This window comes from Scomber japonicus, chromosome 16 (genome assembly GCF_027409825.1).
Source record: "Scomber japonicus isolate fScoJap1 chromosome 16, fScoJap1.pri, whole genome shotgun sequence".
Classification (NCBI taxonomy): Eukaryota; Metazoa; Chordata; class Actinopteri; order Scombriformes; family Scombridae; genus Scomber; species Scomber japonicus.
The window spans coordinates 15,868,863-15,926,173 of record NC_070593.1 but is presented as its reverse complement, the minus strand read 5'-3'; the positions used below and the strand labels follow the sequence as shown (position 1 = coordinate 15,926,173).

The 57,311-nt window shown below is 42.4% G+C and overlaps 2 protein-coding genes across 3 annotated transcripts; one reads left to right on the top strand and one right to left on the bottom strand.

Moving 5' to 3' along the window:
- Positions 1-535: 535 nt before the first annotated feature.
- kidins220a (kinase D-interacting substrate 220a) lies at positions 536-46,276 on the top strand. 2 transcript variants are annotated; one of them, XM_053335088.1, is made up of 31 exons: positions 536-632; positions 4,413-4,571; positions 5,738-5,836; positions 6,563-6,661; positions 7,996-8,094; positions 8,490-8,588; positions 8,777-8,875; positions 9,867-10,064; positions 10,214-10,312; positions 10,624-10,722; positions 11,097-11,195; positions 11,374-11,551; positions 11,677-11,841; positions 12,037-12,216; positions 12,844-13,009; positions 13,109-13,260; positions 13,628-13,728; positions 14,475-14,660; positions 15,235-15,375; positions 16,373-16,610; positions 16,722-16,813; positions 19,936-20,080; positions 20,799-20,961; positions 34,365-34,543; positions 36,634-36,845; positions 37,099-37,215; positions 41,117-41,233; positions 42,127-42,225; positions 43,099-43,317; positions 44,073-44,294; positions 44,682-46,276. In XM_053335088.1, the coding sequence occupies exons 2-31, from the start codon at positions 4,440-4,442 to the stop codon at positions 45,600-45,602; spliced, it is 5,115 nt and encodes a 1,704-aa protein (XP_053191063.1). In that variant the 5' UTR covers positions 536-632; positions 4,413-4,439; the 3' UTR covers positions 45,603-46,276. The 2 variants fall into 2 exon arrangements, 1 of the variants encoding a protein (XP_053191063.1); XR_008323064.1 differs by lacking the exons at positions 37,099-37,215; positions 41,117-41,233; positions 42,127-42,225; ... (1 more) ...; positions 44,073-44,294; positions 44,682-46,276 and adding an exon at positions 35,661-36,211 and having other exon boundaries at positions 36,242-36,775.
- Positions 46,277-48,332: 2,056 nt separating this feature from the next.
- Positions 48,333-50,414, bottom strand: id2a (inhibitor of DNA binding 2a). Its single transcript, XM_053335089.1, has 3 exons — positions 49,741-50,414; positions 49,348-49,408; positions 48,333-48,414 (listed from the first exon to the last, which is right to left on the bottom strand). The coding sequence occupies exons 1-2, from the start codon at positions 50,092-50,094 to the stop codon at positions 49,352-49,354; spliced, it is 411 nt and encodes a 136-aa protein (XP_053191064.1). The 5' UTR covers positions 50,095-50,414; the 3' UTR covers positions 48,333-48,414; positions 49,348-49,351.
- Between the last annotated feature and the right edge of the window lie 6,897 nt (positions 50,415-57,311).

Sequence of the window (57,311 nt, the reverse complement as noted above, 5' to 3'; positions counted from 1 at the left end):
AAACATATATTTTTTAATATTTTGTAAATAAATCACAAGGTGGGCTTATTTGGAACACACAGGCTTAAATGGTGCCACAATATCGATCACCACACCATGCTTTTGACTTTTTTCAGAACATATCTTTATTTTATATTCCAAAATGTACATGAACTAATGAATACATTTTCAAATGAGTGTTAAATCTTGCTTTATAATAAATGATTCCCTTATAAATCAGGGTAAATCATCTATAACCATAGACTGTATAAAAGAAACTGTACATTACATTTCCAAAGTAACCTTCCCAACCCTGTGTAGAACTATTATGTAAGTCTCACTTACATTATGAGCAGTTAAACTTAGAAATACTGGCTGTTAACAGAAGTCCTGTCAAATGGGATTTTCCATGCAAAATCTTATTCTAAACTGGGGGAGGGGTTCCTGATGTGGCCCCCCTTGCTCTGCCACATGTTTACGCCACTGTAATAGCGAGGAGGAGGAGCCGCTGACTGTAGCAGGTTAACGTTGTTCTGTGAAACATACAGAAAGAAAGAAAGCAGAAGACACACCATGACGTGAACAAACTGTATTTGGCAGGACTTTCCAAACCAGAGTCAAACTCTAGACGTTTTCAGAGCAGCTGAGCCTGGGTAAGAGGATTTTTGGCTGTTTAATTTACTTTTTGTTTTAGTAATGTAAAGTATAATTAGCTTTTGGGAGAGGTAGCCACTCTGCGCTAAGTTAGCTTGTTAGCCGTTTGGAGTTAAGCTAGCGATTGTTTTTGCTGTTGCTTCCTAGTGATTTAAGCCAAACACAGGAAGTTAGTTGTCTCTCTGTAACATCTCTCTCAAAACCAGTCAGTCAGACAACAAAAACAGTATTTTAATAGTTAACTTTGAATTTTCCCAGTCATATGTGAGACCATGTGACATATGTAGCCTACGTGTGTCATCCAGATGTTTACTTTTTCGGAGACAATGAGCGACCGACTGATGTGACCCACCTGTTGGTATAAAATTGTGTTAAAGGTTGCGGATACAGTAAGGAAACATGTAGTATAGACCTTTAAGTAAGTTTGTCACACCTGTTGTTGACACCGTGCCCTGGGTGACAGTTTGTCAGACAGATTTATCTCCAAACAGCAGCTCCACTGCCTTATCTCAACAACTCTGCTGAAGCCCCTCAAATGTGGAGTAAAGGCTAAATATACAGTCTATGGTACAAAGAGCAGCTCCAGGTTTGGCTTTTTCAAACTTTCCAGACAGCACAGTAAAGCTGCTTTTTGGAAAAGACCCCGGTATGTGTCAGGGAACTGAGTCCTCAGCAGTTTCATTCCCACATGACAAGTCACAAAGAGCTGACTGGTTAAATTTAGAGAGCCTATCCAGTGTTGCCTCCTAAGTTCACATAACAGCAAAGCTGACAAGGAGTTTAGTAGATTTTTCACTGTGATATCCAGGATTGTGTGTTTATACATACACACTGAACTATGTGTGACCCTAAAGAAGATCTGATTGTAATGTGTATTGGTATAATATTTATATCTTGTCACCAGACAAGATATCTTCAGGGACTGGTAGATTTCAAGTTGTGTTTGTCTGCATCACATCATGTGACACACATTTTAAAGGTATTCTGGTGCTTAAAAATCAGTGTTTGGATCGGCACATTCATTTTACCATTGATGGTCCTTCTTCAAAAAATATTCCTTTTTTCTTTTTTTTACACAAATGCCTCTCTCTAATATAGAGCTGAAACAGTCAATCAGTTAGTGGACTGACAGAAAAGTTATCTGCCCTCCCCCGCAAAAATGTACTTATTGCAGTTTCTCAAGTATGGTTATATTATAGGATACTGGGGCTGCAATTAACAATTATATTTGTTATCGATTAATCTAGTGATTATTTTCTCAATTCATTGATAGGTCATTTGATCAGTAAAACTTCAGACAACACTGACATATCACAATATCCATAAATAACACCATGCTGTTTTTACATAGGTTTGGGGAAAATGTGACGCTTATTTTATGACACTTTATAGACAAAATGATTACTCATTTAATCAGGAAAATAATCACGAGATCAATCACTATTGAAAATAACATCTGGCTGAAGTGTGTTTTTTGATAGTATAAGCTTTTAATGTAAAGCATTTTCTACAGTGCAGCTTGGTTGGTTTTGAGGTCTCTTGTGGCTAGCAGTAGTGGATCTTCAGAGAAAAACACTGTACCAGGATTAATTTAACATTTTAGTTAAAGCTGGAGATAATCTACCGGTGACAGCTGCTTTTTTAAATCCGCCAATTGTTTTATTTGCTTTATTCCAGCAAACTTGAAATGAAATCACACAAAATAGGCCGACATCCCTATTGTCTTTCCCCCTTTTTCATGTGTGTGTGATGCCGAGCCAGCGCAATTAATGAATGGAAATCTAGTTGCGTGTGTCTATTGTGTTGAGAAGAGAGATGGGCGTAGGCCAGCCAGCCTCCTCATCTAATATTCAGGCTTGAGTGAAGTAAGGGGGGTAGCTGAGCGTGAGCCGGGCACTGCTTATTGATACTGTGTGCGAGTGAGCGAGGGATAAAGATTGGTGTTGAACAGCTAAATATAGGTTTCCCCCCCCCTACACCAAGGTAAGGACTTCTTCTTTAAATGTTGTTAAGTCTCTTTTTTTTTTTTTGACCATGTGTTTGTCACTCTCATACAGGCTTTATTCCATTGTGTCACTCTTTCCATGGCTTTTATTGGTTTGCGTTGGTTGGTTTTTTTATTTGCTGAGTGTAAATGGATGTGTGCAAGCTCCCATCTTATCATTACTGAACAGAGAGAGAGAGAGAGAGAGACAGAGAGAGAGCTGAAGGTTTACTGATTGGTTCTTGTGTGCTCCCCCGTTGTACTGAGAGACAAGGAGCAGGAGAGGGTGTGTCAACAGGCTCTTTTTGCCTTCACTGTAAACAAAGGATTTTTTCACTTAAGCTGGACACTGTCTGATGAGAGAGAGGAGAACAGGAGGCAGGTGATCCTTAATGAAAGATATATTGTCTGACATAAACAAAAAAAGAGAGAGGAAAAAGATGAGTATATGTATTGATTGGCTGCTCTTACTGGACTGATTTGCCTGTTTTTGGGCCTTTGTGTTGCTGACAGCTGAGGAGGCATGTGACATTTGAGCGTTTATTGACCCGAGCCTGAGCTGCTTGTCCAGAGGATTATGTTGAAATATTGAGCGGCGTGCTTGATAATCTTTGTGTGAAAGCCCATTGCCAAGGCAACTTGCAGGCAATGAATGCAGCTGCTTAATTTAATGGCGCTGTGACCGGACTTAAGTCTGGTGAACATGATGGAAGAGCCCCACTTGATGAATCATTAATGAGTTTTTTATCGAACGGCTGAGTCCCGACTACAGCAAAAGGCAGCAGTGTTTGATGTTTTCAGGTGGATACGAGAAGTAGCATTTTATATTATTATTCTGGGGCTGGGGAATCTTGTCTGAATAATGGAGGCAGTTAGATTGCTGTTGAACTCAAAGTACACTGCCTGGAAAGTGCTGTGAGTAAAGAAATCTTGGGGAAAATGGTTAAATAAATAAACAGAGGAGGGCCATGCTAAGTCTATGTCTGATTTTAAAATAGATCTTCAGACTGGTGGAGCCTAATGACAGATAATCTCCCCAAAGTGGGCTCTATGCATTGATTTGTCAGATGCAGATCTTCCTACTTTGCTTCATTATAAAGCACTTTCAGTAAAACTGCGTGCTCCTATTGTACTTTTATGCAGAACTTTTCTCTTTCTCCTTTTTTTTTTTTTTTTTTTTTAGGTACACAAGTCTCATTAAGTACAATATTAAAGTGAAAGAGGAAGGCAGGACTGACTTTGGTCTTGGTATAATTGGAGCACACAGCCGAGCGCACCAATTGTCCAAGTCATCATTACTTCAAAGCATGAACTTTTAAAGGCTTTTGTTTGTCTTCAGTGGTATTTGATGACCTGGTGAAGTTTCTTCTGCTCTTCATTATACTGAGCGCACAAATTTCAGTTCATGTTTTCAGCATGAGCGGGCAAGCTCAAGTGAACTTAAGTGAACTAAACTCCACTGTTAGTTCTTGTGTAATGAGCATGTTCAGTGTGTTATCCTTATTTTTTTCCTCAATATGTTCCGCATCTTTTTCTGATTGTATGTTGGGATGTTTACAGCTCGGATAACCTTTCACAAAAAAATGCACTCTCTCATTTTTGTTTTTATGAGTGAGTTTGTGCGTGTGATTTGGGTGAAGTACTTTTTAAAAAACGTAGCATTACTTCAAAGACACCACACACTCTCCCTGGCATGAATTTGAACTTCTCTTCTTGTCTCATTTTGCCATGCAGTCCAGATAGATGGGCTTCCTTTGCCTAACGTGAATGCTAATCTGCCTCTCTCCCTCTGCAGTGGTGTACAGGTGGTTAGCATTCAGCCATGGATACCACCACTTCCCTGAAGATGACCTCTCTGGCCATCCAGAGTCTGTTCAGCTACGTGGAGGAGGAGAACCTGGCTGCCATCAAAGCGCATTTGGACAAGTTCAAAGATGTGGACAGCAGGAGCGACGTAAGTCACAACAACAACTCTCCTGTTGGCTCAGGATGTTTATTTTAGGGAGGAGTGTGCAGTAATGTGTGCCTTTTTAAAGACCATGTGCCAAAGTGTTTTTGTGGGAAAAGGGATAATAGAATCTGTTATGAGCCATTTTGCAGAGAGGCAAAAATAGTATGAATCACTATGTTTTGATATTTTCCTTTTTAAATTGGCCATGAGTGAGTTGCTGCACATTAGAAAGTATTCACTCCCCTTGAAAGGTTTTAATGTTTCATTGTTCAAGTAACTTATTCAATGACCATCAGTGTCAAATCCCATTTGATACAGCGTTGTAAAACACGAAAACATGAACATTTCTAAAGGAGTTAAATTATTTTTATAGGCATTTCATAAAAAAACGTAACAATGATTTAATGTACTCTGAAAGAAACTAAGTGAAAGTTTAGAGGGGTATGAGGAAAACCAGCATTAGCTGTTAACCTTTACATGCACTGTGCATGTTAGGTTATTGTCTCACTAATTAAAATAAATACCCCTTAGAGCACCAAATGTGTATTAATCTGCACTTGAAAAAGTTCCCAACAAATACACTATTTACTCCTGTTTGAGTAACATTTGCTAAAAATTACTTTACTTACCTGTGTATTTGTAAAGGGTTATTTATAGGCATGAATGAGATTATCACCACAGTGCCAATCTGTCCCCCTCCACTGAAAAATGTGTTTTACTTATTGCTCCTTCACTTGAATGTTTCACCGTCACTGTGCATAGTTAAGTATGTGCAATGTTTGAGAGTTTCTTTCTGCTTATAGAAAATCTGAGTCTAAAGTTGTGTACCCTATGAGCACAATCATTGACATCACAACTAGTTTTGAGCCAGCTGGGATGTTGGAATAATTATACAAAGTATTTTTATATGTCTTAAAACATGTGTGGAGGAGATCTTTAAGTCCAGGCTTGTAGAAATAATATAAATTAACCAACAAAAGAATGTTTAAATGTAATGTTGCATAAAGTGGTCATTTATCATACAGCAGCATTTAGAATCACTAATCAAATAGTATCACCATCTGTCAATTTTCTGATGAGTTCTCAGAGGATTAACTGCATAATTAACGGTTGGCACATCTTAAAATCCTTACCACAGTTTTCCTTTTTTCCCTCTCTGCTTGTTTCAGAATGGACAGACTCCCCTGATGGTGGCGGCAGAACAGGGCAATCTGGAGATAGTCCAAGAGCTCATCAGGAGAGGAGCCAATGTTAACTTTGACGATGTTGTAAGCAAGCACACTTATATGTCTAAAACTACCCCACATGAACACACCCCAACCCCCACAAGTGCATGTGCTGTTGTGGATTTATGGATTTAATAGTGGCGAAACCGTGAGAATCCAGGCACAGGTGAAAAACAATGCGGTCATTTAAACCACAGCATCCATTTGACAAAGATGACGTAGCTGAACGAGTGGCCTTGATGTTCCATCTTGCTGAATTGGCCACACTCAAGCTTAGTCCACAGCTATTATGAGCCATAATGACAACTTCTTCCATACTTTTACCTTCACTCATACCAGTAAATGACAGGATCTACTCGCTGGCACACACCCTGTACCTTGACAGTCCAACCCCCACATACGCAAACACTCACACATGCACACGCCCACTTACTTAGATGCACGCACGTTCACACACTACACCTCTCATTAACATTAACTCACGTACACATACCCTGCTATTACACACAGCTCGCTCAAACTTACGCTCACTTTTGACTAAGAAGAAAGGCAAAGAGTCGCTCCTGTCTCTCACACGCTACTCTCTTGACTCTTCTGTCTGTTCCCTCCTGGTACCCTGTTCCCATGAGCACCTGGTACGACCAGCTGGTAGGTTCAGTGCTTTGACCGTTCCCGAGCTGTACCAGAGGAAGCTCGAACAGCCGCTCTTTGAACTAGAATCGGAGTATGATGAGAGTTCTCACGATAACAGGTTGTTTCTGTGCACAGGACTGCTGGACGGCGTTGATCTCAGCAGCTAAGGAGGGCCACATCGAGGTGGTGAGGGAACTGCTGGAAAACAATGCCAACCTGGAACACCGAGACATGGTGAGGATCTCTAGACAAAGACAAAAAAAGCGGTGTGGTGAGGAGGAAGATTCAGCCCAAAGAGTTACAACAAAGTTATTTTAAGATCTGCTGAAAGCATTTTGTGTCTGCTTTATATCTGAAAAATTAATTGTTACATAACTTTATATAACATATTAATATAAAATCATGTTCTCCATATATCAATGTAACATATACAGTATACTAATAGGTTGTATACTGTTGGTTGGTAGGGTGGAGTAAAAGCTGGCGATAGTAATGTATCCTCAGTGCTAAAATGACTCAGCAGTATGTTTAAGAAAAAGAAGTGATTGCTACACAACAAGAGACAACAGGACACCATGCTGATCCTTTAAATATACCCAAAACCGCTCGTTCTCAGGCTCTATGCTGACGCTGGAGACTTTACACAATTTAGAAAATAATGAAGTTATGATGTCTTGATTTTATGTACATACATGTTCTGTCCTCAGTAGAGTGCTGGTTGAATCCATTAGTCTTGCAATGGACATAAAATTAAATTACCAATTGTATCCTCTCTCCTCCTCTCTAGTAGTAATCCCATTTACTGAGCTCTGGTTTTTCTCCACATGGGGCAGTGATGTGATTTGCTCATCAGATGCAGACCTGTCAGAGACAGACAGTCGTCTGCAAGCGTAAAAGTAGCAGCTGTTATGTATATTTATGAGTTGGCTATTGGCAATATGTAAATGAGATACGCGTGTTTATTATCTGAGGCTGAACGTGATGGATATTTTTGTGATGTAGACGCTCGAGAGAGGCAATGTGCATTTCCCAGCAGCCAGAAATGCTACAAATGCATTCCTGACGAGCACTAACCAATGTTAAATAGTGAAAAGGATTATAAATGTTGGCACTTTACACACTTGTATTCCCTTCAGTATTTTATCATGCATGTAGACGTGTTGTGTTGATTTGAAGTTCTTGGCCTTTATGACTTTATGGAAGTGAATCAGGACATCAGCTGAGTCATTGTGGTGCGGGGTGAGTCGAAACTGAACAGGACAGATCACAGCTAGTCATCACAGTGGGATTATAATAAACCGCAGTGTGATATTGTTCACGCACTGGAAAGTATGTCACACCAGCTGTAAATAGCACATTTTCCTACCACAAAAATCTGATAAAGTTCATCTGTTCTGGAGTGACTGAAACTGTTGTTGCTTTTAAATAAATTGGAATAAAGCTATATTTATGGTTATATATACATACCATTTTTGAAGTGACTTGTTCCCTTTCTTTTCCTGTCTACTCTTTGTCTGTATTTTTTTTTTCTATAAATCAGTTATGTTTTTTGTGTGTTTTCTATGCAGGGAGGCTGGACTGCTCTCATGTGGGCAGCTTACAAAGGTCGTACAGATGTGGCGCAGATGCTCTTGGAAAAAGGAGCTAACCCTAATATCACTGGCCAGGTACTAAGACTGGACACACTGTATTTCTTTTTCTTCCCCCTTAATGATGCTATCATTGGTATCTGATATTCCTTATTCTTTGTAGTCTCTGAAAACAGTCTCTGAATGGGTCTGTTTATGATGTCTTTTATTCTGATTGCTTCATTTAAATATATCTCAATGTTTTAGCTGTAATACAAGCCCTAGTTTCAAATATCAGTAAACAACTTCAGAGTATAAAAATATGTGAACACACCCACAACCCTGTGCTTCACCTCTACTATTCAATACCTACCCCATGATCTGCTGTTTCTTCCAGGTAAAGTGGCTCAAAGTATTAGTTTAACGGCAGTCCTGACACTGATCATTAGTTATTGTTAGCATGACTTCACCCCCGCTCTCTGCTGTCCCAACAGTACAGCGTCTACCCCATTATCTGGGCAGCAGGACGAGGCCACGCTGAGATTGTCCATCTCCTGCTGCAGCACGGCGCCAAGGTCAACTGCTCAGATAAGGTAAACACATACTGACAGATGTTCATTAAAGATGGTCCACATGCACCCTCCAATCCTTGCTTCCTTCATGTCCCTCTACTCTCTTCGTTTATCTGTAATCCCTCTTTTATAATTATTTGTGTCCCTTTGTTGTTTCCACCCTTGTTTCATTCACTCTTTCATTGTTTCATTATGCCCTTTCTTTGCAGTATGGAACCACTCCTCTGATCTGGGCATCCAGAAAAGGTCACTATGAAAGTGTGATGCACCTTCTAGCCAATGGAGCTGATGTGGACCAGGAAGGAGCAGTAAGTTGATTATAGATATCCTGTGAATGGTTACAGTCAGTCGATATCCACCACTATTATACACTATTATGATGTGGCCTTTTAACACACTGCACATGCTCTGTTGCTGTTACATGGCCTGTAGATTGTTTTGAAAATGTTATTCATAGTCAAAACAATGGTGTTTAAAATGCTTTTAGCAATAAAATAATTAAACAGTATTGAGAAGCGTGGTCACAATCTAGATTATAGTTGTTGGTGTTATTTTCAGGGTTCCAATATATTTCTGGATAAGTTAAGAAATGCATTTTGAAAGTTAACATAGAAAATTGTTCATTTTAGTGTTGATACATATGATCTGTCTGTTGTGAAAACTCATATGTCCTCTATAAGGCTGTGTACCCACTATCATTTGACATGTATTATATTTGGCAGTGTTTCCTAAACAGTTTAAATATTTTATTTGGCAGTCTGAACGGGTACCTTAACAGATCAGCAAGTCAAATTGGGTTCTCGGTTCATTGTGGGTGCCACGACATGTGAAGCTGCCTGTTCTCGCCAGTTTAGTTTTCACACAATCAAGATTTAATGCTGCCAAGCACCGCCAGCGCGTTAGTAAACAGCAATATTAAATAATTGATTGCATCTATGACGCAGTGCATCTGTGCTCCTTCGAGTCATGTTACATCTGTGCTGACACACACTGAATAATGTGATAGTTTGATATGTAGCATCAATAATCAGATCAAACTGTTGTAGCTAATGTCGCAGAGCAATTACTTTACATGTGATTAAGAGACTCTAGTGCCTAGAACAACATGAATTATTGGGCTTGTTAAATGAGATGTCAGTAATAAGTTGTAATTAAGATTGTAGTTTCATCTAGAGCTGCTGAAATTATCTAAAATGATTGAAAAACACCCAGGCAAGTGGAGAATGACATCTTGAATATTGAAATGTTATGGAGCTTCAAATGTGCAAATTTAAATGTCTTCTTCCTTTATCGTTTCAGAACTCAATGACAGCTCTGATCGTGGCGGTGAAAGGTGGCTACACAAAAGTTGTCAAGGAGCTGCTGAAGAGGAACCCGAACGTCAACATGACAGACAAGGATGGCAACACAGCCCTGGCCATCGCTGCCAAGGAGGGACACACAGAGATTGTACAGGACCTCCTGGATGCTGGCACTTATGTCAATGTTCCAGACAGGGTGAGGCCTCCCCGCTGCAGCATTGGCAGCCTGCTGTTTGACACTAACAAGATGCTGTAAAGAGGTTGATATGAAATACAATGTGAATTAAACACAGTACCCATCTCCCCCTGTTTTCCCTTCTGCCTCTCTTTTGTTGTCTCCTCCAGACTGGGGAGACAATGCTGATTGGAGCAGTGAGAGGAGGTCATGTGGAGATAGTCCGAGCTCTGCTAAACAAATATGCTGATATTGACGTCAGGGGCCAGGTAGGAGCTCCTCTCCCACTATCTTTGCTGTGTTATTGATGTTTAAAAGCCAGCAGGAGACCTTCTTATGTTTATTATTCACTGTTGCACTGCAACTCAATACTGTTTATTTGGCTCTGTAGTTTTTGGTAATCTATGGGTAACATTTACACAGATATTGTTTTAACACAATCAAACAGAAAGATATCCTACATTCACAGCTATGCTATTTCAGTATTTGTCCATATGCCTTTTTGTATTTCTGGAACAGTTTATTTTTTCAAAGATAAAGCTCAGGTTGTATTTGCCTTGTTGTTGCCTTTCCACATCAGGATGGAAAGACTGCCCTCTACTGGGCTGTGGAGAAAGGCAATGCTACCATGGTGAGGGACATCCTGCAGTGTAACCCTGATACTGAGAGCTGCACCAAGGTATGAAACCAGTCATTTGGATTTCTTCTTAATTTCTTCTAAAGTATCATGTTTCTCAGTTATGTATCTCATACATTTAAAAAATATGTATTTATGTGTTACATAAACAATAATTACATTAAAATATCAACAACAGAAATTTGGGCCTCTGCTGTTTTACTGCTGTTTCTGAAAAATACATAAAATTACTGTTGACCAAAAATGCAGATACACAACTTCTGATAATTTGTCTTATAATTTGTCTTACAACTTTTAATTGTATATAGGCAGTGCTCTCCTTTTTTCACTTGTGCCATGATAATTAATTGTAAATATAGAGGTCCAATAAATGTAAGAATAGAAATGATGATATGTTGTGTATGTTTGTATTGTAGGAGGGAGAGACCCCACTTATCAAAGCCACAAAAATGAGGAACATAGAGATAGTGGAGCTGCTGCTGGATAAAGGGGCCAAAGTGTCTGCTGTGGACAAGGTAAGTCACTTTCAAATAACATACAGAAAACCCTCGCCATGATAACTTAGTATCTTTGTATGATTTCTGCAGTTGAGGCCAATATCTTTATCTTTTAGATCAGTGGGATAATGATATCATTAATTTTGGTTTAAAGCAAGCAACTAATCATTTCTGTGTTGTTGTTTTTTCCACATAGAAAGGTGACACTCCGCTACACATTGCCATCAGAGGGAGGAGCCGAAAGCTAGCCGAGTTGCTGTTGAGGAACCCCAAAGATGGCCGCCTGCTGTACCGCCCAAACAAGGCTGGAGAGACACCATACAACATAGACTGTACCCACCAGAAAAGCATCCTCACACAGATATTTGGAGCCAGTAAGACCCAATTTCTCATTCAGAGTGTAGCTCATAGACTTGTTGTTGAGGAATCAGGATAAATGTTACTACTTCAAGTCCTTAATCTTTTTCCTCTTCTCCCATCTCATCCCTCTCTCTTTCAGAGCATCTTTCCCCCTCTGAGTCAGATGGGGACATGTTGGGTTATGACCTGTATAGCAGTGCTCTTGCAGACATCCTGAGCGAGCCCACCATGCAGCCACCCATCTGTGTTGGTCTGTACGCTCAGTGGGGCAGCGGCAAATCTTTCCTTCTTAAGAAGCTGGAGGGTGAGTTACCCCACAGCTTTAGAAACTTTTCCTATACAAGGTGGAAAAGTACAGAATTGTGGAACTTTGCTTTTTGAACACTTATTTCCTCTTAGTTTATTCAATCCTTTTCTTCAAAGTTATGATGTTAAATACAATTCGAGGCTTGAAATATCAGATTTTCTCTTCTCCCCCCTCATCCCTCATGTCCATCAGATGAGATGAAAACATTTGCGGGCCAGCAGATAGAGCCGTTGTTCCAGTTCTCCTGGCTGGTGGTCTTCCTCACCTTGCTGCTATGCGGCTCAGTGGCTGTGGTCCTGGGCTTTACTGTTGATCCCAAGCTGGCAATCGCTGTCTCCCTCAGCCTCCTCGCCTTGCTCTACATCTTCTTTGGTAAGACAGTAGACAGACTTGTGACAGATCATTTTTAACAGATGACTTGGGAAAGACTCTGCTCTTGTTTGACCTGCTCCACAAGATGTTCAGAGTGAAGGTTTAGTTTAGCAACAGGCTCAATCTTTGGGCTGAAACTCAGCTCGAACTTTGAATTTCAATATGCCATATTTCTGAAGTACGTTGTAAAAGAGGGTCAGGACCTTCAAATAATTGTGTGTGTGTGTTGATAATTTAGTTTTTTCGAAATAAAAAACAAATATCAATAAGATATGAGTGAACATTTCCTGTAGTCATATCTGCTTATCAGGTGACCCTCGGTATCAAACCTAAACAAACCTAAGACAGAGCAGTGGTACCTAAAATCATCCTCAGACCATTAAGAAAACAAATATTGAAAAAGGTTAGCAAAAAAAAGTGAATATTTTCTACAAGATACTTGAACCTGCATGGCTCACTAGAGGGAGCCATTATACAACCAAAACCAATGATGATGACTCAGGCTTCTCAACTGAAACATTTGCTGCTGAAGAGAACTTAAACATACAATCAAAGAGCTGAAAATAACAACATGAATGAATTTTTTTAGCTTTCTAAGCAGTTGACCACCTCCTTTCCTTTTTCCAGTGTTGGTGTACTTTGGAAGCCGGCGTGAGAGGGAGAGCTGGAACTGGGCATGGGTCATCAGCACCCGTCTGGCCCGTCAAGTTGGCTACCTGGAGCTCCTGCTCAAACTGATGTTTGTCAACCCCCCTGAACTTCCCGAGCAAACCACCCGCGCACTGCCCGTCAGGTGACAATAATGCACATACAGAAATAAAAAAAGTTCTCCAGGTAGTGTGAGAAAGCATCGGTTTCCTGACTCTTTCTCTCTTTCCCACATTTCACTCAGGTTCTTGTTCACGGATTATAATCGTCTATCCAGCGTTGGAGGGGAGACGTCCATGGCAGAGATGATTGCCACGCTCTCAGATGCCTGTGAGAGGGAGTTTGGCTTCATGGCCACCAGGCTGTTCAGGGTTTTCAAGAACGATGAGATTCAAGGTGACCTCACTATTCTTGGCTTTAGTTGTCAGTCATATAACGAAATTTCAGCCAGCACATACAGTAACACTTAGATCTGTTATTGAGATACCATCTTACATAATTATTGGGCGTCTAATAAATGTGAATATTTTATAGTGGTATTGAGCTGGTTTGATGACAGTGAAATTAGTAAAATGCATTCTTGTTTAATAGCAGCTAAGTAGGCCTCTTAATTATATTTCTTCTATATTTACATGCATCAATGCAATACAAGGCTGTTAAGGATGTGGTTAATGAGCAGAAAGCCTAATAGAAAAAAATTGTTTAGCTAATTTAGCTAATTTTTACATCTCCCTCACATTACCCTCTGCCTCCCATACTCTAGGTAAGAAGTGGAAGAAAACATGTTGTGTTCCCTCCTTCGTCCTGTTTGCCTTGACGCTGGGCTGCCTGATCACTGGTATGGCCCTGCTGGCTATCTTTAAGGTGGGTTGAAGCTATGAAAAATGTTTAACACACACATTTTATAGAAAACATAATATATGAATGTAATTAATATGTCATGTTAAGTTATTACATAAAGACTTTTAAGTGTTGCGTTTTGTTTATTTATAATAATAAAACGTGTTTTTACTGATGCAAGCCTCCCATAACTAGCATAGTGTCTTAATTATTTTTCTTTCTAGTTGTTTTAATTAGATAGTGGGAAAGATTAAAGAGGGTAAGAGGGGTGGCTCCTCGCCTGGCGGCCTGGGCCCCTGTGGGGTGGCTGGGGGCGCGGTTGGCGGGGCCTACCCCTTCTCTCTTTAGATGGGAAGGAAAATATAAATATTTAATATAATTTAATTAATTTATTAATTTATTTTTAATTTATTTTCATGCTTTATTCTTGTCTTATTTCTGTGTTTTCTCTCTCCACAAATACTTACTGTTTGTTTCTCCTCTTGTTTCGGTCCTGTTCAAGTGTTGTTCCCCGCTGTCCTGTGCTGTGTCTTATGTTAGTCTGTTTGTATGTTTTGTTGGTGAACACTTGTATTGCACCATAAAATTCAATTAAAAAAAAAAAAAAAAAAGAGGGTAATGTGACTTCATATGAGGACAAATGTGACTCCGGGGGATGGGGACTTTCCCTGGGAACTATGGGAACTATTTCCTGACACAAAATAATAATAACAATAATAATAATAATAATGATACTGATACTGATGATAATAACTCTGTTAATTCCTCAGGTGAACCCTAAGAACCTGACAGTGAATGCAGTGCTAATAGCCATGGCCAGTGTGGTGGGCCTGGCCTTACTGCTCAACGTTAGAACTTGGTGGCAAGTTGCTGACTCCGTTCTCAACTCCCAGAGGAAGCGCCTCCATAGTGCTGCCAACAACTTGCACAAACTCAAGAGTGAAGGATTTATGAAGGTAAAATAAATGTACTTTGAACCACATCCAGGATGGATAAAAATCCCGAGGCATCCTGGTGTCATGTTTTAGGTGGATTGCTTATGCTTATGCTTATGAAGTTGTATGTTTTTTTAAGAAGTTTGATTTTATATGCTGTATCAAGCTTGTGCCAGAAAGATCTGTCATTAGCATTAAACACACATGTAGCACTTAAAAGTGCAATGTGTAATTTTCACCTTAGAATGAGCCCATTAATAGTACATATGGAGTAGGTCCTCTTCCATAGAGCCCGCAATGTTGCACCGCCATATTTTTCTACAGTAGCCCAGAGTGGACAAACCCTTTCACGTTTTTTCAAGTTTAGTGGCCCCTGTAGGTTCTCCTACATGCTTGGAAGGGGAGGAGGGAGAGATATTCAGTTGGATGCCATCTGCAAGTTCACTGCTAGAAGCCACTAAATTCTACACACTGGTCCTTTAAAGTTGCTTAAACAGTATAACCATTATATTAAAGAGATACGTTTTATAGTGACAGTGTCTTTTCATTGTAAAAATTGTTTCAAGGCATGACATTTTTCCCTGTCTCATATCAGGTTCTGAAACATGAGGTGGAGCTCATGTCAAAGATGGCGAAGACCATCGATGGCTTCACCCAGAACCAGACACGAATGACCGTCATCATTGACGGGCTGGACGCCTGTGAACAGGACAAAGTTCTACAGATGCTGGACACGGTGTGTTTGCACTTGCATTTCTGCAGGGCACATAAATAATGAGCGCAGCTCTCTCTTGACGGATAACAAGATAATATGAAACAATTTAATTTTCCAACATCTGTCACTCAGGCAGATTTATTTCCATGAGTCAAACTGTTGTAGAGCAGCTGCCACGCGCCCTTAACTTTCAGTGGGTCTTTCACCTGTGCACACAGAGCCCACACATCTCATGTGGTGTGTGGCAACCCTGGTGTTCACAGCTGCCTCAGCTCGCCTCCAAGTTTAGATTCTTCCTCCCAGCTGCTGTAATAGAATTTCCTTAAGCCAAATGTTATTATTTGGTGAAGTAATCCCTGAGTAGATGGCAACCTCCTGTGTGCTAATGTAATCTTCTCATCTCTGCAAGCACCTCCCAGTCACTCTGAAACCATCTTCTGTTCAAAGAAATCCAAATACAACACTCTGAAATAATGTTCGTAGGTTACACAAATTACCAAATTGAATCATTTTTGAATCTAGTCTGTGTACTTTTCCTACCAGTTAATGTGCAAACATGCAGACATCATGTGATAGTGTTGACAGCTGCTGCAGAGATAGAAGTTCATCATCCTGTGGGGCGAGCTGGAGGGTGCTGGCCAGGGGTTAACAAGCCATGTATGCATGTAACACAAATCAATGTCCTGTGACATTTGGACAATGTCCCTTAGTTAGCAGAGTGGAAATCCCCAACACCATGTGCTGCGGACAGTCAGCTCTCACAGGAGTCATTAAGTTCTACAGCTGAGTGTTGCTGCTAGATGTCATGCTGTTGATTAGATTGTAAACAAATGGAGTATGCATGCACATCCAAACCAAGGAGGGCAGGTGCTGAGTTGAATGTGAGCAAATCATGAAGTAAACAAACAGCTCGCACACTACAGTGCTCCAGTGTCCACTGTTTAATTTAATTTAATGAACTGATGGCAAAAATGGCACACACTTAATGTATTATTTTCTGATACTCTTCTCCTGCCAGGTGAGAGTACTCTTCTCCAAAGGTCCATTTATCTCCATCTTTGCGAGTGACCCGCACATTATCATTAAAGCTATCAACCAGAATCTTAACAGTGTGCTAAGAGACTCCAACATCAACGGCCATGACTACATGAGAAACATAGTCCACCTGCCGGTATTCCTCAACAGCACAGGCCTCAGTACAGCCAAGAAGCTCTGCACAGCAGCCCCCACCAATGGAGACGCATTGCCTGCTGAGGGTAAAGGACTATTACAATACTTTTTGATACAAGAAGGTTTTCATAGTGTTTTTGGTGCATTGATGTTATTCTATATGCCTTTATGTTCTTCCTCTCTCTCCTTCTCTCCAGGATGGCATGAAGACTTAGACAGGAAGATGTCTCAGACTAGCTTGGGCCAGGATCAGGCCAAGTTTGGCAGCAAGAGCGCCCTCAACCGCAGGGTAATAGTTATTCAAATCAAGTTTATTTTTATTGTCCAATATCATGTACAATCTCTTGTTTTTAAGGGTTTATAGGCCCATATCAACAATGATTTAAGACCCTGAAAGCCTTTGCACATCAAGGAAAAAATGGGAGAAACCTCAAGAGGGGCTTTAAAGAGAGATTTTCCCTCCTTTGATGGCAGGGAGTACAGTATGAGTCATATTTGGCATTCACAGTTGGAATGTAGTTTGTCCAATTTAGATGTAACAAAATTAATATGTGTAGTATGTTTTGCTTGTCACCCTAAATATAAATTGTTCACACCCCACCCAAGCCCACCACAACCAATAATAATAATAACAAAGTTCAGAGATGCTTTTGTACTAAATTAAAATTGAGATAGTTGTTGTGTTTATAGATTGAGATCAAATAAATATGTTTTCCCTACTCATGTTAATCCAGAAATATTTAATAGCTGAAAATGAATATGAAATTGATAACTTGACATCAATCAAACAAAATGAAAATGCTTCTAGTTCACCACAACTTTAATAGGAAACTGAGAATGGTGTACAGACATGCAGCCTGCAGAGGGTGGGAGATGCTGTCTTAGAAACCCTCACTGCTCTCTCATTTCGGCCTCCTCCTCCCTAAAGGGGATGTTCAGTGCAGGCGTGGTGTTGGCAGGCAGTGCAGAGGCCAGAGGACAGAAGGAGACACACAGAGACCGAAAGAGAGAGGTGCTCGGTGCGCAGCCAAGGTTCCTAGTGTAATTGATGTAATGGCTGTTTATCCTTCCTGCTGTGTTGCCACAGCCTAATGACAAGGCCTAGCAGCAGTGGGTCCCTGTGACAAAACACTGGCACCAGGTCTGCTGGCAGGAGGCTAAGTGACTCTGCTGCTGTCGCTGATGCCGTCCTCCCTCCTGCGAGACCTTACCACTACCCCCCTCCTCTTCCTCCTCCCTTCCCGCCTCCCTCTCTTGTTTGTTTGTTTGACATTTGTTTGTACCTCAGATTTATCTAGTACCCTCAATTAATGGTGTTGGCCCTTTTATTATGGGGCGGCATGCTCTTTTTATTTGCCCTCCACCGCTAGCTAGCTCTTGGCAGGAGGGCCCTCTTTCTACAAGTGCAGATTAAAATGAGGGCAGGGGGGGAAAGTGAATTAGTGGCTCTCTGTTTTCATGTGGCTTCTCAAGTTGTGGATGACATTATGTGTATCTCTACCATCTTATTTCCATTTACTGGAATTAAATGAATTACCCTTATAGGGAAACTAATTATTACTTGGAACTCAGCATTCAATATTTCTGTAAAATAAAAAAAATCTAGAAAAAAAGAAAAAGAAAAGAAACAATCTTTCAAAATATTACCATTTTATAACCAGCAATTACGCTTTCAAATAAATCATTGAAAAGTGTTACCAAAGCTAACCAATAAAGCTGTGTCACTGCTGGAAAAGTGAATACACTGTATGTATATTGAAAATCTATCTGTATGATAGACGTTTTCAGCCCTGACTGAGTGGTGGCCATATGTTTCATCTCTCTGAGAAAGAGGTCATGAGACCGGCGTTACGACTTCAAAGTCAACCAAAAGCCTCGCCTTGGCTCATGACCATGGCAGCTGTCTGATATCATCACAGATGTTCTCCGGTAGATCTGTGTCAATAGCTAGCCTGTGTATCATGACTGCTCTGCTTTGGACATTGCTTCTTTGACTTTTTTCCCCCTTCCAGTCACAAAGAATCATATGTTTTAGTCATGAAGATATGATGTGGAAGGAAGACAGAGGAAGAGTGTGATTTTTTTAAAAGTGTCTAATTAGATTCACTCACACCTCATTCACTGGCTTAAGTTGCAGAATTATTTTAATAACCTCTCAACTCAATAAGCAGTCAAGAACTTCTTTATGTTTCAGAAAGTTGTACTATCACTGATATGCTAATGTATCATGATTTAATTTTGAATAAAAGGAAAATAGTCCCATAAACGTATAATTTGGCTGTCAATGCTCTAAGTATGATTGCACAGGAAGTCAAGAATATGAGAAAATGAGGCCTAGCCATGCATCTGTCAGTCAATTTACGCTTAAAGTTTTACGATGACATGGCCCGAGATCACATGGTGACCCTGAAACGCCTTCTCTCCTGTCTCATGATGCACAGCTTGGATCAGTGATGATGTAAAAGCTCTCAAATCCCTGCCGGGGTCAGGAGAAAAGTTGAGCCATTGTTTCACATGTCATTGCAAATTATCTTTAGGGTTCTTCCCTGTTTGATACACAATATGACTTTTATGACTCCTGTGTCTGTAGATAATTGCTATGCTCCCTTTTTCCCATCAAATTCTGGCCCTTTCATGTTTTTAAGTAATAATTGTGCAATAATTGGATGATGCATTGAAATGACCATCCACTCTACACATCGGCAACCTATCCCTCACCCCCGCATCAGCAGTCAGAAATCTCGGCATCCTGTTTGACTCCACTCTGTCCTTTGATCATCATATTAAATCCATCACAAAGACATCCTTCTTCCACCTCCGCAACATTCCACGCTTCCGCCCATTCATCTCAAACTCAGATGCTCAGACTCTGGTTCATTCATTCATCATGTCACACATTGATAACCGCAATTCCCTTTTTACTGGACTCCCGGCAAAACCTATAATACATCTAGAACTCAGCAGCCAGAATCCTTACTCATACCTCACACACGGCCCATATCACCCCCATCCTCTCCCAACTGCACTGGCTACCGGTACTGTCACGCATAAAATACACCTTCAAAGCCCTCCATAACCTGACTCCAACATATCTCTGCGAACTCCTGTCACCCTACTCTCCCCCTCGGCCCCTCAGGTCCTCCACCTCCAACCTCCTCACAGTCCCACGCACCAAACTATCCACCTTGGTAGGCCGGTCCTTCAGCCCCCAAGGTCTGGAACTCTCTCCCACAATCCCTCCGTGGTTGCCCCTCCATCTCCATTTTCAAGCCCCAGTTAAAAACCTTTCTCTTCAATGAACACTTCTCTTCCTCTTCTCCTGCTAGACACATGATTCATCCAGACATTTCCAGTTTTCTGATAGTTTGAGTCTCAACTACCTTTTTTTCAATACTCTCCTTGTCTGTGAAGGACACATACCGGCGCCGCCAGATGCAGAGAACCATCACCAGACAGATGTCCTTCGACCTGACCAAGCTGCTGGTGACCGAGGACTGGTTCAGTGACATCAGTCCACAGACCATGAGGAGGCTGCTGAATATCGTTTCTATTACAGGTAAACTATAAATCACATCCTGCTCTGTCCATAAAGACCTTAATTCAAGTCATTTTGTTAAGGAGATTGGATGGTTCATTCATCCTAAATGCTTTGCTTTTGAAACTTTAGTCAGCTGTTAGAGAAATGTTATTGTAGATGGAGGAGCAAAGAACCATAAAAGCAAAGCTCAGATGGGATTTTATCCTAGAACAGTAGAGTACAACATATGGTTGCAGAGGCGGGGCTGTTAACCAAGCATTTTAATGAAAAAATAAGAGTAAATTTTACTTCTGAACTTTTGCAGGAAAAAATTAATTAATAAAATCAATGGCATGACTGACAGATAGGACTTAAAAATGATCCACCCAGATCAGCAGTTTGAGAAACAAAAGACACAAGCAAACAAAGAGTTTGATGTTGACCAGCTTGTGTAACAGTTGAGACAAGCTTCTATAGCTGATTAGGGTGTGACATTGAGCCAGAGCATGTTACTCTTGTCAGATATGGTGTAGGTATATGAAATCTATGAAGGGTGTGATATTGTGTACATATGTCATATTACAACAATAATATCACACTGAATAACATCATCTCTCTGACACTCCTCCTTTGTTCCATCACTTTGTCTAATAATAATCCAAACAGGTGGATGCATGCTGAGAAAGTTGATTTGGGATAGTGAGTTGACCAGTCATCCACTAAAGCCCTATAAAATCCTTTGTGCTATTGGTGACAGGTCGTCTGTTGCGAGCCAATCACGTCATCTTCAACTGGGATCGTCTGGCATCGTGGATCAACCTGACAGAGGAGTGGCCTTACAGGACGTCATGGATCATCCTCTTTTTGGAAGAGACTGACGGAGTGTCTGACCAAGTCACTCTCAAAACCATCTATGAGAGGTACACACACATCACCACTGGCTGTCAATGCTCAGAGAGATTCATTTTTGGTCCTACCTTCAGGCCCAAGAGTAAAAGCATTCAATCAACTCTAACTTAGTAGATTACTTCAGTCTCTGTTGAAATGTATGAGACCCCCTGAGGTGTCCTAACCTGGAGATGTCGTTCAGGCAGAGATATTCCATAAGAGGAAAGTTGTTGAAATGACAAAGAGCTTATTAAAAGGAGGAAGGAGCAGCAGCAGCAGCAGGTGCAGAGGAGGTGACGGAGGAGAAGTCAGGGTCCAAGCTGAGGATCAGTCATGGGGACAAGGTGAACTGGCTTTTCCCTGCTGGGCTGAAAGGCGAGCCCAACATGGTGGAGCCCTAATCTGACAGTTTATCCTCTGTCTCCACTATAGACTTGTGCACTTTATTCTTGTTGTTTGTAGGGCTGCAACAACGAATCGATAAAATTGATTATTAAAAGTGTTGGCAACAAATTTCATTATCGATTCATTGCGCGCGATTACTGCCTTACTTGCTGTGTCATGGAGCAGTTCAGACGCAGCTGAGCAGAGCCGGTATCTGCCGCCACTGAATGTTGAAACAAATCCTGTTTAAAGTTTTATAATTTTCATTTTTCTGTATTATTTATCTTTTATTTATTGTTCCAACAGCTCAGGTCCATTGAACAACAGAAAATACCTCTTTTTGTGTAGCACATGTGTATGATATTTTGTTAAAGCTATCAGACATTAACATTTAATTGTTTTGTTTAAAGTATTATTTATAATTTAATATTACTTTAACAACTCAGGGACGTCCAAGCAGCAACATGTTATTTGAGCACTTTTTTGCATTGTCAATTTGAAATAATGAATGAAGGGGTGGAAATTTAAAAAATTATTTTTTTTATCCGATTCATCGATTAATAGAAAAAATAATCGACCGATTAATCGATTATCAAAATAATTGTTAGTTGCAGCCCTAGTTGTTTGAGTCATGCATACAAGATGTGCCACTGTCAGAGGCAGTGTAAAACTATTTGCATAGGTAGGGCTGATAGGATTGTTGCCTGAGCTAATATTTGAAGTTAAATATAGATGTACATTTTTAAGCCACATGAGTGGCTGCCAATGTTTACATTCAGTCTTCTATGTAAATGGAATGTTAATATTAATTAATTATTAATTATTGTTACTCAGGTCATTTACCTATACACGTAAAACGATGAATGAGTGATATTGACTACATTTTGACTTTTATCCTCGTCTGATACTCTAAACTGCAGCTGTCAGAAAACATAATATAATATCAGATTTTGCATCTGATGAGTGATATAAAACAGTAATGACACGCTCTCTTTCCTTGGAGGAATTTTGAGATGTTGAGATGAAATACAAGCCCTGATCTCTAAGATGTACAGACGACTTCCATACACTTGCATGCTTTCCTTCTTTATTTCTCAAGTGCATTCCTTCCCTCAGTTTTGCTCCAGTTTTGCTCCTGTGTTCTGACCTCCCTCATGAGATCAAACTATATAAAATAATTGATTATTTGTTGTCTGTGAATGTCTGATGTAAGTACCTTTGACCAGCAGGTGGCAGTAGAGGATTTTGATTTCCTTTATTGCACAGTTACTGCTAATGGCTGTGAGTGCCACACTAATTGGCATCTGATAGACAGATTTAGTAATTTATCATAATGCATGAGGCAAATGATGATTATTAAAGTGTGGACTCCATGAAGGGACATGTCTTTTTAAAAAAAACAAGAGACACCTTAATCTTTGGTTGAGCAGCAAAGGAAAAGCATTGTCACTGGGTGTGTGTACAGTATATGAGTGTATGTGTGTGGTCACGGATGCTTTTAGGCGTGCTCACCGCAGACAGGAGGAGATAGACTGACACAGGCTGAGTCGCAGGGTTTGGGCGCTGTTGTGCATCATTTGCTGGCCTTTAAAGGTTGCACTCTGTCACAATACACTAGCGCCTACGACTCCTGCGGCAGGGAAGTGTCAAAGACAGTTAGTGTCAGCCAGTCAGCCAGCTAGATTCAGCAGACAACCCCACCTCCCTCCCCCAACTGCACGGTAAAGCGCTGCCTTATTAGACTATATTTTTGCTGTTTGGTTTCCAAAGGACAATAGGCATTACCTTTCATTTTTTCTTTTGTGTAATTGTTACGTGGAAAGAGTGCAATATGAGGGGAGGACAAGGTAGTAAATGAAAAGCATCATAGTCAGAAGCGTGTAATTTAATTATTTTGCTGGATGTGACGATGTCTGCGTTTTATACTTGTCTGTTTAAGTGGAAAAGCATGTCACTACACTATGTTTGAGTAGAGCGGACACCCTAAAGAAAATATCCATACTTCTACCATAATCATTGTGGAAAATAAAACTGGGAGATATAATTATATGCTATTAATAAAAGGGCTGCCATAAAATTCTACAGTGTTTCTACATCCAACGAAAGGTCCTTTACCACAGCATGAGATTGTGCTTACACTGCTCATTACACCTAATATAGCCGTCATCTTGTTTTTGACCAACGGTCCTGTCTTTCTTTATCTTCCTCCTTTCCAAATGGCTGCTCTGTTCTTCAGTGGCCGTCGGAGAAGCGGCCTTAATGATGATGACAGGAAGCCTCAAACCGGCTAAACACAACGCCTTGCCTAGAGGCCTTATCTCTCGCACTAATCTTCCACTGATAAGACTCAGGCCCCAGTCTGTGTATCTTTTTCTGTCTCTGCTCTTTTCTTCCCTTTTCTTACTAACTGAGCCTCTTTAGGTCCCCTTTTTTTATTCTGGACGAGTTATTCAGTCTGTTCCCTTAGCGATGGATAGGCACTTGACTGACCTCTCAGAACCTCAGGCCCCTTCTCCCGACTGTCTGTCTTCTTGAGAAATGGATCATATCTTCTCCTTGCTTTCCTTTATTGTATATACAGCACAAGTGCACACACTCATACACATCACACCTAATTTTGTAGCTTCCGTTCAATTAGATCTTATAGTTGATATCTTTTTGTTTACCACGAGACAAGCTTAGTTCAGACCTTGTGTTTGTGCTCCGTGTCTGTTTTAACACTCATACATGTGCACGAGTTGTTGTGCTCAGCCATTTTTACACAGTGGGACTGCACATCCCTTGAGCATTACTAAGTGAATATATTAGTGGTGAAGTGAACATGGGGGTGAGTCAGCCCCTTATAGGTCAACTGTCGCCCTGCATCTCAGTCACAAGGCAGCATGCTCTTCTTCTCTCCTCTTTTTGTAAGGCTACAGCTCACTAGGCTACAGTATACAGAGGATCTGAAGTTATGTTTTGTAGATAATTGATGGATGAATAACACATGTTAGGTCTAAGAGGATGTTTTCTGTTTTATTGCCATGATTTTAAAGCTAAAAATAAAATGTAGGTTTGTAGGTTTTTTTATGCCCTGCCTGTCCTTCTAAATCAAAACTAAAAATTAATCCATACACTACTAAACCATAGGAAAATATGTGATGAAGATGACAGCCACTCTCTACAGCAGGTAACTGAACTCCTTGAAAAGAAACAAAAAATAGAAATACTCGCCCACCTTCCCTCATATCTCGCACAAACACACGCTTTCAAAAGCTGTTTTTAGCAACTTGCCTGGCAATAACAAGCGTCCATGAAGGGCTGTGAAGTGTCATTGTAGGACACGGCGTGAAGAAAAATGTTCAGCTGTAATTCCCGAAGCGGGAGTGGGCCAGTACAGCCTTCCTAATCTGATGGAGAATGTGTAATCGGTTAATAACCTCAGCGATTTCTGTCATTAACGGTAAGACCGGGGGCTGCCCAGACTAATGCAAGGTAGCAGGGGGAAAGGACTGCGTAACAAGGATGGCACTGTCTGTCGAAGATATTGGCTCAAAGCAATCACGCTTATACACACACACGCACGCACACACATGGTCACATACATAGACACATGCACACAAAGAGCGTAACTAAAATGTTTGTCTCACTAGTTCTGCAGGGAAAACTACAAATTACACCTCGAGCAGCAAGCCAGAGCCGTGGCCTGCCCAGCACACTGACGGAAATTGAACAGAAAACAAAACAAAGTGTTTTGGACCGACCCACATATTTGTAGCCATCAAATTAACAACCCTAAATCCGTGTTTCCAATGCTGTTTTCCTTTTCTTTTTTTTTTTCCTTTTTTTTGATCACTCACAAATTGAATTTGGAGCCTGCAGCCTTGTGACTGTCATTTTCAACTATATCATTTATTCCCTCTCAGCGTCGTCTCTTCTCACGAGTCAGTTCTTCCTTGTTTAAGCTGCCATTACAGACTTCATGACCATACCTAACCTGGCTCTCTCCTACTTCATGGTTATTGTTGTAAAGCAGTCCGCCAACACTGCTAATGCACTTCTGTATTTTTATTTCCTTGATGTTGTTCAGGGTCGTTACATTATATTTAGCCATTTAGGAGACACTCTTATGTGGAGTGACTTCAGGTGCTGTATTTTTTTTTTTTTTTGAAGAGCTACAGCTGTAACCTTAAATGTGTTTTTGGGAGTCTACTCACCTCCATTATTTTTGTCTCACAACCGTGGTCCTGTGGTGGTGCTAGTTGTGCAGGAAAATGCTGGTCTGACATTACACTGCTATTACTTTGTTAGTCTTTATTTAAACAAGTGATGGAGACTGTAGGAAAAGAAACATGAGAGAAAGCTCTGCTGAGATTTTATAGTACATACGGGGGAGATACAGCAACTGAGGAGGTACTTGGGTTAAATGATTTTAAGAAATCTATAGGTGTTCATTAACAGTATCAGTCACACTTTAAATTTAAATATCAGTTTTTGTCAGCAGTGATTTGTTTGAATGGGAAATAGTTGTGTGTTTCAGTTGAAGGGTTAACATATTTGGACCTAATGATGTATGGGGGTGGACTCAGTTGGCCCCACAGAGAGTTTATTCCTGGACGCACAGATCCCGTTTTCAGCTCTAGGAGAAAAAAAAAGTGTCACTGGTCCACTGAGCAGGTTCCTGCTCTGCTCTGACATCTGGTGCCCTGTCTGTGCCAGGATGCCCCCGCCGCACTTAGGAGTGTGTTTCTGGCGCTGCACCTGAATCTTCTGTTCATTACACACACCCACACATATAGACACACAAACTATCGCACGGCATGCACTTACAGTCACACTCGAACACATGTACACACACGCAGGAGTTGTGGTGAAACGCACGCACGTCATAACCGAAACAAGCAAACACTATTTGCCGCTACAAGCTTTTGCGATTAAACATATGCACATACTCACCTCAAATCACACATAAAACCTGTGTGTGTGTGTGTGTGTGTGTGTGTGTGTGTGTGTGTGAAAGTGTGTGTGTGTGCTGCATGCATAACACACACACACACACACTTTCACACACACACCTAGCTCTCACACCAGTGCAAGAACATATGTCACCCCCAACTCCTCTGAGAATCAGTGTAATTAATCAGACCCTGAGATGCAGGCTGCGTTCAACAAACACACACACACACACACACACACACACACACACACACACACACACACACACACACACAGTACAGGAAGGAAGCAGAACGCAGCAAAGAAATAGTTGTCAGGTAACTACCTTACCTTAGTGTTTGTAGTGTTTGGTAGGCATCTCGCTGTCACTGTCTCATGAATCTTGATGCACTTCATGCTGTCTCTCTTTCTGTCACATTAAAAAAATGAACTACTCCTGTCTTTCCCTCATTCTCTCCTCCCTCTTGTTTTGTTGGCCTGACCCTGCATTCATCTACCAAACAATCCCCCTTGCAGAGATGCGACTAGAGCCAGGCACTTCTTGGACACTTCAAAACTTTTTTTCCCCCCTCTAATCACACTCTGAATGAATATGTAGCCAGGCAATTCAGTCTTAATTAGAGAGACCCTTATCCCAAGTACTGAAACATTAAGATGACGCTCTCTTCATTCAGGATTACTTTAATTGGCACAATTATTGTAATTTGGTTGCAATTATGCTCTGGGATAAAAGTGCCATTCCAAAGCTCATGCGGGTGATTCCCTTTATGTGGAATCCTTTTAATACGCTCTTAAATATCTGGCCACACAAAAAAATTTAAAAAACCAGAGATCCTATTCTTTTCTTATGAAGAATACTAAACTTTCCCTGCCCTCAAATGAAAAGTCTTTATTTTTTTCCCCACGTGGCCTATTGTTCATGTGATTTCCCGTTGTAGTCGTGACACATTGTACAATCTAGATGCGCAGTAAATGCTCATAAATGGTTTTCCCCTCTCTCTGTGTCCTCTGAGGGAGTCCATTGTCCCCGCGGTAAATCCCTTCAGGAGGTATTTCAGTGAAAGACAGAGTAAAACTGGTAATTCAACCGCTCATTGCACTGCCATTTGCCAAGGGGCCCAAAAAATGTGTGTGAATTAGTAAATGCTGCGGTGTGAATTCACCTATGTCTCACTAGAGTTCTGGCTCCATCCCTGATAGGATAGACGTATTGAGTTTACATACCGGTGTGCTGACGGACCACCTGACTGTCTGTTAGATAAAGACGGAGAGAGACAAAAAAGAAAGTGTGGTACGGATGAGATAAAGATAGAGAAAGGAAAAGGGATAGAAAAAGATAAGAAAGGGCATTAACACAGAGAGAGATGGAAAGAGAGTCTGGTCTCAGGAGGTAAAACAAGGTAAATGAATCAAGTGTACAAATGCAGTAGAGGGTCAGCCCAGATAACCACAGGATTATTGCTAGACGAGTTTGCCATCAGTGTTTTCGCGTCTCAGGTGGATTCCAAACCGCAGGTGACGCGGCTGCTCCAAGTGAGATAGTCCAGGTGGTGGACACACACAGATTCATGCACATGTCCCCTGGGTCTCACATGGCTGTTTGTGTGTGTGTGTCTGTGTGTGTTGGTCTGACTTGCATTGTCGTCCTCCATCCCTCAGGTGTTTGGCGGTGGTGACTAAGGCATGAATCAGCCACAGCCAGCTCCACCACCACTCAACCCCCACTGAGCTGCTTAAAATGCAAAAAAAAACCAAAACATGGCATCCGCAGCCAGTGTATGCAGGTGACACAGGAGGAGGTGTGTGTGTGTGTGTGTGTGTGTGTGAAAGATGAGTTTAGATTGTGTATTTGAGTGTGTGTGTGTGTGTGTGTTGGCTACCATGTGAGGACGGAAAGAACGTCATGAGGCATTCTTTGTTAGAAAATCCTTAAAGCCCTTTTCATTTCTGCCTGTAAGCCGAGGTTGAGGGATTAGTCTAATTGGTCTGAAACAAGAGAACTGCTCTGTTCCTTTTTCATACAAAGCATAAAGAATCATTTCAAATGCAATAAAAGCCTCAGCTACACCTCTGACTGGCCACTGCTCTTTAGTCACAGAGTCATTCATCAGTGACGAAAAGGGCTGGATTAGCATTTAAATGTGACACTGAGATGGAGGGAAAGGAGTAGTGACCAGAGAAGCAGACATCTGCCAGATACTTTGGTATTTCTGTGGTGTCGGGCATTATCGCTGATCTCTCCCTCTCTGCTGTCTCTTTGTGCTTGAACCGCTGGAAGGTGGGAGGGTGATTATAAATAGCAATGTAGGGTTGAAAGAGGGTCAGCACTGACCTTTAAGTGGACAGTGAGATTCGCCACTCAGCCACCATGGGAGCCACGGGCACACTTGATAGTCACATAGAGATATGTACAGACACATACACACACACACACACACACATCCGGCCCTTAACTGATGTTAACATCCTGGCTCTTCAAAAGTCAATGGAGGTCAGACCCTTTTGTCTAAGAGTGGCGTGTGCAGAAACCACCCCGAAATACCAAAGAACTACGAGACAAGTGAGGAAGCCCAAAGAAGGCGATTTGTAGATTTAGCCTATCCAGCCTATATTGGGAGGGATTATGAGTGTCCTTTTCTTCCCCATTCTTTGCTTTTAAAGCGTATGATCCTGCTGCCAACCACTGTATAGTTTGAGGATTTAGTTATCAGATTTGTCTTCTCAAGTGATGCACAGGTTCTAAAGAAATTTCTTAATAGTCAGAAGAGGCTTTTCCTCGCTGCCTCTGACTCAGATACAAATTGGAGTGGAGAAAGTTTTTGTAAAAGATTACCAGTCAGTTCTGCTTTTCAACACATTTCTCCTTTCTCCTTCTCTTTGTCTTGCTCTCTTTGTTGCCCATGCTCACATGCTCGTTGATCGTCCTGACGGTCTATCATCTTATTTCTGATGCATGCATCTCCCTCATTGTAGTTGACCGGAGGATTACTGGTTCAGCCGGAGAATCCTCAGCTTTATTTGCCACATTCATCACTCACTGTATGGATCTTCAGTTCATAACAGACTTATTCCAGATGTGTTATCAGCTGCAGAAGAGCACATTTGTCTTCCACCCCACTTAACTCAGCATCATACGGACTATCAGCTGGCTATTACAGCTATAAAACGACCACATGCGCTGATATGAACTCAGTGGTGCAATTAGTGTCACAATGAACGAACTCTGTCATGGCCCTAGGATGCTCCGAACTCTTCTCCTGCACATAAATCACTAAGCTGAGGTTTAGTGTTTTACTATTTGTCAAGAATGAGGCCTGAGTCGAGGGTTCAGTTAAGGTTTTTGGGGTCTGGAACAAGAAGGCTCCATTTCGGCGCTACACATGAGTTTAATCAACATTTCAGGGAACCACTGAGTCCTGAGCCCATCTCACCGAGAGGCCACTCGCTCCGAAGCTGCTCAGTTTTTATCAGCCTGGTGTGTTTCCCATTAGCCTGCTTGTCTCTGTGGTTTGCTTTGGGATGCACAGGTCCAACTTAGTACTAGAGAGTTTCAATTATTGGCCTAAACTCTGCCACGAATGTATATGGAAAGTCGTCAGTTGGCAGTGCCAAGACAAGGAAACGAGGAAGAGAGACATTTAGAGTGAGAGAGGAAAGAAGAGAAAGAGGGTGTCCACATTACTTGAAGCATTTGATTTAAATCAAGAAAATGCGTCTGGATTTTAAGGAGACAAAGAACATGGCGTCATCTAAAGTGAAAACATATTTTTGCTCTCCTCCTCTGCCTTTGGGGTAGTGGAGGCTTTGGCAGCTTCCACTGTAACAATAACCTCTCTCAGCATTGATGCTTCAATCCACGCGCCAGCTTGCTGGTCTGTCCGCTGTCCACTGTTTTCCCAGAGAGGGCCTCGCTCGGTTCATCCACGCGCTTGGCAGACTCTTTGCCAGCGTCTCTGACATGACTCTGACCAAGAGAGGAATGTGCCGGACCCGGGCCTGGTTAACTTCTTCACCCACACACTGTTGTACTGGTCTCACAGAGTCTGACATTGACACTCTTGAGCTTCTCAAACACAGTGTGCACAGGGGTTTGTCTGTTCTGCAGGCATCTCTCTGTCTTTGGGCCCCTTTATGGAAATGTTTGGCAGCAAGACCACCTCTTTGTGTGCGCATGTCATCTGTAAGCACAGAGGGCAGCTGTAAAGCAAAGTCAAGTGGTACATTCATACTTTCAGTGCCCAAAGAGAGAACGGAAGGGATAGAAAGATGAATTCTGCTCATTCCCGTCAGCTGCAGCGTGTGGGAGGTTGAGAGGAGAAGAAAGGCTATGCTCCAGTCGGCTTTGGGACCTATTGGCATTTGGATAAGCTCAGAAAGCTCCCAATGGCCTTGCCACACAGAGAGTAGTTGGGCCTAAGCGGCTGTACTGCTGCAGCTATAAGCTGGGTCCTGTCAATGAGCCCATTGTGCAGGAACGGCCGCTGGGATGCCTGACGGCCTTTGTCTCACTCTTCCTCGGCCTGCTTGAAAGTAGCACGCCGGCTTTCTTGGTGCTTCAACTCAAGCATCCATCTTGTCATTTGGTGATTGATTGCTGATAAGAAAGGCTTTGTTCATTTTGTCTCTCTTCTGTTCACTGTGAGGATGACTAAGTCTGATATGATTCGTGTCAATTGCTTAACACCAAGCCCAACAACTCATCATTAGTTAGCTGCAAAGGATGTCATTTGAAGTGGTTAAATTTCACTAACACACTTTTGTACACTTCTGTAATTCTCACCATGCATTCATTGATCAGTGCTCTCTGGTCTCTAACAATAACCTGACAAGGCCAGTATTGAAGTGTGAGCTCTACTCTGTGTCTGACCAGTCAGCTGGGAATGCCAGAAAAAGACCCCTGACTCTCTCCCTCTTTCTTCTTTCTTCTTTTCCATCTGTCAGGGTTAAACTCTGTGATAGATGCCCTTGACTTGTTCTGCTCATCAGCTCCTATTTGTCTTTGGACGTTGCATCTGTCTGTGCTACTGTTTGCAATGGTACAACAGCACACCAGAGCAAACATGCAGATCAGCAAAATATGCACAACTGTAGCTAATATCTTGGATGCCATTGTTGTTGGATATGGCGTGTGCTGAGCAATGCTTGTGCAGGATGAAATTGTATGTATCCCGTAACACTCGGCTGAATTTTCCAAGGACAGCTGAGGTTTCTTAAACTTTTTTAGTTGTAATTATTAGTTGTTATATTAATATCAAATGACTATTATTTTAGCAACATATCACTATTCAGGCTGTAATAAATGTATGAAAGATGAACCTGAATAAGCCAAAAGTGATCACAACAACTCTGTAAGTTTGATTTTCAGATTCATGCTTGTTGTTCATTCTCAGTTTTTGGCACAGAACGACTAAATTGTGTGGACACACCATTGAGTTATGTTAGATGAGCCTATAAAAAGACTCAAGATTCCTTAGAAAGTCTTTGGAGGGTGTTCTTTGTATAGCAAAAGGAAGTGCTGTGTGTGTGTGTGTGTGTGTGTGTGTGTGTGTGTGTGTGTGTGTGTGTGTGTGTGTGTGTGTGTGTGTGTGTGTGTGTGTGTGTGTGTGTGTGTGTGTGTGTGTGTGTGTGTGTGTGTGTGTGTGTGCATGTGCGTGTGCGTGCATGTGAGTCATCGGCTCCTGTTGGTCTGTGTCTACAGACCCACAAATAAACAGCAGTAAGCCAGCTGGAAATGGGGAAAAGCACAGGCTTCTCGCAGTCTGTATACGGGTTAATACAGTTCATGGGAAAACGAACCAAACACCCACACACATACTGTACTCACACATGCGCACAAACGCACACTCTGCTGTCATTTACGCCTTTTAAATCTTCCCATCTTCACTGTCCAGGTGTCTGCGGGGGACACTGTACAGTTGTTTTCAGCAACGTTGTATGACTCAGCACTGGTGCGGCTCATCGCTGCTTATGTATGAGCTCACAGGTAACATCTGTGCCTTCAGAGTCTCACTCTTCCTTCCCATCAGAGGTCACGTGAGTAAGGTTCATCTGTGTGCCAACATGGAGCTTTCTTGACCTTTTGGGTCTTGTTAAAGGTTCTAATGGAAGAAGCACTGAGAGGGCTTTGTCCATTGGAGCCCAGCTGTGCCTCTGCCTGTATCTTCCCCACTCATAATGCATTCAATCCTCTCTGTCACTGTGTGTCTGTTTTGGCAGTTGGATGGGGATAGTGGATAGTTATGGTGATCCACCTGGGCTTGTCTGCTGAGACATAAGTCTCTATAGGAGGGTCACAAGCACAGCTGCAAAACATTTGATTGAGTGTTAGTAATTTAAAGCTTTCAGTGAGAGTGTTTTTGAGGTCAGCAGTTGTGATGACTACACATCTGAGCTCTTCACTGTCACTGTCTCAAAGTTAGCATGTCTGAATGTCTTACAAGGACACCCCCAACCCCCCACTTGCATTTCTTGCCAGACATGTACGTTTGGTCAGAGACATCCTGCAACCACAAGGTCACAGGTTCGAGCCCTGGAACAGCAGATGCGTCCATCACCAGCCATCTGTCCTGTCAAAATGCCCTTGAACACAAAACTGGATCCCTACCTGCTCAGTCACTGTAAGCCCTCTGGATAGCAGTATCAGTATCAGCCTGAAGTGGAAATGATGTAACTTTGTCCACCCATCACTCAGGTATGGGGACCTCACTGGATTTGACCAGGCTGACGGGGCCATTTCGGCCAGTACGTTAACTAGATTAGGTTAGCTGATAGTTGGGTTATTAGCTAACAGAGTGTTTTGTTGAGCCCTCGCCAGATGCTGACCTCACCCTGACTTAGCTAGCATGCTCCAGCAACGGTACTAATCATCCAATCAAGTCACAGAAAGGCCAGCCTGTGTTCACTCTCAAAAACAGATCAGGCTCAGGGAAAAACCCAGCTCGTCAGGCTGCGTTCCCAGCAGAGCATACCAGTACAAAGACTGGGTGATGTATGAGGAGGAGGGTGAGGTTGGTTTGCTCTGGAAGGAGGGAAGGTTACACAGGATGTAGGGAGAGAAAATCAACTACTGAGAAAATGATGAAGGGTCTGAATGAGAAATGGAGGCAGAGATGAGAAAGATGTCTGCTCCCTGCTGGAGTCTCCTCATTCATCTGATAAGAGCGGCACATTCTGGTGATGAATGGCCAGTGTCATAAGTCACTCCGACTTTCATATTTTCATGTCTGAATGATAGGATTAACGAGATGTAATGATTGCTCTGAGTTGTTGGTGTTTGCTTCCCTTGTAGCCCAGGCCACATGTTACACTGTCCTTGATTAAACTGATATCTTTTTTAACCTTGCACAGTTGAAATTGGATTTCCTTCCTCATAACACTTCAGTATTCATCATTTCTGAGATGTTGCTGCTGCTACTTCTAAACTACAGGTTTAAGCTTTAGTTTATATTGAGAGGTGCCAGAGTTTATATTAATTATAATAATATTCTATAAACTGAACACAGCATCTTTTAATCTGACATTTTTTTGCAGTTTTCACAGGAAGAACTATGACAGTAATGGAACAATCTCCAAACATAGTGTTTACTTAAGGCTTCTGATAACAAACATCATGTTAACTGTAGCAGCGCATCATGACGCGCTTCCGTCTGCTGCTTGCTAAATTACCCTGATTGTCATCTTCTCAGGTTTCCTCCTCTGCTGAGAAAAGATAACATCCCTCACTCTATCTGTCCTCGAACATCCCCCCTTTCACTATCTTGCCTTCTCTAAATCCGGTTATCTCTCTACTCTCATGATGATGATGACCGTTGCATATCTCTTCAATCTTAACAGTACCGCTTGCTATTTCCTCTTTTCTTTTTTCATCAGAATGTGATGTTTTGCCTTTTCTACAACGCATCCATCTGTCAGAATTTAGTGTAAACTGACAAGTGTTGACATATTTGTGCCATGTTAATGCGAATAAGGATGCACAATTTATTGTATTATGCTTAACAATCATTTGGATTTCCTCAGTAAATAGTAACATTATATTTATCTATTATATTTATATTTTTGTGATTATAATTGACAATCATGAAAAAAATAACAGAAATTTTCCTTTTCTTCTCTTAAGACTCTCCAAGAACATCCCCACCACCAAAGATGTGGAGCCGCTGCTGGAGATTGACGGAGACATCCGCAGCTTTGAGGTGTTCCTCTCCTCCAGGACACCCGTCCTCACTGCCAGAGATGTGGAAATGTTCCTGCCCTGCACCGTCAACCTGGACCCCAAACTCAGGGAGATTATTGCAGGTAAACAATCAGTATGTCGTACAGATGGTGATAAATGAAGAAAAAGTCACACAAAAAGTGCTTCAGTAACCATGAGCTGCCGGAACAGCTTATTGATTCTTCTTCTTCTCCCATACACAGTTTTGCCTTTAAACTGTCACTTGTCTTATCTTTTGCACTTCACATTTACATGTGGTTAAAAGGTCATTTTGTTAAATTGAGCTTTGCATGTGTGTTTGCTGAGTATACATTAACAAGTTTAATCAGATCCTCTTTGAATGAGTGCAGTTAGTATAGAATTGTTGAGCTTAAAGTCTGTGACACATGCATGCTCTATACATGTAAACCCACAGACACACATAACTGTCAATCAAGGCAAGCTGTCACTCTTAAAAGGCTGGATGTTTTTGATGTGCAGTTAAGACTTAAACTTAGTCCCAGTTCTGTTCTGACTAAAATCTTACTGGTGTATTTTGAAATCTTCCACTTCACTTTATCAAAAGTATTCACATACTGAGAAAAGAGATACATTAGAGATACATAGAGGCAAGAAGAACTGTCCACTATGTAATGTGTTGAATTGTGTGCCAACACATTTGGCAATGACATTACTCATAACATTGGAGTCGGGTTCGCTCTGAAATCGCCCACTGCAGGGACTCTGAGAAACTCACAGCTCAGGTCTCATTTCCAAACAATCAAATGTCAAGCAGGTTGCAGCTATAGCACTGTGGGATCGGCACAATATTTTCACTCGCTGTCACCAGTCTGCCTCTAGCGCTGCACCACATTTCACAGTTTGTAGTTAGAGTGACGTAATGGCATCCGTATTAAACTGTAAGCCAGACCGGCACTGTCCTTTTCCTACCATGCGTCAGTGTCCGTTCAGCCCATACAGGAGTGTCAATGACGCCTAGTGTGAAGCTGCTGCATCATAATGTTATGAGTCTGTTCCGTTGAATCACGGAGGACACAGCTGACCAAGCTCTACAACCAGACGACCAGTCTGCAAGGAGGGTTCCTTTCCTAAACGTGTGTAGGTGTGTATATGTATCCATGAAACATGTGTTTATGTGTGTGTGTGTGTGTGTTTGCTCTAAGGTGTGTGGGTGTTTTTTACCTCCACACGTGTCCACAGGGAGTGGAAGGTGACCAACGCTGCTACCCAGTCATCCCGTTCCCTCCACTCCCTCCGTGGTCAGTCAGTACTCAGTGGCCAGCCAGTGGGCAGTGCTGTCAGTGATGCCCGCCCATGAGCCTGACTCACATCATAAGGCCTCCATTGTGTTAACAGGCTGGATTGGGCCTCACTCAACGTGTCATTCAGCAGCCACTTGTATAACCAGGAGACATTCTGGTGCCTGCTTCTGTTTCTGGTTCTTACTTTCTGGCTAGCCACACAGAGCCACTCTGTTCTGTCCCCGGGCTTATTTAACTTTAATTTGGGAGGTTTTACCAAAGCTCCTACTCAGCTCCCACTCCACTCCTCTCGAAGTCAAATTGATTTATGAGAATACAATCATGGCAAAGTGCTTATGAAATAGTGTCTAGGAGTTCACGTGGTCTCCTTTGTTTGTTTACAAGGGTGAATTTATTTGTCAGGGACAGCGAGGGGCTGCATGTGCCAGTCGTAATGTGGCTGGCATATCATTTGGAAAAAAAACTGAATATTAATGTGCCTGCTGCTTCGTGAGAAAACCTGAATAATAGAAATTAAAGTTAGACTGAAATTTGCTGTTGAATGTTGTTGTATTTGTAACCTCAGCGACCGTTCTCTTCAAAATTCAGTTGTTTGGTGGTCTTCTATTTTAGGTAAGGAGAATATGTTCAGGAACAATATTTCTGTTGTATTCCCTGCGGCGCTTCCAGAATCAAGGAATTTTGGTCTTGTGCGCAATCATCGTTTGATATGTATTTTTCTCTCTGGATTCACAACTGTATAAACTCTCTGGAGATGACGGAATAAAGCTACATTTTTGATGCGTGGGTGGATCTGAAGGGTCTTTATAGTCATCGCCAAGATGTGATCATCAGCATTGCAGATAAACAGTTCCTTCTCTTTCCCTCTCTTGTTCTTTTTTATTCCCCCCCTTGTTTCTGTCCTCTCTCAGATGTGCGTGCGGCCAGGGAGCAGATGCACATGGGAGGAGTGACCTATCCCACGCTGCCCCTGCAAGAGGCAGTGCCCCGTCCACAGTCAGGTTATGGCCAGCACTCTGTCGCCTGCTCGCCGGCAGGCTCCTTCACCGGATCCCTGCCTCCTCAGCCCCACAGTGCCTACTTCAGCGGGATGACTGGCCCACAGCATCCCTTCTATAACCGGGTGAGACAGGACAAGGAATACTGTTGAGATAACCTGTCCTCAACTTTAGGAAAATGTGTTGATAAACTAAAATTGAACCAAGTGAATGCTGTTCTCCTTTACATGAAGCAAAATTGGAAACCCTCGCCACTATCTAATAGCGACAGTAGGAACAGTTCCTCACATTTTTGTTTGTGTTTGGGTTCACTTCATATGATTTTCATTTTTATTTTTACCTCCTCTTCCTCCCCATTCCTTCCTTCTCCCCTCATAGCCTTATTTCCCCCATCATGTGTATCACCTGCCAAGGCATTACTCCCACCATGCCCCCTCATCTTTGCGTCCCTCCATTAAACCACCTGGTCAACTTAAGGACAGCACCAATGGACTTGTAAGTAATGAAGTAGCGCTAGATCCATCTAACATGTGCCTACGATTTGCTCTAGATGATGACAGCTTCAGTTCGCTGAGTCATCAGTTATCTTATGCAACAACGTTGTGTGATTTGATTAATGAAAAGAATTTGAAACTGTCTGTATTGCTCTGCTCTTTCTCCTGTTAGAAAAAAACAAAACACTAAAACTTTTCATTTCTGTCATTTCCTTCATCTGAATAAGTCTAACAATAGAGTTAAGAAATAGGTTGTTCCATTTTTGATACATTTTAAGGTCCATTGTGTCGACCTACTTCATGAACATGTCACCACAAACCACGACCTCTTTTTCTTCTCATTCGACCTGTTCTTTTCTTCCTCATTCCTCCATTGTTTTCTCCCTTCATCCTGCTGTCCTCTACTCCTCATCAGTATTACCATTAAAGTTTCCATTTTCGTCTGATGGATTTAGTGTCGTAACAGCCCCTTTGCCTAACCTCTGTTGCTGCATCCAGACCCAGAACAGAGAACTGGAAAGTTATTATATATATATAAATAAATAAAAGTGGCCAATTAACTCAACCTACTTTAGCTTTTCTCTCTCTACACAACCTTTTGTCTCCATTTTGTGCCCATGTCAGGATGTTATTGCAGAGGATGCCAGAGAAGGCCTCCCCTCCTGTCTCTCTCAATCCACCATGGTAACCTGATTAACATGAACAGACATATTAGTGCATACACTGCACACATATATACGTAGTCACTTATTTTTCCGATGCTTTAATCAATGATTTAAAGTTATGTTTAAGTTGTAACAAAAGCATGTTAAATATGTACGCCGTATGTTTTTGCAGACATTTGAGGCATGATAACCCGCAATTGTTGCATGAGAATTGACAGTTTTTTGTCACTATTTATTTCATGCCTGCGGTTTTTACAAAAGCTTAGAGAACGAATATAGATGATCACACCCACTGCTCGCTACAACACCTGCTACTACAATAAATACTTAAGCTGCATCCGGTGTGACTGCGACCTCTAACACTGTTTAGCAAAAACTATAGCGTATCTAAAAGTAACATGGCAGAGAAACCGATCGCACTTTCTTAAAATGGACATAAGTGTTGTTAACCCACCTCAAGAATGCATGGAGTTTCACTGAAACAAAACCTGAATCTCTACACCCAGACATTCACACATTTCAAGAGAAAGCAGCTTCTATTAGAACAATTTAATGATAACACTACTCCGGAGATTTCTGCTCCACAAAGCCACTTATCAGGGGACTGCCAGCAAGCGTTTAAAGGAGCTGTATGAAAGATTTGAATATAGATTACTGAAATGTTCCTTCTTACTGTCTCCTTTCTCTCTCTCTGTATTTTTGTATCTTTCATTTATTTATTTATTTATTTATTGCTCCATATCTTCCTCCTTTCATTTATACCTTCATCACTGCTAAATGTTATAAGCTTTTTCATTCCTCATATCTTCCCCTGTTCTTTTGTCTCCTCTCCTCCGCAGTATAAATTTCCTCAGTTTCATCCCATTCTGACTCTTCTGTGTACATTAGCCCATCTTATCCCTTTCTGGTTCACACTTGATCTCTTTGTGTAGTGTTCACATGTGCCTGTATTTCTGTGAATCTGAGAATGTGGATGTGTGTGTGCACACCGGCTCATTTGTGTGTGGCTCTTTGGATATGTAAGCGGGCCGAGCCAAGTGTAATTGCCTAGCTGATATAAGTGTGAGTATGGATTCCTTGGGCTGCCGGGATTATCATCAGAGCAACTGTTGGGGGCTGCTAACACACACATACACACACATGCACACACACTGACAATGAGCCCAGCGCTGGTAGAGCTTATCTCCTTACCAAGACGCTTCCTCCCTCACAGAGCTCTGTTTCCTCTTCCCCATCCTTCTGCCCAGCCCTGAGCTCAGCCCAGCTGTAATTACAGTCTTATCACACACACTGGGAGGGTTCACAGACACAAACACACATATGCGCACACGCAGACACACCCGCAGACATTTGCGCCTTCACTCATGTTCTCGGAACAGTCGCTCACCGTCTGAATCGAGGCGTCGTATTCGAGGCCTGCCCTGAATTATAACTTCTGCTTTTTTCTGTGCAGAGTGAGAGATGTCTCTTTCTCTCGCTTGTTCTGCCTGTCTGTCAGTTTCTGTCTGGTCCACAATCCGTTCTGTCTGCAGATTATGACTCTAAAAGCCGGCTGACTCCAGTGAAAACAAAATCTCCTTGTGTAATAACTCTACATCCAATAGCCTCGTCTTTTCCAGGCTGACGTGGCTGGCGAGCTACTGCAAAGGAGCTGTCCCCTCCCCTGCTGCGAGACAGATAAATGTCTGTCTGCCTTTTTGTCAATGTCTCTCCTGTCCCCTGATGATGAGTTCAAAATATGCTTCTGTTTTTCTGCTTTTCTGTCTTAATTTCTGCTCCTGCACCGTACTCGCCTTTTTTTTCACAGATACAGTCCCAGCTTTATACCGCTATAAATGTTTGTGTGTATTTTTGTCTGACTATTTGTCCGTCTGCTTCTTTTTGTCTCCTTATCAAGCATTTAAAGGCGCTGCCTTACAAATTAAAGCAGGTACACTTCTGGTTTCATGGCTACTTTCATCTCCGCCTCCAACCCCCTCTCTATCTGCCACCTTATCTCTAATGCTAACACACTGATTCATCACTACCAAGCATGCTGTAGAGATATAATCTCTTAGAAGTCAACTTTCGGTCTCAGTGTGTATGAAGTAGTTCAGTAGATACACTAATGTAGTTTCATTCCAGAGTAAAACCTGTATTATGAGGACATATACAGTAGTTAAAGTCTGAGTGTCCGTCTTCATCCTTGTGCCCACCACGACAGAAAGTTGGCACCTACTATTGTGTACTGTATTGTGTGAGCTGCTTATTCTGTTTTGTCTAACAACCACTCAGAGTCCAATTAAGCTCCACACTCCTCTCCCTCGAAACCAGAAACAAAGCCGGGGGGCTTAGTCTGAAGCCGTGTCTTAATGGTGTTAATAGCCGTGGAGAGCAGAGATGACGAGGGAGGGAGGGAGGGAGCAGAATGAAAAGATGGGTGAGTGATGGAATAGAGAGTAGGAGGTCAGCTCAGGAGGCTGAGAGGGAAGGAATGTGAAAGGAAGGAAGGGAGGGAGGGAAGGAAGGAAGGAACGAGAGCAAAGGTTCACACAGACGAGCAGACCCAGAGGGGAAAAGGGGGTGAGTGAAGAAAGGGGAGGGCAGTGAGAGGATGAGGTTTGTTTAGTTTTTGTGCCAGCGGGTGGCATGTTGGCTCTTTTGTGAGGCCTTGGACAGCATCAACAGGCCGCTGGTATTAATCACATCAAGCCTCAGAGCTGCTCGACGACAGCCGCAGCCTCAGCACAGCTCGGCTCAGCTGCGCCTCACAGACATACAGACTCCATCCCTTAAGTGTTGTGCACACACTTAACGTGCTTATATATACACTGAAAAAAAGAATAAGAGCAGGTAACCGTGTATTTGGATGTGTTGGCAGCTTTGTTTACTTTTACACTTACACTGTGTGACTGATAGAGAGAATTACGGTGTGGGATTGTCGTTTTACACCTCTGCGTGCCTCACAGTAACAGGCCTGCACGTCTCTTTGTCAGGAATTGTTGCTCGATTTGCCCCTGATCAATGTGTTAGGAATGATGAGTTAGACTAACAGAGTGTGCAGTTTGCCCTTTGTAACTTTACTCACAAAAAAAGTCTCTGAATATGTTGTTTTATATTCTAATTTTACGTGTGTGTGTGTGTGTGTGTGTGTGTGTGTGTGTGTGTGTGTGTGTGTGTGTGTGTGTGTGTGTGTGTGTGTGTGTGTGTGTGTGTGTGTGTGTGTGTGTGTGTGTGTGTGTGTGTGTGTGTGTGTAGGGCTCTCCTGCAGTCCTGCTCAGTTCTATGAACACAGATGCAGTGTGTGAGCGTCTCAAACAGATGGATGGAATTGATCCCAACATGCTGTCTCAGTATACCGCCACCATCAAGAAGGTACACTCAAAACTGTATCCAAGTTGTCTTCTAAATATGATGACTTACTTACTTTAGCTGAAAATATTTCTTTCAATGATTTTATTACAATGTTTTCTTGTGGATTTTTTTTTACTCCTCATTGAGTTCCCTCTTGATTTTGTTTTAATTGTTTTGGCCTAATCCAACTTTACACAGGTCAATAAATATTTGACAGTTGACTCAAAGGCAAGCAGACTTCACTATAGATACTTAAAGACGTTTCGACTCTCATTCAAGGAGCTTCTTCAGTTCTGACTGGTGGGGAATCCCACGTTTTAAACCTGTGTGGGGTCGTCATCAAGGTCATTGATATCACTTGGTTTGTTAGGCTGCTGTAACGACAGTTGTTGGAGTGACCTCAGACCAGCTGCAAACGACAGTCGTTGGAATTGTCACAAGGCCAAATGTGAACGTTTGTCCTCTTGGGGTGAAGGAGGTCAATGTAGAGAAACTATCCCTTAACAGAGGAGGAGGTTTACAGCACCACTTATCCCCCCACCTACAGAGCTGTCCTTTTAACCCTCCCCAAGATGTTTAACAACCATTCACATTTGGCCACACGTGACCACTCCAACAACTACGGTTTACACTTGGCCTCGGGTGACTTCAGTGACTCAACGACTGTCGTTTTAACAGCTAGGAGCACTAACAAAGTGGTATCAATGACCTTGATAACGAATCCACAGAGGTTAGATACCCAGGATTCGAATTTAGAACTGAAGAAGCCCCTTGGATGAGAGGTTAAACACCTTCAAATATACAGTCAAGTCCAATTGCCCTCGATTCCACTTAGATGACTTCACAGACATATCAAAAAAATCAATCAATCATTTGCGAAACAAACCATTCAGTCCTGTCCCTGTCTATTGCAGGCAAATATAAATGGACGGGTGTTGTCTCAGTGTAACCTGGACGAGCTGAAGAAAGAGATGGAGATGAACTTTGGCGACTGGCAGCTCTTCAGGGGAATGGTGAGACTATTAACTTGGAGCATCTGAACTTGTCTCACAGCATGCTTTAATATTAAGTTGGAATCTTATATATCATTTATTAATATATTAATGGGGTAGAAAAAGATTTGCTTTAGTCAAGTCAGATTAAGTGTGTTATCAATAGACTTTTTTTTTTTAAACAACAGTAAACAACCAGCTTCATTACTTCAGAGTTAAGGCCTGAAATAGATTTACAACAGCATACATTGTCCTCACTCTGTGATAGTTTACAGACACTCAGCTCTGCCGAGGCCCTCCTGTTGATATATGTCAGCTCTTGTTTATTCCAAATAGAAGCAAGACAGCAAATTGTAATACAACATCTTGTGCTGCGCTGAGATATTGGAACGGGAGATTTTATAATCCGTATTACGAGAAGGGCGCAAGTCAGTCATCCTGGAGTCCAGTCAGCTGAGCCGGGGCTGAAATCACTAACACGTGTAGTCGGCTCCACTTCATCAGATCTCAGTGTGTGCTCCTAATACCAAAGAGCCCTGGATTGGTTGTGTTTTACTGGACATCTGATGCAGAACTTATGTAGGAGCAGCAGTGGCCTCACAGCTCCATGTAACCAATGTTGTGTTGCCAGGACAGCCAGCACAGCCATCTGGTTCAAGATGGCTGACTGATATCTGGATGAAGGGAGGTTATTGTCGGGCAGGAGTGGACAGCTGAGTAGTTCTACTTAAGGAACACTGTTCTTCCCTCACAAGCACACGCTGTTATTGTTGTCCAACATACTTGTTTTGTATGCCACAAGCTTTTATGAAAACTTCTTTACCGTTGCTTCTGTTTCTTAGAAGTCAGGTGACTCGTTGATTGGAAATACTGTATCGCAATGTCTTTTTTCAGGTGATGGAACAACGGCATTCTGAAAGCCAGGCTCTGCTTCAGGATGAGTCCCGAGCTGCTAGCGAGCAGGGCAGCAGCATGCACCATGGGGAGCCCAACAGACGCTCAGGGGGAGCCCAGCATGAAGCGGGGGCCTTTAGCCTCAGCCTCAGCTTTGAAGAGCTGTGTGGGGCAGGGACCGAAGAGCCTCCGAGATTCAACAACCACTCACACTGGCCGGTCAGTCATTCTGTCAGGAGCTTAGTGAAAATTCACCACAACAGCAGATATGATCAGACAGACATACCATATGCATACACATTTAACTCGCCCACATACACACGTTAAAGAGATGAGAGATATAAAGTTGACAGTGTAAGCATATTATTTGCGTATCACAAGGTCACACACCCAAAACTGTTACAGGGCCACATGTCCTCTGCAACAAGCACACATTTAGCTGGTGTGCTGGTGACCTCAATGGTTTCACATTAATGTGGTTTTGAGCAAGAAAAGAGCATGGCAGAATTAAAAATACACATAGAGACAAACACTGCGGCGAACCAAAAGGTGCCAAGGGGCCCCCTGTTTGTTATTTTCACCTTCCCTATTCCCAATTTGCAAAATCTCTGAGACATGAGCAGCACTCACACGTAGACAGCTGGCTCCGCTTCTATTTTATATGATCTCACTTTGCGATCTGTTTCAAATTCAAATCATCCAACGCTGAAAACACATCACGGCTTTCATTGCCACTCCGCCTGCTGTCTTTGCCAGTAACTTTTTCACTGTATCCAGTTCAAAATGTTTCATCGGTTACTAATGTAAATATGGAACTTGTAACTGCCACATAGTCATATTAATTACATTCAGGTGTCATGCACTCACTCACTCACTCACTCATTCTGAAGTTAACTACAAAATGAGCATATTATTAAACAAACTCCCAATGGATGCGCACACACACCAATCTAACTTTTTCCTCATCTTGTCAGGTGACAAATCATCGCACCTCAAGCATGTCCAGCCTCAACTCCCAGGAATCCTCTAATGACATCTGCAAACTGACAGACAAGCAGCAGGCTGAGTATCGTGATGCCTACAGGGAGTACATCGCTCAGATGGCCCAGGTGGAGATGTCCGGCAGCGGGGGGGAGAGGCCCGTGCAGCCCCACCCTGGACAATTCCTCCAGGCTGGCAGCTCAGAGGACAAAGGGGTGAGCGGACAGTAGTCACAAGTACAGAGTTTTTATGACTCTATCTCTACCAGCATAAATAGTTTAGTCAAATCAGAGGAAAAGCTCCAGCTGTCAGTAAACAGTGGTTTAATTTACTGTTGCTGTACTTGTGTAGACACAGCTCTGAGTTCAGCCTGTGCGTTAAAACTTTTATTTTAAATGTTTTCATTCTCTGGACTGTCCAATGGCAAGAGTCTTTTTCTGTGCTGGGAAAGGGGAGACACTGCTTCTTGCATTTCTTAATTATTGGCTTATATTCTTTGTTTCTCTTGGCATGTAACAGAGAGGCAGAGGCCTCTCAGCCAATAGCACAGGATACTGTATATTTTCATATCTTTCTCATTGAATCCTCTTCCCGTTCCCCAGGCCAAGGAAGGGTCTGACCAAGACAGCCGCAAGTCCTTCACCAAGAGAGGCTCCAAGACTAGCGATGCCACAGACTTCCCCTCGGGAGCCGATGCCCAGCTCCTAGATCCCATCAGTGAGGAGGATGAGAAGCTGGACCACAGCGCGTCCTCCAGGACTCCAGGCTCCAGGAAGAAAGATGCCGGGGCTTGCTATCACAAGCTGCCCAGCGATGAAGATTCAGGCCCGGAAGAAGCTGATAATACCACACCTCTACTCCCCAAAGAGGCAAGAGCTGGTGCTGCGTCCTCTCATAGAGCCTCCCAGCCTAGTGGGCTGCTGACCAAACCTGGCTTCCTCAACGAAATTCCCCTGGATAAGAAGGACTCGTCCAACTCAGAGATGCGCTCCAGTAACAGCTCGTCAGACCGCTCCTTGGAGGAGGCTGAAGGAGATGCCGTAAGAGGGAGAGAAGCACTGAAGCCCAGCCTGATTGAACTGGAGCTGGAGGGCCTGGTGAAGAAGAGAGGCCTCCTCCCCAGCAGCCTAAGCGGCCTGCAGGATACCACGGTGGCCCGCATGTCCATCTGCTCCGAGGCTCCGTCCGAGGCCAGCCTGATGGCCAGCAGCCCCGATGAGGGGTGGCCGTCCAGCGGGGTCAGCAACCTCAACCGGACCGAGAGCAACACCACCCTCAATAACAACAGCAACAGCCTGAGCGACAACACCACCACCAACTCCAACACCAACAACAGCCATCAACAGCAGACTCACATCGCAAGCACAGAGTCCACCACCTCCTCCTCCGGCATCATCGACTCGCCAGCTGTCATCATCACCCCCGGCAGCAGCAATACTGCCAACACCACGACTGCCACCGTCCATCACAACCAGAACCTGCGTACCATCAGCCTGGGAGATGAGAGGGAGAGTGTCCTCTAAAGGAGCCATATGTGGCTCGGAGAGGGTTCATGTAGGATGTTGTTCTTAATGTTGTCGGTTGATGTAATAATACTGTTGATGTTGTGATGTGTGCCAAAGAAGCAGATTATACTTTATCTGTGTTGGACTGTTAGGAGGAAACAATAGGAAGTGTTGCTGTGAATCAAAAAGTAAAGGTCCAAAAAGACTTAGTTACTCAACTAGTATATAAAAATAAAAAAAATTATCTTAAATTTTGAAAAGGACAAATCTGATGCATTCATAAATACATTAAATGCATACATTTGCGATCCAGTTTCTTTGGATAGTTACTGATTTCTTTCTCATGTGAATGTGGTGCTGTTATATGGAAATGGTGTGTGTTGTGATGGAATGTTGCATGTTACAGAAAAAATAAGTGCTGGCTCAGAAAATGTAGCTACAACTGAAAAAGTTTAGTAATGTTACTCTCGAAGCCTCTCGTCTCCAAAGCGTTGTGTGCGGTGCCGTGTTTGGTAGTTCAAACATTTCCACTAGATGGAAATATAGACAGAGGTGCAGTTTGTTGTCAACAGTGTCTGTGATGGAGGAAGTTTTTGCATGCACTGCTAGTCTCCAAAGTGATGTTTATCTTTTCCAAAGTGACTTGTGAAACTGTGTTTTGTGAATCAATAAACATTTTTGGACCCTTGAAATTAATCTTTTCTCTCTTTTTTCTTTGCTTCTCTTCCTTGCAGGAAAATCAGATGTTACTATGGTGAATAGTAAGTGGAATGGGTATTAACCATTAACTTATAAATAAACTAAAACACTCTACAATTAAATGTTGCATCCAAAGCAATTTAGGAGAGAGATCAGGGTGACATGCAAGTGGTGGGCTTCGTTGGCAGGATTCGTATTGGCCGATAGATGGCGCACTCTCCATACAAACGTGCTGCAGGCAGGCGGCACTCACGCATTATTCACTACTGGATTTGACAACTTCAACTCAGTGACTCCCGAAATTTGGCTGGGGTATTTTATGGGGGTTTCTATGATACTTTTTTAGCTCAAACAATTTAAAGTGTTGGTGAAGTGAAAGTTTTGATAGGTCAAGAGAAAGTACAGATTATGTAGGTTACACTTTAAAAGGAGCCTTGGAGTGAAGTCATCAAATGTGAGTTCATAACTTAATGTTGTGAAAACATTTGGAAAGCCTTGTTATGTTGTAAAGATGATTGACAGCCGGGTCAACATGTCACCCAGTAGCCTAAAGTATACTGACTACCACACAGCATCGACGCCACCGTTACAGCAATACATTACGCACTGCTCATCATAAATGATTTACAGTAAACTAGTCTCCTCGTTTGCACAATTTGTCACCCTCTATTGCATTTTATACAAACTGAATTATTCCATTATTCCATCATTGCTTGCTTCGCTTTTACTGGCACCAAAGCAGCACGTATATTGTCTCCGGGTGTTCCTAATACTTCATATTTTATCTGGGTGATGGTCAAATATATGGGCAGTGATGCTATTTGATTTGTCTGACAAAAAAGGTCACGTGTTTGTCAAGTTTTGAGGAGAGCAACAAATATGCCCAACCAATTTATAAAAGAAGCTCTCATGAAGTGAATATCACTTTGGAGTCAGTAAAGCATCACGGGCCCATTTTTACCTTAAATTTCCATAATAGTCTACTTTTCTTAAACACATAGCCTACAGCTCACTGCTTTAATGGCTCAGGCTGCCAAGCTAAACCATTTAATCCTATTTACTTTACATAGCGTGTAAGAAAGTAAAAGTGCATTCAGTGCGCCCTAAATAAGCTTTTATGCAACTGTGAACCCTCTGGTCGTGTTTGCCTTCAGGAGGGAAGTGACGTTGTGTTTTAAGACCGTTATAGGTCATATAGTGCAAGTCTGATAAGGACACTTTGTTGTGGGATTTGTCTCTGAAGTGTGTCCGATGTTGGCTGATCATATAGCGCTGTCATGTCCAGTATGTAGAGAGTCAGCTGATTTTTACGCCCTGGTTTGATGTCTTCCACTGGGGTCATGATTACAACAGGCACAACCACTGACACCCAATCCCCCCCACCCCAATGAAACATGTTCAGGTGTGCGTTTTTGATTTATTTTTGTATAAAAAAGGTACAATTTACTTTTATAAAAAGTTTCAGAATAATTAAGTACAACATTACACTTTTGCAGAAGTTTCAAATTCCTGCAACTATACAAGATAAACTCCCGAGAGTTCACAAGGTTTCATTTTCATTTAACTTTTTTTTTTCCATTTCTTTTTTTTTTTTTTAAACAACGTCCAGTCCTTCATGTGCCAACAACTCTGACAAGACAAGACTAAACTTTTTACAGTAACTAACCAAGTTGTCTTTTCTATTCACGTTCCCACCTTCGCAAAAAAAGCGAAGACTTCAACAAGGAGGGGGGGGGACAAGGGTGAAGGGGGGAAATAATCCTTGTGACAATAATCTCGTTTTCCCTCCCACTGTCGGGAATATAACGCGCCTTCCATTTCCAGAAAGGACCCACAAATAAAAAATAAAAAAAAAAATTCTTAAGTTAAATAATAATGAAGTGTCCAAACAGAAAACACATCACATAAGATTGTCCCATAATAAGCAAAAGTCTCTTGATTTCAGCGTCAGAAGAAAAAGAAAAATCCAGGCCTGGAGGACAGAGGTAGGAGGAGGCGGTGGAGGGTGTGTGTGTGTGTGTGTATGTGTGTGTGTGCGTGTGTATGTGCGTGTGGGGTGGAGGGGGTGGGGTGGGGGGGGGGGTCCTGCTCCCCAGGTCCTGTGTGTGTTTTTTGCGTCTTGACCAAACACCTGCAAAAGATTGAGAAAGAGAGGCGTGTTTTAGAAAATGCAAACAGGGCAGAGATCCGGACAGACTGGCGCCAGGGAGGAAGCCGCAGTTTTTAACATTTAACCAAACACTCCCAATACTAAGCAAACCCTGCGCTCCAGATGTACACACACACACACACACACACACACACACACGGGGAGAGAGGGAGAGGGAGAGAGAGAGAAGGGGGGAACGCGCACACACTTTTCGCACAACTTCAGCCTACAATCTGGGGAAGAATCAGCGTAATTGCCGCTCAGCTGGCGCCTACCCACTTCTTGTACCAATTATGTGCAGACATCGTAGTAGCAGTAATCCAAACAGCCATTATTTTCCTGTTGCAGATGCTCTTCATTATAGACACAAGAGGGGTATAATACAACCCTGACGACTACTACTTATACTACTTATATACAGTAACCAAAGCAGCCTGGAGTCAATGTCTTCCATTTTATTTTCAGTGCCAAAAAAAATCTCACAGAAACGTGTTTGGACTCAGCAGAATTACTCGATTAATGCGATAAATGGTGAGATTTGGGTCCCTTACTGACACGAAACTCCTGAATGGTCTTTTTGTTTGAAATAGTGCTCGTAACTGATTCTCCTTTAAAGCTCCACTACGGTGATATTTTAAAAAAAATCCAACCATATATGATCAAATTTGGATTCAAGTCAAGCCAACTGTCTGTGCCTTGTCATAACTGACGCGCAGCCTTTCAGCGCATACTCATGCAAAACATATTGGGACCTTTAGGAGCAACGTGAGACGACAGTCACATTAGCAGGGAACAAATGGATTGGTAAATGGTAATTCTAGCCCATTCTGCTTCAGCAGACTGAGAGACAGGCTGTAGAGGAGCCTAAAAGCCCTGGACAGAATGCAGCAGCAGACATGAGGACAGCCTACTTACCGCTTTAACGATGCAGAGTCCGGCTGTCATCTGTCATCAGCTCTGATGGCAACTCCGGGGACTGAAAACAAACAAACAAACAGACCAAATGTTATTTATTTCTACGCAGCATCAGATTGAGGTGTCTGGCATTGTAACAGTGTTATGTAGGTCGACTCATCTCATCTGATTCAGAACAAAAGGAAGAGAGAGAGACAGAGAGAGAAAGAAAAACACACACATTCACAAACATGCCATTTTCCTTTTTCGTACAAGCCATTTTGTGCGAGTTACGCATCGGTTACAAAGGCGCACAGGATTATGCGCACAAATAAAAAGCCACAACATTTCTTTCACAACACACCAGTCTATCATTCCCCAATTAGGATGCGGGTTTAGCTACGGTGTAATTACCTGTAACGACAAGATGCTGATATCTGTGTTGAGGGTGGTCAGAGGGGTCCTGGATGGAGCCTGCCCCGGCCGCGCGGGGTGATGCAGGCTGGTTAGTGCGACACTGGAGTCCAGCGCGATCTGCAGGTCCAGGATGTAGTCGATGACATGCTGCAGGATTTCCATCTTGCTGACGTTCTTGTTCTGGGGGATGCTGGGCACCAGCTCCTTCAGCTTGGAGTAGCAGTCGTTCATGTTGTACAGCAGGCTGAGCGGGTCGTCCACCGGGGTCTTGCTCCGAGAGATTCCCAAGGAGTGCTCTGATAAATTCGCGTTGTTTTTCCGGAAGGACCGCACGGGGCTTATTGCTTTCATGTTGTCAGTGTTAAATTAAGCGAGAGGGTTTGCTTGTGTCGATATCTTGCTTCTTTAAAGTCCTACTTTAGCCAGACGACCCGCGATCAGACTGGATTACTAAGTTGTCAGTGTGGTTTATATAGGCAGCGGCAGGGCATGCGACACAGGCGGGTCAAAGGCGCTGATTGGTCAGAGGCTCGGTGTCACTCAGCGTCTCTTCGCTCTCCCATAGGCTCCTTTGACTAGAGTCCCTCCTCTTTTCCCCCGCGTTACCAGTGGCAACGCATGTTGGAGGCGGAACCCAGAGGGCGCTTCAGCAGCTCCGGTGGGCAATTTGGAAAATTAAGCCCTTACCTGTTTCTGATCAAGAAAATTAATGATTCGCATGGCTGTCAATTGAGTTCTGTGGGAAGGTGTGAGCACGCGCTGATATCTCTGCCAAAACGGGTGTAAATCGGGTCTTAAGGTTTCGTCACGAAGAGCAAAGCTCAAACAGAAATGTATTTGGAACAATGTATTTAAAAATCAGTCTGGTGCAGTCACAATAAACGTTTTTCTCTAGGCAACACAGCACTAATATTACGTTTATATGTGTAATAGCGTATCTTAAAGACACATTTAAAATGTGTAGTGAGTCGTCGCTCATCTTCCTCCACTTTTACCAATAAATGTGGTTTCCAGGTGCGCTTTTGGAGGTGTGGAGCAGTGATGATAGGGACCAAAACTCAGGCGCGTCTGATGATTCCTAATTCACACAAGCTCGGACCGGTGTGAAGTTTCTGTGTAGAGAACTGAGAGAGCTTCCACAAGGAAAATGTTTGAGTGTCAAACTGAATCAACGTCCACCAGTAAAATGGTTTAAAATTGCTTTTGGTGTGTTTACGCATGTTAAAATGTTCCTTGCGCATTACTTTTTGGTGGCTCTTTTTGAGTTTATGTGCAAATATTTAATCGGATTAAGTACTGGAGCACTTTAGGATAGTCTACTTTTTTGGGGGTTTGTTTTTTTCTGTTTTCCAGCAACACATTACACACTCAGGCGTATTGTTATAATTTGGAGATGCATGCGCGACAGTGCCGATTAGAAAAGAAAAAATGGTTTGGAGTTGATGAAGAACTTTGGTGCATTGTTTTCCCACCACAATTGTTTATATTGAATCAGAGAATAAGTATTGTAAATTAGAGTTTTTTCTATTAAATGTGGATCTCGTGGGGGGGGGGGGGGTGATTTGGGGGTGTAACTGTGAATATCCATCTAAATATCTAAATGCATCCCCGTGTTAATTGTCACCAGAGTTGTTGTATGTCAAAGCTCGTTTAGTCACGGCCCCTGCAAGTGTGGCTTTCATATTTGAGTATGTGAAGAGGTGATTAAACACTATTGACACTTTCATGTTTCCTGAATGACTCATTTGTTTGTAGGAATTACACGCTTCACTCTTCAGTTGAAGGTGTGTGTGTGTATGTGTGTGTGTGTGTGTGTGTGTGTGTGTGTGTGTGTGTGTGTGTGTGTGTGTGGAGAAAGAGGTGGGGGGTGTATGATGCCGCACTTTCTAACTGAGCAATTGTGGACTGTTATGATGTGATTTTGGATTAAATGTCCAGTCGATAAAATAACAATTAATACTATATTAAAAAGAGTGTGGTTATGATTTGAATATTTGTGGTTTATTTTCACACAAAAAATCCTAAAAACTGGAGTAATCCCCAAGACAAGAATGAACAGGAAGAGAAGCAGAGTGTGCAGAGCCTAAAAGAAGCACCCTGCTCTTATGTGAAAGTATAAAGTATAATAGTAAAGATAAGGATTGTGGGGGGGCCTTGCTCTAACATGTAATAATCCCCAAAATGATGATTCTGTGTCCGGAAACACTATGCCAGAGAAATGTTTTGCAGTAGTCTATTTTACAAAATCCAGCAAAACACCATCTGTGTCACTGTTATATTCAGCAGGCACGGACAGCTTCTCCTTCAGCTGTCTGAGGATCCTGTTTTTTATGCATTTCTAATATAATCTGGAGCTCCTGCAGTCAGTGTCCACATCTGGTGCAATAGGATTTTTCCATTTTCTCCCCTTCTTCCTCTCGCTCCCACAGCTGTGTACATTTCGCGCGACACCCCTTGACTGATGCCTGACAGACAGGTGATGAATGGCGCAAGAGCACGTCGGTGCAACGCCGAGCGAACTACCTCCAGCAGCAGCAGTAGCAGCGGCAGCTTCCCTCCGACCTCTCCCTCTCTGTCTCTTCCCTTTTTCTATTTCCCTTCTTCTCCCCTCTCTCTCGGTCTTTGGAGCAGACTCTCTGGCGCCGGCGCCGTGACGTCACCCCATTCACAGCAGCCCTCTAGCCAGCCCTCGCGGCGCCGCTGAGGCGGTTTCCATGGAGACGGGGTTTCGGGGTTGTCAATCAGAGGTGGTCCTCAGCTGATCGACCCCCGGGCCTGAAATCTGGATGTTTTAACACCGACTCCTTCTCTGATGGTGCCGCTCAGGTCAAATACTGTACTTCAGTTAAACATACAGATATGTGAGTTTTTCCTTTTCTTTCTATTTCTACCAGAAATCTGTTTGCAGCTTTTGGTCCACTACATTTACTTGACAGTTCTAGTTACTAGTTACAGATGGGGATTTAAAACAGTACCAACATATAATACATTGTAACAGATTAAACTACCCAACACATAGTTATGGTACACTTTGATGCATCATTAATAATATAGCCTAAAAGAGAAGCCTATTAGCCTCCCTAGTAATGTGCTCACCAAGCACTTGTGCAATCTAATGCAGTTCAATGCTTTGCCATAAATGATACTTTTATGAAGCTTATACATGACCAGTTTTTGTTGACATTGTTAAAAAGGTGATCATTCAACTTTATGTGTGGTACTGAGGTGGTGGTGGGTGGTGGTGTTTCTAATGGTATGTCCACTCCATTCACACACGAGGGTGGCAATTTTTCAGCAACATTACTTCATTCTGCAATTAATAGTATATTTTCTTATAGTATATATGCTATAGGAAAATAGAGTAAAAGTATACTTTTAAGGGTTTTTTTTTCATTGCAGTGTTACTGCTTTTACTGTATTGGAATTTACTGAGATTACTCCCTTTTGCTATTTTCCTAATCTTTCATTTATGGTGCAAATACATAGCAATCACTTTTTGTTATAAATACTTTGGGGGGGAAATCAACTTGAAAAATATTTTTCACTCGTGCATAGGTCTCACAAAGCAGGTCAAAATGGTTGAAATCAATATTTAAACAAGTTTTCACGCTTGTTTGTGCAGAGAGAACTTGTTTCCAGATGTGTCAATATGATAACCATCCTCAGCTACATGTCACCCTGTACATGAGTGTCAAGGTTCATGAATGGTCATTTATTTACTCATTCATCATCATGACTCAATATCCAGACTTTCCCCATGCTGAGCACACGCGCAAATACGAGAAAGAGGGAGAGCCACAATTCAGTTTTGAAGTTTATCAAAAAAGTTACTTTTTTCCCTCCATGCCTCAAAGGTATTCTTCACTTAAATAAAAACCTCCCGCATCCCCTCTCTCCACTCCCGGTCACCAGCCTATTAGTTTGGGTTCAGGAGATAAGGTTTAAAAAACAAAGCGGAGCTGCCAACCGGCTGAAGTGCGCCCTGCAGCCCCGGCGTCGGACTGTCTGCGCTCCGGTCAACTGTTGATCCTCCTCCCTGCAGCTGCACTCAGCTCTCTGAGTAAATATTAGTCTGATTTGAAATGATCTACCCGTTTTTCTGCTCGTGCCAAAATTATTTTTAATCACAGAAAGATATTTAGAAACGTGTATTTGTGCAATATTAAGTTAACTTTACGCGTGCCAAAATATATTACATGAATGTCATGCAAATATTACAGGTCACAAATGACCAATGAGCCCCCAGGAGATTAAAACCACCTGGAAAAGGGTCGATTGAAACTTGAGGAGGAATCACCGACATTACTAAAGTCCCAATAGGAATTAAATGGGAGCAGTCTACTTGTTTTTTCACTATCTTAATTTATTCTCAGATTTCCAGCCTACACGTACCAACCGCGCACCTATACACATTGAATCCCGCTCGGTTCGCACTCCGCGTCCCTCGAGGCAACATGAGCAGCAGTCGGTTCACGAGCAGTCTGTAACTTTTTGTTCTCCACCGTCCCAGAGTAGTGAAATGTCTCGCGCTCTGCTCTCCATCCACGCGGCCGTCGCGTGAAACGGTGTACACACCACAGTGGCGCAGGGACTCTTGTAGCAGCGTCGACCCTGTGAGGCGTGGTTTGCTGTTATACACCCCCAAACAGGAATGATGTGGTGTCACCCAGAGTAAATACAGCAGGGGGTGGGGGGTGAACCGTGATCTCCACTGGGTGAACATCCTCAATTAAAACAAGTCAATAACATGTGGCAACATCTTTATATTACATACATTGGTGTTAAAGGGCTTGCACTACACTCCAGGTTAAAACTAACCATTTATTTTTTATGATAGGCTATACTATCTATCTGTTACCTAGTGCCACATTATGTCTTTAAAACGTCAAAGAATATTGAAATTATAAAATATAATTGACTAGTTGTGGAGTAGTTGCATGGATTGATCGACTAATTGTTTCATCTCTGAGGCAGTCACTAAAGACTAAGAAGTTGTGTAAACTGTGTTTTAGCATCGTCAACAATGTAATTAGTGTGAAATAATGAAGTTAACGTCTCTGTGAGCGGTGTGGGAGTTATTGCGTACATTTTATGATCATTGAAAGCTGTAACACATCACAAATCTGGCAGTTCTCATTTTGAGTCAAATGTGAACTACTGCATCAAGGTTGAAAGCTCTGATTTACCCATTTTTGGCTTTTGCTAAAATCCTCTGGTCAGTCGCAGTCCACCTCCCGCCTCTCCTCTCTCCTGTGGTCCAGATGGGACTCTCTCTGCTCTCTGAGCAACAGCCATCGAGGCCTGGCTCTATTGTAACGTGAGAGGCTGCAGCAGGCACACGGACAGGCAGGAAGCTCTGGGAGAGATAGATGGATGGAAGAGATGAGGTGGCCAGATTGGACTGGGAGACAAAGGCACCATGGCTGCCCGAGTGCCTTCCAGGCTGGTCGTGGAGTGGCCACTCCAAGCATCCCTGGAGGCTGGCCCTCCTCTGCCCCACACACACTGCTCCTCCTTAACGCACAGCTGGTTGGAAACTCCGAGACAGGAGGTAGAGGATGGACAGCTGAGCCACTGAGACATGCTACAACCTACATCTCTAATGTAAACAACTCAAGTAACTAGTCTTCCGAAAGTTGTTAAAAAATCCATTTATTTTCTGTTAGAGTTGAACCACTCAGATCTTTTGGCCAGCGTGAAAACCACCAACCAGTTGGCAGCGTGGAAAAGTTGGCTGCAGTTTAACTTTTGGGCAATATTGCCTGTTGGCATACAATCACACGTTAACATTGCTGTGTCGCCCACCTATCACTGCGGCACAGCTGTCACTGCAGCTAGCAGCCTCTACCCCCGTAATCAGATATCTGCATATCTCCACTTTCACACAGGGAGTATGACAGTGTGGTTTGTAGTCGAATGCACTGTTAGAAGATGATTGTTGAAATCAGATTTTTTTTTTATGCAGCAGGGAGAAGGGAAGTGAGGTGCAGTCTGTCTGTAAATTAGGAGTTGGGGTTGCTTTATCTGCCACAAAGTTATGTTCCAGAAAATTATCAACATTAACATTTGGTGTTTACTGACCATGAGTCAGTTACTGTAGGGATGTGACAGGTGCAGGAACAATGTAGTGTCACTTCACTGGGCCTTTGCTTATCACCTCTAACTGGAGTGTCAGCGACTAAACTGATGAAGCTTGTGGTGTTTCAATCCCAGAGTGCAGTTTGTGAGGTTCCTCTATTCCAAGGGGAATTGAGAATGTGTACAAGACCTGAAACAAGGTTATGATACTACCTTGGACCGAGACTTCTTGGATTCTGTGGTAACATGGTTGAATGTGTGTGTGTGTCTTGAAGAAGGCGCGTGTCAAACAGTCAGGTCTGAGGCTGCATTTCATTTCAGAAAGCTTCACCCCTGGATGTTGTTTAAAAAATGTATTAAAGACCAAACACAAGCTTGTTTAATGCTACTGTGAAACAAAAATATACCATTGTCATTATAATCATCCTGAAGTTCAATTCTTGACCTTAGAAATAGCAGTTGACAAAACAACCGCTAACCCTAACCTCAGTGTTCATTTAGTGTCTATTCTAGTGCTTCTGGTCATTTCACATGGTCTTCTTTTCAGACTTCAGAACTTTCAATCTCAACTTTGGGACAGTAGATACATGTTCTAGCACTATATTTTAGATGTAATAATCATTGCATGAAATTTGATTTCCCAAAGAACTTCATAACAAAAATAAGAGGTTGTGATATGTAGCACAACAAGCTAGCAAAGCACTGTAAACGGCATGCACGGTGTTGTCTGCCGTACACAGAACTACTCTCAGGAGACTGAAAATGTGATTGCTGTTCTTTTGAGCCATTTCTAAACAAAGTGATGTGAATGTGATATTTGGGGTAAAGGAATATGTCATCCAGTGCAGCAGTTTGACTCACTGGTGTGTTTATAATAGTTTTTGGACAACAGCGGAGGTCTGCGGCACAGAGGAATAAGATATATCAAGCTTTGGATACACACACATTACTTGTAAGTAGTATGAGTTCCTTGTTGGTTTGGCTCTGCTCATGAGATAGTTTGACAAGAAAAATAAAGAGAGAGAACTGTCTTGGCTAGTAAAGACTATCAAAAGTTAACAACTATGTAAACACGTAGTTACTGTAGCATCATAAGCTACAGTATGACTTCCAAAAAATATAGTTTTAGGGGTTAAGCAATATGTTACTCTCAACTGCTAATGTAGGCACTAGTTTTTCAATGTTAAACTTCTACTTAGTAAAATACATGTATCTGATAATGTTGACCTAGCTAACATTATTTGGTATTCTGGTCAAACATTACTGCCATAAGGCCTTTTTCTTACATTTTATGTTGTTATTTTTGTTCAAATCTTCCCAGCTTCTGTCATTACTAAGCAGCATTTAATCTCATGTCAGGTCAGAGGTGATATTCCATTAAAGATTAGCTGTTTTACTCCTCACTGTACCGTAAACTGGTCATTAATGTTAGTTTTGTAAGTTAATTCACGACACAGTTAAACCCTAACTATGCTAAGTTTGAACTTATG

Excerpts from the sequence above, each read along its gene's own strand:
- kidins220a (XM_053335088.1), top strand. The coding sequence starts at position 4,440 with ATGGATACCACCACTTCCCTGAAGATGACCTCTCTGGCCATCCAGAGT. Across the intron at positions 10,313-10,623 it reads ATATTGACGTCAGGGGCCAG|GATGGAAAGACTGCCCTCTA; the intron begins GTAGGAGCTCCT and ends TTTCCACATCAG. Across the intron at positions 41,234-42,126 it reads ATACCGCCACCATCAAGAAG|GCAAATATAAATGGACGGGT; the intron begins GTACACTCAAAA and ends TGTCTATTGCAG.
- id2a (XM_053335089.1), bottom strand. The coding sequence starts at position 50,094 with ATGAAAGCAATAAGCCCCGTGCGGTCCTTCCGGAAAAACAACGCGAAT. Across the intron at positions 49,409-49,740 it reads TCAGCATCTTGTCGTTACAG|TCCCCGGAGTTGCCATCAGA; the intron begins GTAATTACACCG and ends GTTTGTTTTCAG.